At 40.5% G+C, this 67,870-nt stretch overlaps 6 protein-coding genes, 1 long non-coding RNA gene and 1 other non-coding gene across 12 annotated transcripts; 5 read left to right on the top strand and 3 right to left on the bottom strand.

Annotated features, from left to right (window-relative positions):
* Positions 1-14,226: 14,226 nt before the first annotated feature.
* Positions 14,227-17,674, top strand: LOC133722739 (probable beta-D-xylosidase 6). Its single transcript, XM_062149613.1, has 6 exons — positions 14,227-15,042; positions 15,209-15,375; positions 15,491-15,588; positions 15,704-16,054; positions 16,349-16,765; positions 16,997-17,674. The coding sequence occupies exons 1-6, from the start codon at positions 14,308-14,310 to the stop codon at positions 17,593-17,595; spliced, it is 2,367 nt and encodes a 788-aa protein (XP_062005597.1). The 5' UTR covers positions 14,227-14,307; the 3' UTR covers positions 17,596-17,674.
* A 674-nt stretch (positions 17,675-18,348) lies between these two features.
* On the top strand, positions 18,349-21,820 carry LOC133727505 (eukaryotic translation initiation factor 2 subunit beta-like). 3 transcript variants are annotated; one of them, XM_062155099.1, is made up of 10 exons: positions 18,349-18,505; positions 18,927-18,982; positions 19,197-19,305; positions 19,402-19,457; positions 19,543-19,597; positions 19,685-19,776; positions 19,896-20,041; positions 20,607-20,749; positions 20,917-21,002; positions 21,517-21,820. In XM_062155099.1, the coding sequence occupies exons 2-10, from the start codon at positions 18,935-18,937 to the stop codon at positions 21,592-21,594; spliced, it is 813 nt and encodes a 270-aa protein (XP_062011083.1). In that variant the 5' UTR covers positions 18,349-18,505; positions 18,927-18,934; the 3' UTR covers positions 21,595-21,820. The 3 variants fall into 3 exon arrangements, with proteins under 3 accessions (XP_062011083.1, XP_062011084.1, XP_062011085.1); XM_062155100.1 differs by having other exon boundaries at positions 18,357-18,505; positions 18,930-18,982; XM_062155101.1 differs by having other exon boundaries at positions 18,359-18,505; positions 18,883-18,982.
* LOC133727648 (small nucleolar RNA SNORD34) lies at positions 21,231-21,314 on the top strand. The gene has a single exon (XR_009855325.1). It is a non-coding gene; the product is annotated as a small nucleolar RNA SNORD34 (small nucleolar RNA).
* A 1,483-nt stretch (positions 21,821-23,303) lies between the features above and the next one.
* Positions 23,304-24,352, top strand: LOC133722748 (uncharacterized). Its single transcript, XR_009852900.1, has 3 exons — positions 23,304-23,460; positions 23,815-23,902; positions 24,083-24,352. It is a non-coding gene; the product is annotated as an uncharacterized LOC133722748 (long non-coding RNA).
* A 13,438-nt stretch (positions 24,353-37,790) lies between these two features.
* On the top strand, positions 37,791-38,660 carry LOC133727507 (agamous-like MADS-box protein AGL18). Its single transcript, XM_062155102.1, has one exon. It carries the CDS (start codon positions 37,843-37,845, stop codon positions 38,458-38,460), a length of 618 nt encoding a protein of 205 aa, XP_062011086.1. The 5' UTR covers positions 37,791-37,842; the 3' UTR covers positions 38,461-38,660.
* An 810-nt stretch (positions 38,661-39,470) lies between these two features.
* Positions 39,471-44,737, bottom strand: LOC133722753 (glycine-rich domain-containing protein 1). Of its 3 annotated transcripts, none has more exons than XM_062149624.1 (9): positions 44,591-44,737; positions 43,901-44,094; positions 43,523-43,640; positions 43,171-43,425; positions 42,586-43,041; positions 41,586-42,124; positions 41,211-41,403; positions 40,537-40,704; positions 39,471-40,455 (listed from the first exon to the last, which is right to left on the bottom strand). In XM_062149624.1, exons 2-9 carry the CDS (start codon positions 44,080-44,082, stop codon positions 39,784-39,786), a joined length of 2,583 nt encoding a protein of 860 aa, XP_062005608.1. In that variant the 5' UTR covers positions 44,083-44,094; positions 44,591-44,737; the 3' UTR covers positions 39,471-39,783. The 3 variants fall into 3 exon arrangements, with proteins under 3 accessions (XP_062005608.1, XP_062005612.1, XP_062005619.1); XM_062149628.1 differs by having other exon boundaries at positions 44,572-44,709; XM_062149635.1 differs by lacking the exon at positions 44,591-44,737 and adding an exon at positions 44,536-44,551.
* A 1,494-nt stretch (positions 44,738-46,231) lies between these two features.
* Positions 46,232-47,778, bottom strand: LOC133727508 (molybdopterin synthase catalytic subunit). The gene is made up of 2 exons (XM_062155103.1): positions 47,657-47,778; positions 46,232-47,268 (listed from the first exon to the last, which is right to left on the bottom strand). Exon 2 carries the CDS (start codon positions 47,113-47,115, stop codon positions 46,513-46,515), a length of 603 nt encoding a protein of 200 aa, XP_062011087.1. The 5' UTR covers positions 47,116-47,268; positions 47,657-47,778; the 3' UTR covers positions 46,232-46,512.
* Positions 47,779-48,125: 347 nt separating this feature from the next.
* Positions 48,126-51,363, bottom strand: LOC133727509 (uncharacterized protein At4g37920). Its single transcript, XM_062155105.1, has 6 exons — positions 51,021-51,363; positions 50,516-50,775; positions 50,014-50,179; positions 49,547-49,791; positions 48,810-48,997; positions 48,126-48,680 (listed from the first exon to the last, which is right to left on the bottom strand). Exons 1-6 carry the CDS (start codon positions 51,244-51,246, stop codon positions 48,467-48,469), a joined length of 1,299 nt encoding a protein of 432 aa, XP_062011089.1. The 5' UTR covers positions 51,247-51,363; the 3' UTR covers positions 48,126-48,466.
* Between the last annotated feature and the right edge of the window lie 16,507 nt (positions 51,364-67,870).

The raw sequence follows: 67,870 nt of genomic DNA on the forward strand, positions 1-67,870 counted from the left end.
TCTCGCTTGAGCCTCCCTCGTTGTCCCGCCGCCAACTTGACGCCGTGGAAGCGCGATTCGACCATTCCACCCTCCATCATCCCCATCATTCCGGCAAAGACACACCACCCTCCCTAGATCGGAGCTAGACATCCCAATCTCGATTGGAGCGATCTGATCCAAACAAAAACTAGTAGATCCTAGTGAAGCCGCCACTCGATCCTGCAACTCCAACTCGAACCAATCACGGGGCCGTCTGCAACCCGTCCGAGCATAGGATTACTCCGATCTTGCTTGCCTGCTCTCCAGCTACCATTGCCCTTTGTCGTCGGAATCTCCAAACGAATTAGAAAGCCTCGTCATCGCCCCGCATCCTCTTCTTCGACTGGACTCCTCATTGTTGAACACTAGGTCTCTCTCTCTCTCTCTCGGTCCAGAAAGACGGCGCTGGAAGATTTAGATCGTCCGTCGGAATTGTGAACTTGGAGAGTTGTGGTTTGCCGTCGCCATCGACCTCAACTGCATCTCCAATTCCAAGCATTGCTACCATGCGAAGAAGACCTATGAAGCTCCGCCGCCATGCGAAGAAGACCTCCGAAGCTTTGTCGCCACAGTTTCTCAACCCCACCAACATCTGTGCCCATATTGAGTCTTCCCAAACTCAATGGCACCAGTGCATTCGATTCTTCCTGCAGGCTAGACCTCACTGATATCTCCGCCTGTGACGCTTGCGTGACCGCCAACTTCAAGGTTCAACAACAGTTGATCGCCGTTGATGGTAACTCTTCTCACTCTAGAGATTGTTGGTACTTTACAATTTTGTATGCCGCTGGTATCATCAATGAGTTTGGACCTGAGAGCAATGGTGCTATGTCTTGTATTTTTGGTTTGTTAATGGATCTAGCTAGATCGTGAGAGATAGAGAGGGAGTAAAATTGTCATTTTGGATCAAATTGTGTGAGATTTGAATGTCTGGGGAGTTATTTGTTAAAATTAGGATGTTAGAGACTGAACTGTCGACGCACCCAAAATACAGGGTGTGACCAGTAATTTTCCCTTAAGTTTTTCTTTAGTGATATGTGATTCACAAGTAATCATTTCAATACACCATAAATTAAAAGGTGCCGCTATTGCCACCCTACTAACTATTTTGTTTATCCTACATTCTTTTCTCACCCTACATATATTTTTTTAATTGCAAGTTTACTATGCTCACCTATTTGCAGTACCCAAAATATTCTTTTCCAATGTAAAGTTTAACTGAATTCTTTTTCTATTTGGCTTCATCCGCGTCTCTCTTAGTTTCTTTTGGCTTTCTACTCGTGTCTCTCAGTCAATCAGTCTAATAAACAAAGAAATATGAAAACAAAAATGCAATTACCTCATTTTCAGGCTCCAAATAGGTATTTTCAAACTCCATTAGAATATGATATATTTTTAGGCATCAAACTTGTTAGCACAACATGAGAATGATTGTAGATAATGATTGCTAAGAAACAAAGTTTTAGGGTTTAATGATAAACAAAAAATTAAAAATGAAATTGAAGTACGTGTTCTATAAGGTGTAATAAGAAAAATAAATTGTAATTTTTAATAAGATATTGTCTTTTATTGTGATTTTATATTAGGGTATTATAGTCTTTCAATAAACCAGAAACTTGTAGGGTGAACAAAGTAATTAGTAGGGTGGCAATAGCCGCACCCTAAATTAAATTTGTGTGGATCAAGTGCTGTTGTGAAAAATGAGTTCGGGGTAATGCATGCCTGCATGGAGCAGTTAGGCCAAAAAACTTTACCACCAACTTTCTCCATTACCTTCTAAGTTGCTAACTATTAAGATGAGGCTCAAATTTGTCATGGAAAGAAGGTTCGATGGAGGCAGGGACGTAGCTATGCTTAGGGCTACTTGGGCTGTAGCCCAAGGAAAATTTTGGGCCAAAAGCTGCCAAGTAGGGGTATAGCCCAAATAATAATAATTAAAAAAAATTTATACTAATGTTGTAGGTCAAACACACTCTCAAACTCTCCCGCAGCCGCTTCCAGCCTTCCAACCACGACTCCTTCAGCCGCTTTGTCCCGCCACTCCGCCACTGAGCCACCTCCACCGCTCCACGTAGCCACATTTGAGTCCCTTCCTGTTTCCGGCCTCTTTGCCTATTCCAATGACAAGCAAAAGCTGCAAAACCCTTTGCTAGTCTGCTAATCTGCTTCCTAGAATCCCAGGTAAAAACGAATGTCTTCGTACCCTTTAATGAATAGAAGGAATTAATGATTACCCATATCTTTGACTCTTTGTTTTTGATCGTTTGTGTGGGTTTTGGACTTTTGGTTGATCTGAGGTTTGTAGTTTGTGGGTTGTTGATGAGTTTGATTGTTTTATGATGTTTGATTGTTTTGGTGTTTGATTGTTTATTATCTTAGAAAGTGATTTCACTGATTTGGTCATTTGGGTTATATCTTTTGTGGAGCATCGAATATGTCAATATGTTTTGCATTACTGATTTCCATCTTACTTGTCATATTTGTGAGAAGTTCTTTTTTTTTTTTGTTTTTTGACTTTGTCAAGAGGAACCCAAAGGCTTCCTAGGCCCAAGATAAACCCCTTCGGCTTTGGCGTATGTGAAATGCTCCAACTGTGCATTGCACCACAGTGCCTGGCCACTTTGACAGCTTCAAGGTTTGAACCTAGGTTGAGGAGCACACCTAACTAGGCAAGAACCACTAGACCACTTACAGTGGTTTTGTGAGAAGTTCTTATAGAGTGATATCATTTCACGTGACTTGAATTGCTTTGCAATATTAACAAAGTAATATTCTATAAAAAGAGACATGTAGTTGGTGAATATAAAAGGGAATGGAATTAGATCTCAATATGATTCATTGTATTCTCAATTGGAAAAGTATTGAATATAATAAGATGCCGTGGTTTCTATTTTATAGCTTCTTTACTGATAAATTTAAATTTGGTTCTCTAGTTATTAATATAAGCAGATGTCGTCTATGCTATGCTATTGACCTGTGTCTATTTTGTTGGTTTGATTTATATTGAAATGTATGTATATATATTATAGGTTGATTTACAGGTTGATTTGTCTTGTTTTGACTCTGCCAGTTTCTACAGCAACAACAGAGAAAGCATTTTCATCTATGAACATCATAAAAAAACAAACTTCTAAATAAGATGGAAGATGACTTTCTTGATGATTTGATGGTTCTCTACATTGAAAAAGAGTTTGCCGACAATATTGATAATGATTCAGTGATTGTTGAATTTGAAGTTAGTGGGCATTGGAGGGTACGATTAAGTTAGATTTGTGCTTGTAATTTTTTATTTATGAGATTTTGGTTTTATGTCCCCCCCCCCCAAAAAAAAAATTGTATGTTTTTAATAATAAAGGCAGAGAAATTTTAAATACACATCCCTATTATTTTATATTTTAAATTAGATTTTGTAGATAGATTAAATGACCAAAACAGACATCTATGCATTAGAAGAAGAAAAAAATAGTCATATTTTCCTTATATTATTCTATTTATGTATAAATAGTTAGATAAACACAACAAATTTCTATACATGGCCTCCCAATTTAATACAAGAATAAAGTTAGTAAATTAGATAGTTTATTTTTCCTTAAATAAAAATGAGGTTAGAAACCATAATATTTAGAATTTCAAAATCAATGGCATTAAATATTTTTAAAACATATCGCTTTGCTCCCATTTTTTAGTTAATTTCCTTTTTTGTTCTAAGAGTTCTGATTAATCAATTTATTTTCTAATATAAAACATCACACGTGAAAAAACTTTGTAACTACTCGTATAGTTTTGGTTGAATGTTCAACTCATAATTTTATACTTTTTTTTTTTTTTTTTTTTTTTGACTCTGGACGACAATGTAACTCCCCAGCCCACCCCATCCCTGATGTCAGTGAGGTTTGAACCCGTGACCTCCACAGTGTTAGTTAGGCTAGCTAACCAACATGTCACGGCTCACCGACTCATAATTTTATACTTGATTAACATGGTGTTTGGTGGATGAGAGCTCAAATAACACAAAACCTATTTATATGCATCTATTTAAAGGGAACAATAATAAATCTTTATGGATTTCTCAATAACTAACACAATTAATCAATATGGTCATTTACAAAACGTCAATATACTAGAATATACTATTCATATTAAATAGTAACCTTAATATAGTTAAAAAGTAGGATATTTCATGATTTTTGAGATTAAGGGTATTTTAGGTACTTTAAGTTGTGTATTTAGTAAAATACTAGCATGTGCCCACACTCTATGTGTGTGGGTGTTTTTTTTTTTTTTTTGCAAGGAAGTGTGTAGTTTCTTAACCAAAGCAATTTTCTACAACAATAACTACTATTTATTTTATTTTAAGGAATTTAATATATTTTAATTTTTTTAAATTGACATTATTGTCCCTGTTGGTTTTTTCAGTTTCTAAAGTTTTTTAATATTAGAGGGTTATATTCGTCAAAATTTTCAGTTTTGGAGAGCAAGCCTATTCTCTTAATAATAATTTTTTTTTTTTTTTTTTGAATCAAAGAAAGGACTGTTATTGAAAACAACTCAAAGGAGTTGGGCACAATCGTGCTGTAGTACATCAATAATACAAGGAGGAGCATAATCGAACCAAACTTCTCCTATAGTAGCCTCAAAACCTAAAGCTGCTAGGCGGTGAGCCACCGCATTACAGGTTCTCGGAGTATGACATATGGTCACCCCTTGCAGCCTACGCCACATTGCCTGAATATCATCCACTAGACCTCCGTTAGCTAATAAAGCGTAATTCGTACAGTGTGCTTCGTAGACAGCTTCCATGCAGTCACTTTCAATACACACATTTTGTATATCTAAGGAGGATAACAAATCCAAACTCGCCCTAATGGCTAGCAGCTCACACTGCTTTGGTGAAGCTGCATGGTCAACATGCTGAAAGAAAGCAGCTTTGAACTGACCTGTCGAGTCCCTCAATACTCCCCCGAGTCCACCCTGATGCTGATTAGGTAGGAAGGCTGCATCAACATTCAATTTGAAACCCTGCGTTGGTGGTTTCCACTTTGGCCGGACCGATCCTTGAGTGGATGTACCTGTTCCTCTGGATTTCTGGAACTTAGTGAGCCATGTAAAACAACCCAAAACCAAATCAGGAACAGATTGAGCCTTTCCTTCCCATAGCACATTGTTACGGTTTTTCCATAAAGCCCAAATAATCATCATGAGCTTCTCGAAGGTTTCAGGTTTGAGGTGTTGTGCTCTTTCAAGCATCCATTCCTTAAAACTCATATTAGGCAGCAAAGTGTGTTGGAGATTAAACGGAGGAGCAGAGAGTATTTGCATGGCTATGGGACACTTACAGAAGATATGATGGTTGTCCTCCATGTGAAAATGGCAAAGCAAACACTCTGTGCTGCCAGTATAGCCCTTCTTTGTCAAACGTTCCCTTGTAGACAAGAGGTTGTTGCAAGCTCTCCAGTTGCAAATACTCACCTTTCCTGGAACCTTTGCCTTCCAAAGTTTCTGCCAAAGCTCTTTAAAAGGATCTCCCTGCGACGTAGATGTGAGAAAATTTTGGAGGACATGCGCTCTAGCTATCCAATAGGAAGATTTCACAGAATAAAAACCTTTCTTCTCTGGACTCCAGATGAGTCTATCGGAGCATGAGCGCCGTCCAAGTGGGATACACAAGATCTTCTCAGCTATGTCATGAGGAAATAGGGCATACACCGAGGCAGGAATCCATTCCCTTGTTTCCTTATTAATGAGATCAGCCACAACATGAAACTCTGTATGAGGTGGTTGTGGGAGGTGAACTGGCTGCTGCACTGGAAGCCACTTGTCATGCCAAATACTCACTGAAGTACCATCCCCAATTTTCCACTGAATCCCAGCTTTCAAAACTGGTCTACCACTGAGAATGCTTCTCCATGAGAAGGATGGCGAATCTCCCAAATCCGCTTCCCAAAAAGAATTATTGGGAAAATATCGAGCTTTGAACAACCTGGCGATGAGTGATTGAGGGTTGGTGACTAGCCTCCATCCTTGTTTGGCCAACATTGCCAGATTATATGCATACAGGTTCTTGAACCCCATACCACCTTCCTTCTTAGTTAAACACAACTTGTCCCAACTTCTCCAATGGATTTTTTTCTTCTTATCGGTGTCTCCCCAAAAGAAAGATGCACACAACTTATGGATATCATCACATAACCCTTGTGGTAGGAGATAACAGTTCATGGCATACAGTGGCATCATTTGTGCCACTGCCTTGATTAAGATTTCCTTGCCTGCACAACTCAAGATCTTTGCCTTCCAGTTAATAAGTTTCTTTGTTAATTTGTCCTTGATGTATGCAAAAATCGCCATCTTTGATCGGCCAACTCTCAAGGGTAAACCCAAATATCTGTCATGTTCATCCACTCTTTTAACAGCTACAATAGACGCAAGTCTGTTTTGTGTCTCCATGTCTACATTATTACTGAATGCCATACTACTCTTCTGATAATTCACCTTTTGTCCTGAGGCACGTTCATAAGTGTCAAGAATTTCTTTAAACTTGTAGCATTCCCCATCTGTAGCAGTGCCAAACAAGAAACTATCATATGCAAAGAATAGATGATGCAGAGTTGGGGCTGTTGGACTCATTTTAAGTCCTGCAATAACATTGTTCTGAAAAGCTTGAGAGATTAAAGCTGGCAGCCCTTCTGCACACAAAATAAATAGATAGGGTGATAATGGATCACCCTGTCTAATACCTCTAGTGGGAGTAAGCTTGGCAGTTGGTTCACCCTGAATAAGAATTGAGTAAGTTACTTGTGTAATGCAGCTCATTATCATTTGAACCCAAGAAGACTGGAAACCCAACTTGAGCAATATTGCATGAATAAACTGCCATTCAAGACGATCATAAGCTTTACTAATATCAAGTTTCAGGGAGAAAAAACCTGAGTCTTGGTTTCGTAACTGATGCATGAAGTGGGCAGCCTCAGTAGCCACTAAGGTGTTATCAGAAATTAACCGTCCTGGCACATAAGCACTCTGAAGTGGTGAGATAATCTCAGGCAATATATATTTCAGTCTATTTGCCACGACCTTGGAAGCTATTCTGCAGATCACATTGCACAGAGCAATTGGCCTGAAGTGAGCAGCTACCTTAGGTGACTTGACTTTAGGGATCAGACACAAGAAAGTATAATTGGATTCGGACCATAATTCACCTTTCTCGAGAAAATTACGAATAGCATGACATACATCCATACTCACCACGTTCCAATACTTTTGGAAGAAGAAGGGGGACATCCCATCAGGTCCCGGGCTCTTGGAGGGGTGCATTTGAAATAAAGCTGCTCGGATTTCATCATCTGTGTATGGTTGTACAAGAGATTCATTCATGCTGCTAGTGACTCTTGTTGTTGTCGCATCTATCACAGTTTGTAGAGCCCTAGCGTCACATCCCTCAGAAGAGAATATTGACTCGAAATAGCTCATCAACACCCTTTGTATCTCAGCTGGTTCGGACTGCCATTGGCCATGCTCATCATTAATACCTTTAATGGAGTTTCTACTTTTCCTGTTACATGCCCTACGATGGAAAAAGGCAGAATTTCTGTCTCCATCCTTTAACCAAATGGCTCTGGATCTTTGCCTCCAGTACTTTTCTTGTTGAGACAACAAATGGCTATACTTGGCATGCAAGGTTCGTTGTTCTTCATATTGCGCTGGAGAAAAGGGCAGTCGCATAATATCATGCAGTTTCTCTTGAATTACTCTCATTTCAGCCCTTTGTTTATCAAACTCCGTCTTGTGCCAATGCATCAGTTGCTTACCAATAGCTTTGAATTTGAAACCAATCTGTCTTAAAGCGTTACCCGTAGTAGGAATCGCCCATTCTTTCTGGATGATATCTGCGCAAGTTTGATTCCCATGCCATATTTCCTCAAAACGAAAGAGTTTGTTAACTCTTTTAGACTGTATCTTCTCAGCATGAACTTCAATTAAAATAGGGCAATGGTCCGAATCCGAGGGATGAAGAGTGATAACTCTACTAAATGGGAAAAGGCTTCTCCATTGTAGAGTTTGGAAACCACGATCCAATCTCTCCTTGGTATACTTGTTACTCCACGTAAACCTACTACCAACAAACCCCATGTCCACAAAACCACAGGCTGTCATGGTTCGTCGGAAAGTCTCCATTGGCAGGGACGCTCTTCTTTGGCCTCCAGACTTGTCCGCTTGTGACATGATCTCATTGAAGTCCCCCGCCATAAGCCAAGGCAGGGTGCATGGCTGCGCTGCAAGAGATCGAACCAGATCCCATGTTCGTGTTCTAGCCTCTCTTGCTGCAAAACCATAAATACCAGTAAACCTCCACTTCGTTGCTTCTTCTGGTTTTCCAATGACAACATCAATATGATGCGCATAGGATGATCGAAATTCAGCATGAGTGTCCTCATTCCAGAGGAGGGCAATTCCTTGAGTCTCCCTTTGATGTGGGAAACAAATATTGTCTTTGAACCCTAACTTTACTGTAAGCGAGTCAATTAGGGTTTTTTGCGCTAGGGTTTCAGCCAGAAAAATAAGAGATGGTTTGCGCGCTTGAACTAGATCGACAAGTGCCCTTTGTGTTTTGAGGTTAACTATCCCTCGACAATTCCAAACTAGAATACTACCGTGCAGCATGGTGTAGGGGCTGCCCGGAGCTTTGTGGCGACGCAAAGGCGGCGCTTGGGTCGCTAAGTTGCTCTATTTCATAAGGGAGGAGACCTCTCCCTCTTAATAATAATATAGATATAGATTAGAATGAGAAATTAAATGGGTGGTGTATTAAGTATGGAGTGTGTTTTAAGTAATTAGGGGTGTGTATTTAAAACTTGGCAAAATAGTTAAATTACCCCCTGACTTATACCATGATTGTCGATTTACCCCCTGACATTTTAATTTTGATTATTTAAACCCTCACTTTACTAATTGTTGCCGATTTAGCTCCTATCGTTAACTTTTAGACATTTCATCCAATTTCTCCGTTAACTTAGTTAGCATGTGAGGAGCATTTTCGTCTTTTCAATTGTCTATAAAAAAAAAAATTAAACAAAACAACAATGAATGTTAGATTTTAGGAGAGAGGGATATGGGGAGAGACGAAATCTGTCACCAACAATCCTTCGTTAATATGTGAGAGCTTTATTGGTCTCTTACCTTGAGTTAATATGAGCCCAAATTATGTTGGACAGTAAATATTATCCTCCATTGACGAGAGAAATGAACCCAGAAAGCCTACAAGCCTTCAAGTGCGATGGAAATATGATGTATATTAGATCAGAAACACAATTTCTCAAACCATTGTTCGCCTGCAACCAAGTGAGAGTAGCGGGTAAGATCTAATTCGATTTCTACTCAACCACAAGAATGGTTGAGAGTTGAGACTAGTTATGGAGTCAGAGATATGAGCAAACGACACCTGGTCTATAAAATGAATTATTTGTTCCAATCTTTTTCCAGATTTTAACTTAAACAACTAAGCAAAGATCACACCCACATACATAATGCTGGCTTTGCCAAATTCATTGGCTCCAACAAGTGAAGAAGTCCCACATCGAAGAGAACTTAAAAGTCGAGAAGAGAAGAGAGCAGAGAGGATTAAAAAAACAGTAAAAATGGACCATTGCCATTAGGTCTTCTGTACTCATATCCTTGTACTTTTGGTCAGGGCAAATCTCTCTCTCAGACATGGTCTCTCTCGCTAGATCGAGATGCCAGAATGCTCATGTATTGACTGCGCCCTTTCATCATTGGGTTCATGGATCGGTGGCATGTATCTCTCCAGATCCCTCTCTCCTAAAATCTGACGTTGATTGTTGGCTTGATTTTTTTTTTTCGATAGACAATTGGAACGACGAAAATACTCCTTACATGCTGACCAAGCTAATGGAGAAATTAGATGAAAAGTCCAAAAATTAATGGTAGGGGGTAAATAGGCAACAATTGAAAAAGTGGGGGTGTAAATAATCAAAATTAAAATGTCAGGGGGTAAATCGACAATTATGGGATAAATCAGGGGGTAATTTGACTATTTTACCTTAAAACTTCTCATAAAAGCGTGAGGATGAGCCTCCAACTGGGTTCCAAACCTAAAAAAAAAAAAAGAATTCTTCGCAAAATTTTTGTATAGCTAAAATTAGCCAAACCCTGCATCAATTCCTGGCTACGTCTCTGGATGCAGGTGTGAGTGGAGATGGATTGTTTAGAAGCCGTCAAGTTGAACTAATGGTTAAGAGGAATGTTTGGTGGCATTGGGTATGAGTTGTTGATGCCATTAGAAGGCTGATGACTCTTCTCCAAGATGCCAATAAGGTAGCGTGCGCAGTTGCAGGATTTATTGCTCGATAAAATGTGCATTTTTAATGGTTAGATCGGGATTGGATTTTCTTGGGTCATGTCAATTAATTGTTCTAGATGATATGTAAGTTAGCAATTCACGTAGTGATGGTCGGAGCTCGCCATTATATTTTATGTACTGATGATTAAATATCAGTGAACTATCATTTTTTTTTAAAAAAAAGATCATTTAAATGCGAATCTTTTTCATGTGACTCATTTGTACAATGAGATCGAAAAGAAAAAAAGATAGGGGAAAAAGAAATTAGAAGAAGGTAACATTCCTTAATTTTTTTGGGTAATTTTCAGATGAAGTATGAGTGGATTAATACAATATATACACTGCTCCGATCCTCATTATTGTTTAACCCCATAATCCAGATCGAAAGGAATTAATGTTATATAATGCATGCAGATCCAAAGAATGATTATGATGTATGTTATGAGAGTGAAGACAATTTATAATGATTTATTGTGTTACAGGCCGGCAGAATCATCATCATTCTGGATATTGCTTTTTGGTGAAGTAGATTGACTTATGCCAGGAAAATTATATACTTAATTTACTTTACAATCACAACTTAAAAGTCAAATGGTATAATTAAGCAGTACTTATTTATTTATTTAATTCATTTTCATGTTAATAGCATGCCCTTCCTCAAATCCAAATCCCTTGTAACAAACAGAAAATAATCATAGTTAATGATGATGAATCATATCTAATTGTCTTGACACTCACATTTTCAACTGGGTTTTTGTTCCTAGATAGGAATATATAGTCATCTCTTTTACTCATAAAGTTCCCATCTTGCGGTGGAAAATTACCTAGCTAGCTAGGGTTTGTAGCACACTTGAAAACCTATCCTAACTTTATCGAATCTAATTGAAACTTCCATGTCTTCTAATGTTTTACATTCACGTGTCAAAGCTAGCGGAAATATTCTAATCATCATTGCCGTGAGTTTTGTCAAATTCATTATTATGAATAAGAACGATTCTTTTGCAGCCAGATCAATAATGATCGACAATGTTCCACAAAGGGAACCACACAATCTGGCCAAGTACATACATTTGCATGTTAAAGGTTCCGGCGGATGAAAGCAAATGCACCATCTAATGTAATGTCTTAAGAAATTAAAGTACTGAGTGTACGGTTAATCTCATTTTAAATTTAAATAGCTAGAGTATTATTGATAATAAAATTGTCTTTTATTGCTAGCTGTACAGACTAAGTTTATGTAATTACTAATAGTGAATTGACAAAGATGAACAAATTGGCAATCGGGATCAATATATGAGTGCATTTGCTTTAATAACTTGCATGTAACTGATACTTTCAATTACATTACAATGTATCAATTTTGAGACTTTTGACATAAAATGTTTTAAATTATAAGTGCATGCATGACCCTTTAAGTTTCTGTTATGTTATCTAACTGATAATGTGTTTGATAAATCAACTCAAAAAGTTAAAGTATATTAACTAATTTTACTTGAGTTGTGAGCATAAATGCTATTTGCAAATGTAAGTTTTTTTTTTTTGTTCTTCAATCCCATTGCTTCCTTGGGGGATCAACAGATCGACCTAACTTCTTTTTGTCTGTTCATGTCAAGTTTTGATCTAAACTGTAATTCAAGCTCCTTCAAATGGATGATATATGAAAATAAGTCTATATCTGGGTAAATTGGTGACTCCCATATTATTTTGTTTACAACTTCATTGACCGCTTTACATACTTATTTGAACACAAATTTTATATTTATACATGATCACCTAGCTATCTTTTGGATCCCAGATGGTAATGAGAATGTGCAGTGGAATTAGAATTTTTCATTATGATAATATATTTGTCCTTTTAATCAATTAGATCGCCAGTTGGTCAAGTAGGGCTGCAACCATTATACAAATAACTAGGTCTTATAAAATATAGATTTTCGAACATGAAAAACTACAGCAAGTCAGAAACCTGGGGTGGAGAAGTTTGTCCATTGTGTTTGTATTCATTCTCCCAAAGGCTCTGTTTGTTTGCAAAGTCAGTGTGGTTGGAATATATTCCTAATTACCATATATTTTATGGTATTATATACTTTTAAATTTCTGATTATTACTGATTAGTGGGTCATGAACACCAAATTCCAAACATTAGATCATACTTTTGATATACTTAGCCAGACTTGAATGGATCAAGTGAACTCGGCTGAATGGAAACCCAACTTAATTCTGTTATTTTCTTCTTCAACTGACCAACTGTTTGATAAAAAGAAAATAAACACCGATTAACAGTCTTATGAGAATGAGCCAGGCCCAAATGGCTTTTTTGGAAATGCAGGCCCAAAATGTTTAAGGCCCAAATGGAAAATAGGTCCACATCTTTGGACATAGTACTTTCTGGAAAAAGAAAGTGCAGTGAGACACAATACTCAAAATCATTACTGTTATAAAAAAAAAAAAAACCATTACTGTTGTACCTGGGATTACTTTCTTTAACTATCATAAACACCACCATTTACTCAACATTCACAACAATCTATCATGAAATCCAAACGCCAATATGTAAACCATCTTCATGTATTCTCTCTTCGGAATGTTGTTTGCCTTTGATGTATCGATATACTAATGAACTACAGTAAATCTCCAAATAAAAAGTACTCCTAAATTACAATTTAGTTGATGATAAACCACTGTTTGGGAACTAAAAAGCTTCAAATTTCATTCCTTTGCACACTTTAACTGTGAAGTTACCCATGGTGGTTCTGGGATGATTTACCAGAAAAAGAAGCAGTATGGGCTCTGCCCATTACACAAGCAACTCTGCATGGGTACACTTACTGACTATATGGTTGTTACAACAAGACCATCATCTGAGGCAAACAAGTGCATCACCCACCCATGATAATGATTCTGAAAGGCAATATGTTCCAATGTTTATTCATCTAGAGTTGTATTGAAAGAGAAATTTTAGCAACTATGTAATGTGAGAATGTCCCCAACGGAAGGGCAATAGAATGTGATGTGAGAATGTCCCCACTGAATGGAATGTGAGAATGTCCCCAACGGAAAGGCAATAGAGACTTTGTTACCTATCTTACCGCTTTCTGCGGCGTTATTACTTTGAGCTTTTCCGGTTGGTAGTTTCCATTTCCTGCAAATCTTCTTGGTTCCATGTCCCTGTTGGCTTTAAGCTCTTGTTCCTTCTCCATCCCCTTGTTTCTTTGTCACAGCTCGTTTTCTATCCTTATACCAAAAACAATTCAAGTCCTTCCAAACAAGGCTCTAAAAAATTCTTAATTACACCAACCGGTGATTAACTCCTGTTTGTTAGAGCAACTCCAACAGTTTCCCCATATTTTGATTTTTCTCTACTTTAGGGAAAAAAGAGTCTCTTTTGCTCCAACAGATTCCCTATAACTTTCCTTATTTTAGAGAAAGTGAGGAAAGAGAAAATCAAATTCCCTATATTTACAGCAATCTCTAAAATTTTAAGGAAGAATATGGAGATTTTAGAGATTGCTGTAAAATAGGGAACCTGTTGGAGTTAGAGAAGAAAAAAATGCTAAAGCTTTAACTTTTGCTTCCCTATTATACAGAAATTATAGGGAAGCTGTTGGAGTTGCTCTTACTATACACCGAATGTGCAAATGAAACAACACTTATAAGATGATCTCAATCATTGATATGTATAATTAATATTTTTATTAATAATCTAAGAGTGTATTTAATATAATAGAACTATCCATTTATGTTGGTGCAAGTGCACGTCGGTGTATTGAATCCTCATCCGTTTGTTACCTCTATGATTTACCCTATATAAAGAGAGATTTCAAACTCCCATTGCAATCCACCTACAAAAAAGTAATACAAAATTGGTCAAGAGTGTATTTATAAGCAAATATGCAAATCCCTTCAGCTACTGGTCTTCTCCCTATTCTGAGATGTCTCCTAATAACTGGAGATCATCCCTCTTCCTCCTCCACTTCATCATATCATCATCATCATCATCAAATCCACACCCTCAGTTCCCATGCAACCAACCCCACCATAACTCCCTGTACCCTTTTTGCAACACCTCCCTCTCCACCACCACCAGAGCCCAGTCCCTAATTTCCCTCCTCACCCTCAATGAGAAAATCCAACAGCTCTCCAACACTGCCTCTGGAATCCCCAGACTTGGAATCCCACCCTATGAGTGGTGGTCTGAGTCACTCCATGGAATTGCCACAAATGGCCCTGGTGTCTCCTTCAATGGCACCATCCCTTCAGCCACAAGCTTCCCACAAGTGATTGTGACTGCATCTGCTTTCAATAGGACTCTGTGGAACTTGATTGGCTCTGCCATTGCTGTTGAGGCTAGAGCTATGTACAACTTTGGCCAAGCTGGGTTGACATTTTGGGCACCCAATATTAATATCTTTAGGGACCCAAGATGGGGGAGAGGCCAAGAGACCCCTGGGGAGGACCCCATGGTTGCTTCTGCTTATGCTGTTGAGTTTGTGAAGGGATTTCAAGGTGGGAATTGGGGAGTTGGGAGTGGTATTGGAAATGGGTTTGGAGGGAAAAGAGTGTTGGAAGAGAGTGATGGGTTAATGCTTTCAGCTTGTTGCAAGCATTTCACTGCTTATGATTTGGAGATGTGGGGAAAGTATAGTAGATATAGCTTCAATGCAGTGGTAAGTCCTTTCTCCTCTAACTTCTAATTTTCAATGGTTATATGTTGAATGTCAGCCAATATTTGGATTTTTCAGGTTCTTTCCTAGCCATTGCTTGTCAATTTTTAATGCTCGCATATAGATTGTTAGCCAATATGTTATAGGATCTTTATTCATGTTTCAATAGGTTTCAGAACAAGATTTGGAGGACACATATCAGCCGCCTTTTCGTAGCTGCATACAGCAAGGCAAAGCGAGCTGCTTGATGTGTTCTTACAATGCAGTAAATGGGGTTCCAGCATGTGCAGACAAGGATTTGTTGGAGAAAGCTCGAGACAAATGGCACTTCAAAGGGTAACAGTTCTTTATGCTCTTCTCTTATCTCTAGTTGACTATTTTTCAATTTTTTGATAGATTGACAAGACTTATACTTATGCATAATGTATGCCACTTGGTGGATTAAAAACAGGTATATCACCTCAGACTGTGATGCTGTGGCCACAGTTTTTGAATATCAGAATTATACAAAAACTGCTGAGGATGCAGTTGCTGATGTTCTTAAAGCAGGTGCTTCTGGTTTTTTATTTTATTTTTAGTAACATATTAAAATTTTCTTGCAATGTCTATGTGATAAATGTTGTGAATTTGTGTACGAAGTTATAATTGGATCAGTTATCTGTAGGAACGGATATTGATTGTGGTACATACTTGGTTCGAAATACTCTTTCTACAATCAAACAAGGAAAGGTGCAAGAGGAAGACATAGATAGGGCTCTTCTTAATCTTTTCTCCGTTCAACTCCGTCTTGGGCTGTTTGATGGAGATCCCATAAAAGGGCAATTCGGAAGGTTGGGACCTCAAGACGTGTGTACATCAGAGCACAAAAATTTGGCACTCGAAGCAGCAAGGCAGGGAATTGTGCTTCTTAAAAATGATAAGAAGTTCCTGCCCCTGAGAAAGGGTGTTGATTTTTCGTTGGCTGTTATTGGTCCATTGGCGAACAATGCAAGTTTGCTGGGTGGGGGTTACACAGGTATGCTTTAGTATGCAGTTTCATATAAAGTTTCTAAGCTTATATTATAGTCTTGCAGTTACTGGATTTTTTGAAGCTGTTAATACTTGGTAGAGTCATTGCATGTAAAAATGATATGTTCTTATCAATTCTGTTGCCAATTTGATCAATTTAAGCGAGCATTTAGGAATTGTTCACATATTTTCCATGTTTAACCCAATGTTACATTAAATTTGAAGTACTGACCTCAATAGTAATCACAGGGTTTCATGAGGGCTATTAAACATTTAAACTAAAGGTTTGTTGATTGTATAGGGATTCCTTGCAACCCAAAGACTCCTTTTGAGGGTCTTCAGGAGTACAGAAAAAGAACATCTTACACAACTGGTTGCCTTGATGTACCATGTGTTTCTGATTCTGGGTTCAAGGAAGCAATTCGTGCTGCCAAAAAAGCCGATTTTTCTGTTATAGTTGTTGGTCTTGATGCGTCACAAGAAAGAGAAGATCACGACCGAGTTAGTCTTCTCCTACCTGGTAAGCAGATGGCCCTTGTATCTTCAGTAGCTGCTGCAAGTAAAAACCCAGTGATTCTAGTTCTTGCTGGTGGTGGACCACTTGATGTATCATTCGCCGAAAAAGACCCGCGAATTGCTAGCATTCTTTGGATTGGGTACCCTGGTGAAACTGGTGGGAGGGCGCTATCAGAAATCATCTTTGGAGACGTTAATCCAAGTATGTATTTGACAACATGGATTACTGTTATGGTGTTTATATTTTTCATTATGAAGAGAAATTTAATATGATATGGAAAGAGTCCACATTCTAAATACTATGAGTTCTGTTTTCTATAATGCTAATCAGAGTTAATTACATCTCTGTTAGGCAGTCAAAAACATGCATACCTTCAGTTTCAAATTTTTAAAGCTGAAGTTTAATATGATCACTTTATATGATTATAAACAGGTGGAAGGCTGCCTATGACTTGGTATTTTGAGTCATTCACCAACATCCCAATGAATGATATGAATATGAGAGCTGATCCTTCTCGCGGTTATCCAGGAAGAACCTACCGGTTTTACACAGGGAATAGGGTGTATGGATTTGGACATGGCTTGAGCTACACAAATTTCACTTACAATATCGTGTCAGCACCAACCAAATTAAGCATACCAACACCTTTCAAGGTTGATTCAATCAAAAACATACTACACCAAGCAGGAGATATAGTTGATTATTTACGCATAGATGAAGTGACATCTTGTGACTCCTTGAGATTTTCTGTCGAAATCAATGTGATGAATGTAGGAGACATGGATGGAAGCCATACTGTGATATTGTACTCTCGAGTGCCAGAAATTATGAAAGGTGCTCCAAAACAACAGCTGGTTGGATTTAATCAAGTGCATACTGTCTCATATAAATCTACATCAACAAGCATTTTGGTAGATCCTTGTACTCATCTTAGCTTTGCAAATGATTACGGCGAAAGGATACTGGCATTGGGTGATCATATGTTATTGGTTGGAGATGTAAAGCATTTTGTTTCAGTTGAAACAAATTGATATTGTTCTGAAGTTCATTTAAGTACTGATGCGCAAATACATCAGTAAAAAAGAAATATGATTCTGGATCATTTGAATATGGACATGGTATTCATTCATTCTAGGTCTTAATTCTAATGTGAGGAAATCATTGTTGGTTCTTTGATGAGAATGAACTAAATGAAACTGTGGAAATTTGGATTGCTTGCAACTTTGTCCAACCAATACTAAAACAAAATCAGCCAGCCAAAAACTAGACTGGCAAAAATGCGAATTTCATTAGAGAAAACCAAGATTGTCCACGCATCCGACTATTTGTTGCTAAGTAAAAACACACTTTTAGCCTTCGTGCATTAATCGAATCAAATTTCATATCATTCCTGACGTTTTTCAAATATTCGTTAATCATGAGAGAAATCACACGTTAAGTCACACGTGGATCACTCCTTCGATTTCTTTCTTTAGCCTAATGGGGTGCGGGTGTTCACGTGCGAATTTTAATGACAATTTGACATCAATGACAATGACAAATTTATTATTATTATTTTTTTGATTAGATAAACAACTCAAATGCTACAACTAGTCTTTCGTGAGTCGAACTCACAACCTCCCACTTACGAAAAGGAGACTATGTCTCTAGACCAGTACCATCTGGGCACAATGACAAGATTTGATCAGTAACACAGGCAAGTTGGAATTAAAAAAAAAAAAAAACAAATATGGAAAAGAAAATATTGGGCTGGGCTGTATGAGCCTTAGCCCACCCTAGAAAACTGTTGTCGAGTATTTTTGCAAGTATACCATTAGGTTTTGCTTCTCATTCGTTAAACGTTATCGTTGTTCACAGCTCGACCTAGTCGAAACCAGTCAGTAGTCTTCTTCTCTCAGCTTCACCACTAGACTTCGTCTTCTCCATCTCCGACTACACCAGGTACTCTTTCTCTTTCGCTCGCTCTCTGATTCTGAATCTAGTTCCTCTTAATCAAACCGATTCGTTGCTGATTTGATTCAGTAAAATTGGGGATTTTGTTGAAATTAGGGCTCTGATTTATAGAGGACTGCCTGCGGTAGTCAAATTAGGTCTGTGAATGTGAATCATATTTACTTACAGTTTCCGATTCACCGGAATATAAACCCTCCCTCCCGGAAAATATGACTTTGCATAACCTGTAGGCGAAATTAAACATCTATATGTGCATTAATATCTTTGATTCTGTTGAGCAATCCAGCTTGTAAGGAAATGAGTTCATAGAACGAGGGTCTGTAAGTTAATAGCCCTTGTTTGGTTTATTTGTTTGATTTGTGTAGGTTTCGGTGCGTGATAGGTTGATTTAATTTCGCTTGTTTTGCAGCAGCAATCATGGCAGATGATCAGAATGATGTGAAGGAGGAGGTGGCGCTGGCAGACGTAAGTTCGAGATTCTTTTATATTTCTGTGTTACAATTGCACATCATGTAGACAATCCGGAGAAAATATTGGAGATAATTGTTTTTTTTTGGTCGGAGATAATTGTTATGTTTGGCTGGAATTAGGCTGTTGGTAGTCCGTTAGATAAACAGATGTGAAGGTGTGGTGTCTCGGGTCTCTTGACTAGAACTAAGGATTGTGTCTCTTTGTGCAGATTGCCCCTTTTGATCCTAGTAAAAAGAAGAAGAAGAAGAAGGTTGTAATTGAGGATCCAGCTGATGATTCTGTGGACAAGTTGGCTGAGAAAACGGAAAGCCTGGCAGGTGATTTAGTTTAAAAACTATTGATTACTGTTTGGTGTTTGCATTTCCTAAGTGTGGTATGTCATTTTTGCGGGGGACTTATCTTTGTCATTGCAGTTTCTGATGGGCAGGACAGTGCATTTTCTGGTTTGAAAAAGAAGAAGAAGAAGCCAGTAAGTTGATATGCTTTTCTACTGTCTACATGCAAAAACTTTTACCTAGAAATTGACTTTTGATGGTTGGTTGATGTGATTATAGATTGAAACCAGTATTTTGAATGAGGAGCCTGGCGATGTACCGGAGGATTTGGATGGTAAGACATTGCTTGGGCTTACAAGATGTATGCGACCTCATTGTCTTTCAAACAATTAATTATGCTCTTTTATGTTTGGCCTTTCAGAGCACCCGGGTGAGGATGAAGAAGGAGAAGGAATTTTACTGGAGGCCTCCAATCCTTGGGAGGGTAGTGATCGTGATTATGAATATGAGGAGGTGTGTAAATTGTCTCATTTAACTACAGTTTTACACTGTACCATGAGTATTCCCTTACTTTATATTATATGGTAGATTTATTTATTTATTATTATTTTTATTTGATGCAATATCTGCAGCTTCTTGGAAGGGTGTATAACATTCTTAGGGAGAATAATCCGGAGCTAGCTGGAGACAGGCGTAGGACAGTTATGAGGCCTCCACAAGTTCTACGTGAGGGCACAAAGAAAACTGTCTTTGTGAATTTCATGGATCTGTGCAAGACGTAGGTTTTACTTCCCTGTCTGATGAATCACTAATGTGTTTCTTTATTTAAATTAGTGGTTCTGTATATCTGTCTGATGATTGTTGTTTGGAGTCATCTTTGAGTAAGCATGTTTTTAATCCTTTTGTTTAATGTTTCATTAGAGTTGTTTGGTTTTTATTCTTGTTTTTTAATTGAGGAACTTTTGCAATTGTGTGCTGTTCAAATAGTATGACATTATCAAGTTGGTTTTAGATATCTTTGTTTCTGTGTTTCATAAAAGCTGCATATGCTTTTTGGCTTTGCATCATTACCTAGTGGAATGCGTTTTTGTAATAAAAATCCTTAAAATCGCTACCATGTGAAGGCATCCTTTAAGTTTTGAGTATATGTGGATATCTAATAATCATAATGGTCTGTGTAGATCACCATGGCCCGAGTGATTCCTGATAGCAGTAATACAAAATTCTGTTTACCATATTCCTAATTGTATTTTCTGAAGCTATTCTGATTTCATCTACTTGCTAAAAGGACCAACTGCTTTGTTGACCTATAACCTGTCTTCTGTTGATTGTTAAAATTACAGGATGCATAGGCAACCAGAGCATGTACAGAATTTCTTGTTGGCCGAACTGGGGACAAGTGGATCACTTGATGGACAACAGAGGTTAGTTGTCAAGGGAAGGTTCGCCCCCAAGAATTTTGAAGGGATTCTGCGGCGATATGTCAGTAAGTACCTCATTTTTGGTTTGATTTTATATTTATTGCTGTTGCTACTTTGGTATGATCTGTGTGGATTATCTTTTGCATGCTGCCTAATTGGTTTTGCAGGCTTGGTAGTTAATTATGTCTGTCCTTGTGTATCATTTTTTCTTATGGCACATTTTTTTTGTCAGATGAATATGTGATTTGCCTTGGTTGCAAAAGCCCTGACACTATACTGTCAAAGGAGAATCGCCTGTATTTTCTCAGATGCGAGAAGGTAACAATCATAATGTTGTTGGCATTTTCTAGTTTTGGTTAGCTATTGTTCACTAATTGAAGGAAATGTAATAATAGTTAGATTAGATTATCTACCAAAGACTGCTCGTTTTCTGCACATGTACACCACAAGCAGGCTTGGTGTCAGTGATTTATAGAGAGTTGTAGTTGTACAACGACAAAGCACATAAAGGTTTAATTACTACAGTGCTGATAATCTCTAGTTTGAGGAGGCCTATGATGATGTGAAGATTTGCCTACATTGTCCGATTCTTGCTCATGATGGAATAATCTAGATAATTCTGAGGCCTCCTTGTGGAAAAGTTTTCTCTTTGCTTAGTGCTGAAGGGATCCTTGCCTTCTTGAGGACCTTTTGTAGTTTTGATTCTTTTAGAATATGATTGTTAGACTGTCTATCTTAGTTTCTACTTTGATACAAGGTTATGGACTGTATCTGTAGTAGTTTATTCTTCTTGTCTTTGGGGGTTAACATATTTTCTTATTCTATATTGCAGTGTGGTTCTGGACGATCAGTTGCTCAGATCAAACAAGGTTTTGTTGCTCGTGTTGGGCGTAGGAATGCCGGGGCATGATCCTGTTTTGCATTTGGCTTCTGGTTATGCCTGCTGTTCTGTGTATTAGGAGAACCATGGTTTACTACTAGTTTAATGAAATTTTGGATTGCCTGTTTGTTACTACCTAGAACAACGGTAACAGTTGTGATATGTACACTGAGGAGATAACTCTGGCTATTTTGCTGTCACATACTCATCTATTGCTTCCAAGTCCTTATGTTTGAGTTGAGAAAGGCTTCTATGATATCAGCACATACATGTGATTAATAAGGCGTATAGACCTCGTACCAAAAATTTTCCTGCTCGTGTTTCATGTTGAAAATAAGTCGTGCCCTGTCCGTGCAATGGAGTAGGTAGCATTCGCTCGCGTCACAGCTCACGTAATTTAAGAAGGTTCTCTCTTTTCCCCTAGTTCCTGAACCACCCAAGCTCTTTGCTTCGGTCATTGTTAAACCACTCCATTGGCAGCATACTAACCGCTTCATTGGCTATGTCATCTTGTCCTTGGTTCGATTATCGTGATTTTGCTGTTGCTCGAGACCTGGGGCCCTTGGTTGAGATAGATTAACCATTTTCTTTACCGATGAGTATTCACATTAAGATGGAATCGATTCTCTTAAAAGCAGTTCGCAGTTTTGATGAATACGCGTGACCGAAAGCAAAACACCGACCTGATTATTCTTCCCCTTTCGACCATTATAAGCAATTGACATGCCTGAACCAACAACTAGGGTTTTCCAAAGGAACAAACGACTCCTTTAAGCTGAGCTATATTTCACATCACATATATTCCTCTGATCCTAGTTTAAAATATTTCCTCCACATTGTTCCGGTCATGGAATAAAGCCTGCCCTATAATACCGTCGGAATATATGATAAAGGCTCTGGTGTTTTCATTTCATACCATGTAGGAATATTAGCACATTACTACTTCCTTTAACAATCTTTTAGATTCTAGGATTGAGGTATTTTATTTTCTCCAACTCCATATGTGATGGTTAGCTGATAGATAAACACTGTAATCTTTTGATCTGGGCACCCCAATGTTTGTTTCTCTTTGGCTTAAATAAGTTTAATTGGATGAATGTCTACGCGTCTTTTAGCAGCTTCTCCACGATTCTGCAATTTGCCACACGTTGAAGCCACACAGTTTGGATATTTCTCCACAACAAAATGTCAAGATGTGAAGGCTTTTTTTCTTTTTTTTTTTCCTTTCCTTTCCTTTTTTTTAATAATTTAGGCTTTAGTAGTACAAGCAAACCCCACATACCACTGAACAAGTAGCTATGGCCTAAATATGACGTAATATTATTTGCTCTAGTGACGTAAGTCTCATTCGTAAATTGAAGACTAATTGTGTACTGTTGAATTATTCAATAATCCAAGAGGAATTTCTCCGAGCCTTCCCTACGCTATCCACTTCATTCATTTGTTACCAATAAATCTTGCATATGTCATACGTTAGCCTCTGTTTGTCTGGTATCATTGACATGATGTTTCTAATTAGATGAAAAGGTTACATCTAGCTAATCTAATTTCACTAGTTAAAACTTGGATGATTAGGTAGAAAGATGAAAATCCGAGTGCCCAAATAATAATTACATAGTGTGGGAACACTAGAAAAAGGGTGATAGAGATGAATGCTGGGTGGGGCAGAGGGGTGATAAAAGTGAATTGAAAAGTCATGCATGCTGTTTATGGAATTTGAAATCAACCAGAACTTTCTAGCTAGCTTATTATTAGTATAAAAGCCATAGAAATCTGGATTTCCTCTTCCACACACACCATTATCAAAGCTTTAGAGTTCAGATTGAGTCTGTGTCCTTAGTTAGCTGAAGATGAGCGACCCAAAATATGGTTATCCCTACCCTGCTCAAGGCCAAGGTATTATCCTAAACCTCTGCTAGTTCCTATAATTATATTCTAAACACTTCTTGTACCTCCTTGATTAACTTCTTGCTCTTTGAACTTCAAAAATCTGAGATTTCCTTTTGTCTTTCTGGATAGTTATTACTAATTGATTTGTTTTCTGTAAGTTTCTGTGAGTTTGGGAAGGTGGGTTGTTTTATTTTTCAGTAACAGAGACTTATATACTTTCTGGATTTAAGAGGTTTTTTTTCTTAATTTCCATGTGGATTTTAGGTGAAGGGGAGGTAAAATTAACCAGCTTATAGATCTTCTTGTTTAATTTCTGATAATTTTATTATTTAATATTTTTCTGGGTAATTAATCTTGTAGGTTATTATCAAGGCCCTCCAGTAATGGCACCTCCACAGTATGCTTATGCTCCACCACCCAGGAGAGAACCAGGTTTCCTAGAGGGATGGTAAGTAAATTAAGTACCATACTTTAATTTTTCATTATGTCATAGTTATATAGCTTTCTCTATAGAAAACCGCAGGAAGTATTGGGTTTTCAGGTTTATATCGTTTGGATAATTTTGGCTACAAAATTGCTGATCTCTATCTGTGTCTGTGCTTGTTCGGATCGATGTGTTGTCGATCAGCCTTGCAGCGTTGTGTTGCTGCTGCCTTGTTGACGAGTGTTGCTGCGACCCCTCCGTCCTCTTCATCATCTGAATCATCAGTATCTTTGATATATAGATAGATATATCCCTGCGTACTTGGATTAATTCGACTCCTCCTATTTAATTATGTAATGCGAGATCTTGCTTGTTATTGATTCTGTAGTTTTCATGTACAAGACCGATCTACATACTCGTTTCCATTGTTGTACTCTAATGTGCTATAACTTCGATTTAGATTTTTCGTCTTGATTTTGTGCTTATTTTCAAGATGAACATGAAGGTGGTACAAAAATTCAAAATCAATCTCTTTACTTTGTTTTTGGACTGGCATTTGCAATCAGTGAGGAAACTTGGCCCACGTTTTAAATTTTGAAGCAAAAGGTGACAGAGATAGGGGAGCCAAACGGTGGTGTAGACTACAGAACTTTCAAGAGCAATGCGGATTTTCTCTTTAATTTGAATTGGGAAAGTTCACAAATAATATTCAAATCACCTCATTTCTCCTATAAATGTCCATATCATTTTGTAACTCTTGAGCACAGAGAGGTATTGTTTGTGACTTTTTGATTAACTGTCCGTGAAATTTGGTGATCTTTTCGATCAAACTTATATTTTCAAGCAATTAACTCAGGTCTAGGACAAGTTCATGAGTGCTACACTGTGGATCACAAATTATTAACCATTTGAGTAACTATATATACACCCCCAATTTTCCTTTCCTAGTCTTCATTTTTCTCATCTCTCCAAAACTGCACTCGGTGTCAGCAGAGCAACAACTCTCCCTCCCTCCCCTGCTTGAAATTAATTGTTTTTCCTTTCAATATGGTGCTGGCAGGGGCGGAACCAGGATTTAAATCTTGGGGGAGTCCAAGCCGTTACGCATATTTTTGTTTTTGAAAAATATTAGAAGAAATATTGTCAGATGTGTTTGCACAGAAACCTTCTAAAATGTTTGCTCGGATCCCTGTTGTATATAGACTAATGCACATTCAGTAGTTTACGTTTTTTCTCAGAAAATTAATTCCCTTATAATTTATCCAAAAATTAGTCATGCATATCAGACTTCATTTGTCTTAATTTTTTTTTGGTCAATGAAAACATTCATTAAAAAAAACCAAAGGGAAGAACCCAATGGAAAGAGTCCAAACAAGGCTCAATTACAAGAAATACTAACAAGAAAAATTACTACTCAACCCAAATCCACATAGATAGGGCAAAAGAGAGTAACCCTAAAAATTAAGAAAAACAACATCTTCTACAATACAACAGCCGCCACCCAAGCCAACCGTGCCACCGTCGCCGTCGCCGCCACCGCCGCTGCCCGGAGCCAAAAGGTAGGGAAAAGTGCCATATCGAGGAGATAACATCCGAATAACCGCTGCCAAAACAATCCCAAAATACAAATCCAAACCAAACCAAGGTAATGAGGTGATAAATAGGATCCAAACCCACACACAAACGCTCTCTTCTCCACCAGAGAAATTCAAACCAGGAAGGAACCAAAGCCACCGAAATGGGACATAAGCCAATAGCAAAGAAAAAATCCAATGGTGAATGGGGGGTGAAACACCCATGCGTGAGCACCCATACTCCTCTAGGTAAGTGTTTCTCACTTTTAAGAGGTAGCTATAAGAAACTTCAAGGAACAAGTCTTTGGTAGTTGGAGGGGAGTTTATGTGAGGAAATGGGTAAGGGGAATCATGGAGGTTTGAGGATTTGAAAAATTTCTGGGATGTTTGATAGAGGAAGAAGGAACAAAGTCCTGTAATACTGAACATAAGTCAGGAGACCACCACTAATAGGGTGTAAAGCCACCACAGAGATGGTGTAAAGCCACCACAAAGGGTGTGAGAGAATCTAGAGAGATGAAGTGAGTGCAAGACAGAGCAAGGAGAGTCCCCCCCCCAACTCTCAAGCCACCGATCGAGATCCGGAGGATCACAATCCGGGGAAGAGAGAAGGTCAATTATTTTTTGGGTACAGTAATAAATCTTATTGTTGGGTGAATGATAAAGTATATAATTTACCAAATAAATAGTTAAGTAATTAGTAAACTGTTTAAGGAAATCTCTCTTTTGTGTTTGGCCCAAACTCTAGGTTACTTGACCTAGTGGTAATAGGGTTTAATTAGAAGAATCTAGAGATTATCTTTCCTTGTATGATTCAGACTCTATGCATTGTAATCCTCTATATAAAGAGGCCCCTATTATCAATGAGAATGCACAGTGATTTCCTCTCAATTTCAGTTTCTCTACAACACGTTATCAGCACGAAGCCCTAACCCTGAAACCCTAAATTCGTAGCCTTCAAATCCCAATAACCTCCGCCGCCCACCTTGAAGCTCTCACGTCTAGGAGCCTAGAACCGGCGGCGCTGCCCCCAGAACCGGCAGGAATCGACTTGAATCGGCCACCGGAAGTGACCAAACCGGGCTCCCAAGAAGAATCCGAAGATCTCCTGCCTGGTTTGCCATCTTCCCGTCCACCTTCCACTCCCATATTTTGTCAGTAGCTGAATCTCGTCCCCAGATTCCGGGAACTGGAAAAACCATCACCGGAACCGGCCGGGAAACATCCGAACCGGCCGCCTGATCGTCCGGCAGAAAAGAAAAGAAAAAGAAAAGAAGAAGAAAGAAGCAGCCCAGCCCAAAAGGAAGAAGTCAAAGCCCAGCCCACTTACATCAACCTGCCAAGTCAGCAGCCACCACGTCAGCATCTGGACCCACTGCCATGTCAGCAGTCGGACCCCATCGCCACATCAGCAACCGGACCCACACTGCCACGTCAGCAACAACATCAGCCTGCCACGTCAGCATCAGTCTGCCACGTCAGCATTGCCGGTCAACCCTACGGTCAACGACCGGTCAACCTTTTTCCGGACGACTTCCAGCCACTTTCTGGCAACTTTTCCGGCCACTTTCCGGCGACTTTTCCGGCCACTTCCGGCGACTTTTCCGACCACTTTTTCCGGCCAAATTTTCCTTCGACCTATTTCGAGGTATTTTTTACTAAACGTTCCCGTTTTTTAGAGTTTTTAAATTCAATTTCTTTTCTTTTCTCGGGGACTTCCAACCTCCCTTCTTCTACCCCCATTTCTTATTCATAGGGGAGACCAAAAGCCGAACTGTGGGGGTTCGTGCTCACTCCAAGCTTGGAGCTTGTGGAGTCCTCCAAACTTAAGAGTTTGTTGAGAAGAAAACGATCGACCACACACATCATTGTTTCGATCTAATCCAACCCCTCTTGGAATCGAATTTCTTGGAAGCGACTACGCTCGGAAATTCCTAATTTCTTGGAAGCGACTACGCTCAGAAAATTCCTAATTTCTTGGAAGCGACTACGTTCAGAAATTTTATATGTTTTCGTGGTAGCTCTTTACGCTCCGAAACTAACCCTAATTTCTTGTTCTCTTTCAGGATGAGTAACCTGAACAAATTGGACTTTGCTCCATTGGGAACAACTGGCTTTGGATATCACAGGTGGGTTCGTGATGTCCGCCAACATCTCAAGGCCAATGGAATCCTGGATATGATTCTCGAGCCTAGCCAAGACGTGCTAACTGTTGAGCAAGCTCAAGCTTTAGAAGCAAATAGAGCAGCCTTAGAGGCAAATAAGAAGACCCCAGAAGGTTGTGGGTCTCACTCGAATAAAGATTTGGCAACGTCCGTGACTCCCTACTTCCTGACCTAGAAGTGAGATGGCATAGCCTCTGCTTCTGTGATTTCAAGTAAGTTCTTGACTACAACTCGGAAGCACTTCGCATTAAATCCTTAATGGAATTCTGTGGTAAAGAGATCACAAATGCGATGTTGATTGAGAAGACTCTATCTACCTTCCACGTCTCTGCATTGATGGTTGTTAAGAACTATCGAATTGATGTTACTGCAGGACGGATCACAAGGTTTCATGAGCTCATTGGAGCTATGAATGTCGCTGAAAAGTATGACAACATCCTTGTGAAGAACTATAATTCGAGATCCGTGGAAATAGAGCATATTCCGGAATCCAATTATAATCGCGCCCCTATGAGAAGGCGCCAAGAGCAAAACCCTAATCTTAGGGATACATTGGGACGTTCTGGTCCATATAATCGCTCTACTTGGGAAGGTAATCGCCAAAATAGGCGAACACGGAACCGAAGAGGTCAACGTGGAAAGAGAGAGGGAGGCAACGCCTCTGGCCATGTTGGTGGCTCCACCAACACTAAGAGCCATCTTAATGACGCTTTCAAAGCGCCTCAATCATTGGAGTTTGAGCAAAGAGATGTATGTTCTCAATGTGGAGTGTCTGATCATTGGGCACACATTTGTAGAGCTCGTAAAGAAATTGTCACCGCCTACAAAGCATATTGTGAAGCAAGAGAAGCTCACGATGTGGAACAAGAAGATCAAGACGATGATCTAGAGTGAAGGGTTGAAGACTACAAATTTGGCTGGGATCAATAGATCGCCAATTCTGTTTAAGTCTTTATTTTCCAAGAGATGTAATAGGCAATTGCCATATACTTTGTAGTAAATGCCATTGGTTTAGTTTTTCTTCACATAGGCTCATCCAAAATGAGTGTGATGTCTAGGAAGGTTTTGAGATAAGTGGTACTTAAGCGAGCTTTGCTCCACCGACATCTCTCTACTCATCTGGTCATATTTATTTTGGAGTTACCGAAAGAAGTCAAACGACTACCTTTGTTTTGCATTAGCTAGCATTTTGGATTAGATTTTCTTTGGTCAAAGAGACAATGATGTGACTCCGTTGGCTTATGAATAAAATTTTGAGTTCTTTTCATTAGGACTCCATTTTAATTCTGAGCATATTACTTTGTGACTACGATGGCTGGGCCATCAGATTTAATTCAAGGACATGGAATAGCCCAAGTTCCCCTTGTCAAATGGCACCTTGATTAATGTCACAGAAACTCTCTACGCTCCTAGGGCAAATCGCACCTATGGATAGCCAACGGATTCCATGCGAAAATGCATGTAGAGAACGGTAATGAGTTCCTTTGCAATACCTCTAATGACTGCGAACAAATGCGCATCTTAGAGAAGTTTATGTGTCTCTCTAGTGGACTCTATATCACTATTCGAGATATTAAATCCAATGAAGTTATGAGAGAAGATCTCTTGGATTTAGACACATATTGGCTTTGTCATGACAGGATAGTTCATCCTGATCGTGATATGATGCTCCGTATAGTAAAGACTTCACACGGACATCCATTCTTCAGAGTGAGAAGAAGCAAGAATCGACAATTGATTCCTGGACTTAGCAAGACCGCAACAATTGCAGCATCTGGCGCTGCAGCCGTCTTGGGGCGCCCAAGTTCCATGTGATGATGCCATCAATGGCACCAACCATGCGCATGACGCCATGGTTGTTCCTCCCAATGGCCATGACGCCATACATACTAATTCCCATGGCTCCTACACCATGTTGGGAGATGTAGTCACACACTTTGCTTCAAATAGCGTTTCAGACGCTCAGGCCGAACCAAAATCTTCGTTGGTTGCTTCTAAAGCCTCTCGCTCGTTTTACAAAGCCCGTTCCTTAGGGAAACTAGGACTAAGACCGTCCTATGCAAAGGATATGCAAATACTCATTATGTTCTTACATAGAATCCGTAGGGATTCTCTGGACTGATTCAACCAACTTGCGGACGTTTAAATATCTCATGATGTTGGTTGACACGCAAACACGCTGGTCACGTGTTGTGCCATTGTCCACTTGTAATGCTGCTTATGAAACACTCCTGTCAAAGTGGCGAGGCACTGTGCTGCAATGCACAGTTGGAGCATTTCACATGCGCCGAAGGGGTTTATCTTGGGCCTAGGAAGCCTTTGGGTTCCCCTTGACAAAGTCAAAAAAAAAAAAAAAAAAAAAAAAATATTTCCACTACCTAAGTTCTAGTTTATCAACCTGCCACAACCAAATTTTATTACTGAAGAAGTTAACAGAAACTTTAATGTTTCTGTTAATGTGCAGCATCTGTTTATTGATATATATTCTTTGATAGTGCCTTTACCAATAAAAAATTGCAGGGCCAGGCACATATGATAAAAATGAGATGTTGTGAACTTTCATTAACTCTCAAGAATTACACTTCAAAAGCTAATCATAATTCCAACAATCATGCGTAGTAGCAATTGAATACAAGGAGATTACCTGGCCAAAAAGAATATCGGTGACAATGTAAATCAACTAGTCTCTGCAACATTTCCTTCCTTGGATATCACAAACTTGACTGAACATTGAATACAGAAAACTAAAGTACCACAACAAAATAAATACATTGTGTATTCTCACTTCTATGGTAAACAAGTAAAAAAAAGAAAGACCAACTTTCAGGCAGATAAGCTCTCCTTTAAGGGACTGATATCTATTATACAACTCGCTCATAGATGAAGTTTTGTGATGGGGGATTTCATGTTGAACCACTCTTAAACTCATGTCTAATAAACCACGCATATAAAAGTTCAGTGACTAACTTCCTAAGCCTGCGGTCAACATTTTCATGAATTACCATTGACTGTGAAACATTAAGCTACTCACTTACCAGTTCCACATGCAAAAAACCGATCAATGAATTTGTCTAATTTCTTGGATAAACACAATCTACGAGTTAAATTCGACAAACTTCAACATGTAATATGAAAGATAAAATCTTCAATTAACATGCAATACTTGGACTCGACCCAACCGAGCCTTTCATCTGGCACAACACCTCAGACCCATCATTAACAATCCCAGCAGATCCATCTTCTCTACCATTATCAACAACCCACAAAATAAAATCATTAGTTGCAAATAATCACCACATAATAATGTAAATCCATAGATCAAGAAGAAAGAGACTCAAAATTCAAAACCCACATGGCAAAGTAGGAATACAGAGCATGAATTTACAAATCAATAGCACTAATCGATCATAAAGCCCCAAACTTTGGGCCTATATTTAACCAAACAATAAGCAAATAAATCACAGAAAGCAAAAACGTACCAGCGCCAAGGATGTTCTTGAGGTCTCTCCTTCATCTATGTTTTCACGAAATACAAAACTGTCAATATCAATAAGAATCAGAGAGAGAGAGATCTATAGATATATACAGATACAAAGAGAGATAGAGAGAGAGAGAGGCTCTGGATCTGTGGAGTATGAAGAAGAAGAAGGGTGCAGTCAGAGCATCGGTCCCATCTGGTCGTTGTGCTCGATGTTCTTGCGGTCGGGATCCGGCTCCTTGAAGGCCTGGATGACCAGAGCGGCAACGGAAACCAGAGACGAAGAGAAAACTGAGAGAACTAACGACCCTTCCACTCCTTGGCGATCTCGAGTTCTTGACGACAACGAGGAAACTAAGAGGATTGATGAAGAGAAGAAAGAGACGGCGAGAGGCCAGAGAAGAAAGAGAAACTGAAATGAAAGGGTGAGAGAAAAAAAAGAGAGGCGAGAGGCATAGAAGTCGTGGACCATTAGGGTTTCTAAAGTCAAAACGACGTAGTTTTAACTAGTTCGGTTTTCGGTTTTTTTTTTCGGTTCGGTTCGGTTTTTTTTTATGCTAAAACCGAAATTTCGGTGCGGTGTTTTTCGGCTTCGGTTCGGCTTTCGGCTCGGTTTTTTTCTGTTTTCGGTTTCGCGAACCCACCCCTACTTCAGGCCCTGGAATGGGTCCGCCCCTGGGTGCTGGTTGCGCGCGGTTGCGGTCTCGCGCACTTGCGGTTCTATTTCGCTAGTGTTTAGAGTTCAGGACTGTATCTACTTTGATTAATTAACCACGTAGAAATCAATTCAGGCCTCGATCAAGTTGATCAATGAAAATAGATTATTTCAACAAATGCAAATAATAGGTTAAGTGTGGAGCTAGCAATAACACAGTAGAGAGGCATCTAAATGTACATATAGTTTTGTTTCAAAGGCATTTATGAAAATTGAGTAACCTTAATTATATGGTAGAATATAAGCAAATAACGGCTAGTTTGGACTCTATAGAGATTTATGTTAGACAACAAGAGATTTATGTTAGACAACAAGACGGCTAGCTAGTTTGTTCAAGACGAGTACAAAAAATTAGATAGAACGTATTTGAAATCACTAGATGCAATACATTTGAAATAACTATGTGCAAGGACCAAGTCAATCCATATGTTTACTTATTCTTCTTCCAATCAACTCAAAAAAAAAAAAAAAAAAAAAAAAAATCTTTGAGAACTATAGATTGTAATAACTTATACAAACAATTAACCTTATAATACTAAATCTTAAGATTTGAATAAGGACCTAAAAGAATGCAAAATAAGCTAGAGTGAAAATGATGATAATCAAACCAGACGTACTTGAACAGAGCAAGGGAGCTAGCAATTATTCCTATTGATTTCAGCTTTGTTGGGCTTTCAGTTTCTTTCACCTTGTATTCTTCCACCGCATGATAATCAGGAACCCGAAGTAGACTCTTTTCATATATAATCATGCAATGAATATCATTCCTCCTCTGAAGCCTGTCTGTAACAAGTGGCTCCTCTTCATGTTCAATCCTTATAATTTCCATCCTGAAGTCCTTCAAAGTCCACTTCGCCACAACTGTACTGTATAGTTTCGGTAGCCAAGAATGGGAAGAGAAGCGTCTCGTACTCAGGCTCAAGCTGATTCGAAAATTTTAAGTTAAAGAGCTTAGTCCAACTGTCCAAGAGTCACTCACCCCATAGTCTCTCATGACCCATAACTCAATAGGATCACAAGCAGCGTACCTATAACGAAACCCAGACAGGCATCCTCCACGTACAGGAACCTACACCTTCAAGATAAATTGTATTATCATTTTGGTACAAAGTAGGCTGCGGGGTTCCCGGAACTCCTCCTTCACCAAATCAAAAGCATAGATAACTGGTCCTTGCCAAAGATTGTTTCGCGGACGAGGGTTGCATACCCAATGAAGTGTCTCCTCCATAAGAGCCGCAGAAGTAAAATTGGTGCGGTAGGTCTTAAAAAAAAGGTGATTCAATCCTTTTCCAAAGGCCAGCTCTTATTGAAAAGATCTTCACCTCCACCGCCGCCCCCTCACCCTGTGAATAACAAACATTGAAAGTGGCTGCGGCCACCAGAACTTTGTAGTAGTCAGTGGCCGGCAAATAGCCAAAACCACTGTAGCTTATAGAGGATTTGATTGGTTTATCAGCTTATACAGTTCGTTTTATTGGAAAAAGTAAAAACCTGGATCGGTTAGTTTATGTGAGAATCCGGTACATGGGTTCCAGATGTAAAGACAAGTAAGGGTATAAGAACTTGCCACACATACCAAACCATTGCAAGAGCCTAGTACATCGACAGAACCGGACCATTCCCCATTCTTGAATGGACCGTTAAGCTTTCTAAGAGAATGATTGTCTCCATGCCACGGCGTCTCTAAGTCTAAGGATTCAATTTCAGAGGTGTTGCGGTAGAGGAGGAGTCTGCGACTCAGAGTTTTCTGCTCAGAAGCTACTTTAAACTAAACCTTGGCTAACTGCGGATCAGACACTACTGAACGACAGCGTTTTGAAACACAGCGGAATCAGCAAAGGGATTTGACAGGTAACCTGGATAGGATGTCCACTATATAATATCTTCCGGTATGTGCTTTCCCGCCATTGAAAGATACTTTCAACTTTCGCTGAAGAACGATATGGTGGACGTTGTTGCGGACTTGCGGGGTTTAGGAAGTGGTGGCGTTGATGTAGTTTAGGTTTTCAACACGTGAAGCAATATCAAACAATTTATTCTCGGATTTTTGATCAAAATAAACTGAAATACAATTATGGTTTATTTATAAGATTGGGTTTAGGAGATACGCCATGGATTAGGAAAGGTATTCAATGTATTAATCTAGATAAGATTAGGTTTCGGAGATGCCCGAGGTATGCCATGATATCTTTTGGGTCCTTGACCAAAAGCACCAAAATGAACAAAAATTATCCCACTTACCCCAGCAACAGATTTTTAATCCCACTTACCCAATTTAAAATGAAAAGACAAAATTGCCCTCAGCCTAATTAATAAATTACTGACATGCCACACTGTCTCTCAAGCACGATATTCTCTCTCTCTCTCTCTCGGCTTTCTCTCTCTCCCCCGGTCGCCCTTCATCGACGACGTTGTCACCGGCGGTCTCTGCAGGCACGATATTCTCTCTCTCTCCTCTCTCTCTCTCTCTCTCTCTCTCTCTCTCTCTCTCTCTCTCTCTCTCGGCGTTCTCTCTCTCCCCCCGTCGCCCTTCATCGACGACGTTGTCACCGGCACGGCTTCCCGGAGATCTGGCATGGAGGCACCAAAACCAAACTGTGGCCTCGCTCGGCTACGGACCGTCGCACCGGATCTTCAAGGCTTCGGCGACATCGACCTGTCCAGATGCACTTGCCTTCATGTGGTGGGAGATCTCATCGCCGGCGACCAGGAGAAGGTGTTCGTGGCCAGCTTCCACCTCCGCCGGACTATCTGCCGGACTCGGACCAGACTCGAGTGATTTGGTCCAGCTGCTGCGTGGGTGCCCAGAGCATTTCTCTGGGTGCCGAAATCAACTTCTTCTTCTTCTTTTTTTTTTTTTTTTTTCTTTTTGTAAACTTTGGGCATAAATCCGAGAAGGAAATAGAGAGAGACATCTATTGGGGGCAGAATTCTGCTGATCGAAAGTTATATTGGGGGGCAATAGACGTCTATTGGGGGGCAATAGACGTCTATTGGGGAGCAATACAGGTTTATTCAGAGGGCAATAAACCTCTTCGACCCCATATGAGATATACAACAACCTCTTTGGAGACTTCCCGCGAGGTTTCATAAACCTCTATTGCCCCCCAATAGACGTCTATTGGGGGGCAATACATGGTTGATAGTCGTCTATTGGGGGGCAATACATGGCTGATAGTCGTCTATTGAAGGGCAATAGATGTCTATTGGGGGCAAAAAAACCTTTCCGGTGAGATTTTCAGCAAAATCCGGTGGGCGGAGAAAGTTGACCGGAATCCGGCGACTGGTGATCGGATTCCGGCGACCGGTGACCGGAATCCGGCGACCGGTGATCGGATTCCGGCGGCCGGTGACGGGCTCCGGCGAAGTCTCCTATGGTTTCTCTCTCTTCCATTTTCTCTCTCTCTCTCTAAGTAACAAAGGGGTTAGGGGTAGAATGGTATTAAAAAAAAATTAAAAACAAAAAAAAAATCTTAATGGGGTATTAGGGAAGACTCCCTTAGAGTGTATTGGGTAAGAGATAATTAAAAAAACTTAATGGGGTTAGTGGGAAAAAAATCCCTAGAAATGGGGTAAATGGACAAAAACCCATATCTTTTCTTTCCTCAGGAAATTTTGTTACCTTGGTATTTTGGTAAACAAACCACGATATTCTAGTACAGTTTAAATAGAGGAAATATCCCTTAAAATTTGACAAGTGGTGCAAAACAAATTCCCCAATTTTGATTCTACACCCAAATTCACACACCCATTTTCGAATAAACCCATCCATAAGAGTGTTTTAATATACACCAAAACCAATTAATTAGGTTTATTCAAAATAAAAAAACCTATTAAATAGGGTAAATATTAAAACCCAATGTTGTTAAGAATTACTGAAGCTGCCATTATCAAATTCCCCATTCACCTATTAAATAGGATTAATAGTCAAAATCATCCAGCAAATATTATGGAGTTTGATTGACGTTATTGTTGGTATTACCTTCACTTTAGGTTTTTATCAGTACTTAATTTTAGGTGTTTATATTAATGTCATTATTATCATATAATGATGAATTTTTGGTATGTTTCTTCCTATATATAGAAGCTAGTGAATTCATTCGTCATTTTTTCTTTGGGTGGAGACGTTTCACAAAGTTGCATATGATTTCAAAGGATGATTTCAAACGACCTATTCATGAGGTTTATTTCATCATTTTCTTATGGGTTAGAGACTTTCTTTCAAATATGTACATATATCATATTTGTAATTCAAATTACCTATTCATCAGATTTATTTAGTATAATATCTTTGTTAATCTTTTGATTTTGTGTAAAGCTTGAATTGGATGGTTTTTTAGTAATTAGAAATTTCAATTTATGAATCTGATACAAAACTTAGTTTCATTCCTTCAAAATAGAATCGTTGTTTCTAATTACCTGATACTTAGATTGCTTTAATATGTAATACCTATGATTTAGATGTTTGTTTTTGTAGTTTTAAATTATTTGTGTGACTCTATATCATAGGTTGTTTATTCCATAACCTATAGTATTGACAATTAATATACCTATAATTTAGATAATATATTTTGGATATATGTATTTAAATCCTAATAGAGTTTTACCTTTGAAATAGATCTATGAAGGTAATTTGCAATTGTATAAGGAATCACAACATGCAGGGCACTAGTAGTTGAGAGATTTATGAAGTGTTATATTAGGTTCGAAAATGTAAAGTTTATATTTCAATTGTAAAAACAAATTTAAAATTATTTATTTCAATACTGGATGAACATCATTTATGGTTGTGCTCATTGTCCCTATTTCAATAAATTTTTAGGTTTATTCCTTCAAAAAGAATGTGTATTTAAATTACCTTGATATTAGAAATAAACTTCTTAATATTGTAAAGTTCATTTTCAATTGTAAAACAATGAATGATAATAATGAGTTTGCTAAATTATAGTGCAAAAACTCTTGCACATTCAAAATTATTCAATGTGCCAAAATTAAGGGATAATTATATATTAAGCAAACTCTATAGTTACACATAACTATTATGTGGTCCTTGACCACCCCATAGAATCAGGCACCTATGTGGAGAAAAATGTAGGGGCGGAAAAAAAAATTCTTGAAGCAATCCATCTACATCAAGTACATTTTACATGAGCTAATTACATTAACTCGACCATTTTAGAAAATTAATGAATATGGAATGATTGTATAACTACACCTATTAGAACGGATAAGCAAAATAACATACCTTAATGAGAGGATGTTTAATCATGTTGAGAAAGAGAAATATTTATATAATAGGAATATAACAGAATCTGATGATACACAATAGCAAATATATAGATCACATCGGAAAGGAAGAAATATAGGATAATTAAGGCAATTAATCGTTTTAAATAAGAGAAAAATCAAGGATTAAATTGATTGTATTAAATTCTAAATATTTAAATTCAAAAAATAGTCAACAGCTATATTTGAGAAATATTTTATTTATTCAATCAGAAGGGCAAAAAAGTCAAACTAAAAAATGTAAAAAATGTTAATTATAGATTTAAAACCTATAAGGAATGTTCAATTATGTGAATTGGGTGTAGATTAAAAGAAAATATAGGGATGGGTTTTTCTTAATAGGAGCTTTGTTTTTTGGGTTTTTATCTAATTTTCTCTATAAAATTTAAGTAGAAATTAATTAATGACTTGCTCTCCAAGTAAGTCTCTTATTTTTCACTCATGCGTTACCAGGTAATTAGATTTTGGGTCGTGATCGGACTCCCCAAGGAATAACTTTCTTATTGCTTAATCAAGCCAGAATTCTCGGAAACAACTAAAAAAATATTCTCGAGTCAAGTATGTATAATAAATAACATCGAGTAGTTTCCATTTCCAATTATGATACTGTTTCCTAATTTTAGCAGTACTAATCGCTATATATAAGAAGCATAGTAGTTTTATTTTAGGCGAAAAACCCAAAATCAGTACCAACAAACCCTAGAGAACCCTACTTTTTTTCCTCTCCACAAGTCTGAACAAGAAAGATGGCCATGGCAGGTCCAAGAAGAACTAAGATCGAGAAGATCGAGCATCTGAGTAGCAGGCAAGTCACCTTCTCCAAACGCCGCAAGGGGTTGTTCAACAAGGCTGAAGATTTTTCACTTCGATGTGGCGCAGAGATTGCAGTCATAGTTTTCTCCAACACCAAAAAGATGTACGAGTTCTCAAGCACCAGCATGGAGCACATTCTTTCAAGATACATCAAGGAGCGTGCCGCCGGCTCTTTGATGGAGTCTCCAGATAATAAGAGCCAACATGAGCCGAGTTCATCATCCGATAATTTGAGTGCAATAGGGCTACTGCAGGAAGAAATTAGAGCCCTAAACTTGGATTGCTCGAGGTTGACGGGTACGGCGTTGGATGGCATGAGTTTGAGAGAGCTGAATGAGCTAGAGAAACAAATAAGGGAAGGGATCGAATCAGTTGAGAAAAGGAAGAATGAAGTGCAAAACTACTACCAGCCCCCGTATATGCTTGAAGATTCGAACCGTTTGGATGGGAATAATAGCAATTTTTTCTCTGGTACAAGCTCAAGTGCCGTTTCAGGTTGTACTGAATCAGAGCAAAGTAAACAGTTTGTAGATACTAGTTTGCACTTGTGATTGTCATCAACAAATTGCTCGTACACAGCAAGAGGATATCATACCCATGTCTTTCCAATTTGAAAGTTTTTCTTTTTAGTTTTTTATGGCCTAGCTTTGTGTCTCTTGTTTCCTTCTTAATTCTTGTTTCGACTAGCTAGTTAATGTACTCTTCAATTATATGTAAACATGCTAACCTCTTAAACATGGTGCACATTCGATTTTACCGTTCATATGACGAATTTGGGTTTTCACAGTACTTTTTGAAGATTTGTTTATAAACGAATCCTTTTCGATGATGGGTTTGTGTAACTTTGTTTATGAAGGAATCCTTTTTGATGATGGATTTGTGATCTTGTGTAACTTTGATTGTGAGAGTGTGGGATGAACTGAATTATCACTCTACTAATGCCTCATCATATCTTACACCCAAATTTCACACTTAAAAATCCATTCCGCCCCTGATATAAATAGAAATACATTCAAATAAGAATCCATCTGGATCTGGTGAACTTGGTACATCGCTCTATTGAAACTGGTTTACATGTTAATAACAGCTAATGAGCCTGTCGCCAGGCTATAACTGCTGACTACTGAAACTAGTTATGCTGCCTGATTCTAATGAACAGTATTATTACTGATAGTGATCTTGAATGGGTCCATATTACTGTCCAGACGATTGACACTCCGAGGCCAGAACCGTTAGATTAACTCATTACTGGATGTGACACACTGCAAACACTTTGTAATGTATTCTCCAGAGTTTTAATACTCCGGAAGACCATTGAATTTTCACTATCAGGACAGTGATCACTACTTATTGAATTTTTTCTGATTATTCCAATAAGTCCCAATTACCAAAAATTGAGTGCCATACTCAGGCTGGCATTTTCAAGGGGACAAAAGCAATAAGCGTAAACTTGTAAGTTACAACACCAACAAACATCCAAGATGCGAACATACACGATTTCAATTTGATACAGGGCTCTTCGAGCTTCTTGGTGTTCAACTCAATCTATACTCCCAGGAAATGCAATTAAGATGAACTTATTCCACAACACATAAACCACTCTGTACATGAAATGGAATGTCTGTGCAATAATTACATCGAGCGAGAGAGACAACTAAATCAATAACACAATACAACAGATGAAAGCTGTACTTGGTGGATAGTTTTTATTTTAGGGACACTCTCCCTCTCGGAAGTTCTATGTGACTATGGATCTCACCTTTCAGGAGGACACGCCCTATTACTTACCTAGCCCTTCCTTTCAGGGGGAGAGACAACTTTGCATAGAAGTATTGGGGCTTTAAGACAATACTGAGGTGCACTGTGCACAGATGTTAAACAACTACTGCCTTTGGGTGGTCTTCGGCACATGAGTTACCAGATGTATTTTTATGATAACCATTACCCTTGAATAAGCCTCCGCACCCACTACCACAACCACCGCTACCACCACAACCACCGCAGCCACCACTCTTCAGTATGTTCCCACAGCCACCGCCACAGCCGCCGCCACAGCCGCCGCAGCCACCACTCTTCAGTATGTTTCCACAGCCACCTCCACAGCCACCACCACAGCCACCTCCACAGCCGCCTCCACAGCCGCCACTCTTCACCAAGTTTCCACATCCTCCACCACATCCACTGCCGCAACCACTACTCTTCTCCATGTTTCCACATCCTCCACCACAGCCACTTCCACATCCACCAGCGCCGGCACTCCTTGTTGCATTTCCACACCCACTGCCACATGCTCCACCACAGCCTCCACCTTTCTGAGACATCACTACATTTCCTTCAACCACCTCAGATTTAAGGTTAACTACACTTGCTCCAGAAGAGCTCAAGTTGGTTCCTTTGCCTTCCTCAGGGTTCGCTTTAATTTCTTCCTCGACACTACCCATCTCCGCAGCATTAACAGCAAATCCGTCATATCTTTCCTTCTTTAGCTTATCCGACAGTATAAAAGCCATTATGACCCCAGGAACTGTTATTGATTCTTCCTTTACCTGTTCATTTTTCAGATGATATAAAATAAAATGAAGACGTTACAGAGCTGCAACAACATAAGTGAAGACAATGCATGGTACCTTGATGCACCCAGATTTTAGGTCAAGCAATGCCACTGCTTTGCCATAAGGATCTTCAGCAGAGAATTCAACTAAGGTCACGAAGTGTTGTTCAGTTTTATCTTCAGTTGTATGTTTCTCATAATGCTTATGTTCATAATCCAGCTTTCTGCCTGGGAAGAATTTGACCTGTACCATGAAGATATATTTAAGGGACATAATTTATGATCTCTGATAAGTACATGTCTGTAGGATGCACACTACCACTGCTGCAGCCCATCAAATCTTACCCAACAAAAAACATACTGCTTTGATGCTACAACAACTTAAAACACAAATGTGTATATTATTAACAAAGGGACTCACTCAATCAAGTAATTGCAAAATCCATGAAGGATTGTTTTTCTTTAAACAACAAATAAAGTGATTTCCCCTGCAAACTGTCAAGCCTTTTGAAATGGAAGCATGGTTCAGGTAGGTGAGACAAACACATTTACATAATATATTACACTAATTGCCACATAGTTATATGTACACATATCAAGAATTTAATTCTGCCCTCCCAGCATGTGGTAAGACATGGTATGAAGTTATGTTTGGTTGAAGAGGCAGTGAAAAAAAAAAAAAAAAGTAAATTGATGTATGAAAGGTGGGGAAAACTTATGCTCAAACATTTGAAGTGCATGGATGCTTACCATCTTTTTTCCCTTTAGCAAAAAGAGGTATCCCTCGGAATTTTTCTCGCGATGAAGGGACCAGTGTGAATCTATCAAAGACCAACCAGTCCCCACAAATTCTGCAAGAGTACATATTTTCCCAGACTTGGTAATTCCAACCACCTCTTTCCTTGGAACGCTGATTCCCTTTACCTTTTCCTTTTCAGTATCCCTGTAAATACAATCCAAGCTGACCCAACTTCAGAATACATATGGAAAAACATCAACATAAGAAGCATAAATCATTCTGGACATAGTTCCATAGCACTGTGGCATGTTAAGTCTCAATTTACACATCTCTTGTGGGAACTTGCAATTGTTCACAATAGTTGTATTAACCAGGTAAGAGGATACCTCATTTGCAGGCGGAGGACCTCTGTTCCAGTTTCATCCATCACTTGTGTCCAATTCTTGGCATCTTGATTCTTCCCAGCAAAGGGGAAAAAGCAAGAACTTTTTGAAAACGGTCGAGCATGAACCACATGAAGTGTGTGTTGTGCTATGGTTGGAATAGTAAAAGACATAGCGAACCGCATGTAGATTGGTTTTAAGTTCCCAACTTTAGAGCTTGGCACCATCTCCAACCATTTTTCTGCATATAATTTAGAGGGTGGGACTAGACAGTCTTGAAGAGAGAACGAAGCAGAACCTAATGTTTTATATGCCCTTTTCATTGGTATATATAAAGGTGAATGGGACATGAGTTCAAAAAGCAGCTCTCCAGTAGGTTCACACTGGAAAGAAGCAACCTGTTTCTCTCCAAACTCGGAAAAAATGCTGAGTCGCCGCTTAGCATTGAAAAATATATCCTTTGTAGTCTTACTGAATGAGGCAAAGAGAAGCCCTTTGTGTCCTTCTGGTAAGTTCCTAACTTCCAGAAACTCCAAAAGGACCTAAAAAACAAATAAAGAAACATCTTAGGCAGGACAGCAGGAGGCAGCCTGTGTCCCTATTTAATTATCAATGAGAATAAATATTAAAAGGACTAGAAGCTATAACTATGACCAGTAAAACATACTGCGGAAACGAAAGCTAGTCTGGTGCTCATATATTTCTACAAACACTACAAGTTGATTAAACTACCTCATTTCTCAATTTTCATTGATAACTAAAGTTTCAGTCTTTATGTGCATTATGACTCTATCCACTGAAATAATGAAGTATTCTTGTTATTATATATGTTTTAAGACAGAATTCAGGAAGGACACCTCAAAAATCCTGGTGTGCCTTTCACGAAGACAACGTTTAAGGTGATGAACTATGAGTTAAACACATTCTTTTAGTCACCAACATAAAAAATTTCAATTTTGAGAGATATAAAAGGGAGAAGAAAACACATAAGTGATGATATTACCTCCACAGCTTTCACCTCTGGAAGCTCAATTACTTTCTGATGATCAGGACATGCAATTACATCCTTGCTAATGATGTTAGACTGATAAGGAGTGGTTGTGAGAGGAGATGGAGCCCTGCCTCTATACATTGCCCCTGATCTCCAATACCTGGTACCAAATGCCTCTTCCCATTGCTTGGTGGTTACAGAGAACCCAGTATCCAGCTTCTTCCCTTTAGTTCTGTCCGAATCCATGTCGTCATGCTCCAATACCTTTCCAAGTAGTTCATGCAGATCTTTACAATAGGATACAGGATGCAATTGGTGAGTATGCCAGATAAGATCAATATCATATGTCGGAACGCAGAAACGTCGTAGAGACTTCTCATTATTGCTCTTGATTAAATGAAGAAACCCTTTATATCTAGACGCAGCTCCTTCAAGAAACAGATCATGGTTCATATGGGGTGGAGATACCTGTCGAAACACAGAAAGAAGATGAGCCAAAAAAAAAACACAGAAACCAAAGGAGAATTAGAAGAGTGAATCATTGTGGTAGGTCTGATCATTGAACTCCCCAGTATATTAGGTGCAAGCTCATATTACCTGGTAAAAGAAAGGAGATTGTCTTTTAACAGCTGAAACCAGATCATATTTGGTGCATTTGTCAAGTTTGGAAATCCTTTCAGATATATCCTCGGACAATGCCTTTTGTAAGTCGAAGTTGTAGGGTTCTGCTGGATACAGGCTATTCCAAATTTCTTCAGTTTTACTTTTACAAGAACCTTCAACAGAGGAAACAACATTCGAGTTGTCAAGAATCTTTCCATAAAGTTCTTCACAGTCAGTCTTGTATCGAACCTGAATAATCAACCCAAGCCACAAAGCTCAGCAACTCAACACATAATCCAATAAAGATAACCAGGAATAAAAGAAAAAACAATTCGGATAATCCTACCGGATTTAGCCTGTGACAATGCCAAATCCATTCACAATCAAGAGGTACAACCAAAGGTCCCTCAGAAACCTGGGAGTCTGAATGTTTGGCAAGCAACGGAAGCCAACAAGCGTTGTACCTGAAATTAGCATTTTCAACATTGATATATAAAGATCAAGTAGCCACCAGGAAACTTAAATTGAAAACATAACCACACCTAGCTTACAATGCAAATCGAAAACAACAGGAAGCCCCACTATAAAAACGAAACTTCAAGAGACAAAAACCCGAAAGATGTGATTTGGTACTGCCCAAGTTTCCAGTGCACCCAAAACACATAAACTAAACCAAAACTACAAAGTTCAAAACAATCAAATCAACATGATACAGATGATGTACCTATAGATAGCCCTCTGAAGAGCCGGCCCTTCGTACAGATACCGATTCCTATCAACAGCCGCAAGAAACTGAAGCTGCTTTTTTGCTGCAGCCACAAGGTCTACGCTTATTCCAATGCTCTGCGCTTTGGTCCACTCAAGCTCCTGTTCCTTCTTCATCTCCATCTCCATCTCCTTCTCCATCTCTATCTTTATCTAACAAAAAAAGAACCCCAATTCCATAATTCTAGATTTTTCCTTTTTCCCCAATTTGATAGTACAATAGTATTTTCAAAATTCTTGATCATCAAGAGCATATAACACAGAATCAACCATATTTCATATTCACATAAACAAGCTTGAAAACAGTATCTGCTCCCCATTTCAATCTATTCAACAGAAAAATTGAGCCACCAATAAGAGAAACAAAGAATCAAAAAGCCTCAATCTTTCAAACATAAACATAGAAAGTTTCAAATGCAAAAATTTCCCAATAGCTAACTCAAACTCAAACTCAAACTCATCCCAGCAACCAAAAAGAGCTGAAAGACCAATTCTTGGAATTCAGAATCAGAGTTTACCGACTTGTTCATAGTTCAAACGAAAAATTTGAAAAAGTCAAAACAACGATACATGCACGGGAATGCTTCTAATTACCAGAACTGATCGGAAATTTTAGTATGAAAGACACACCGGAAAGTTGAAGTCGCACCTGAAAATAGTTCCGACGACGGTTAACGTGGGGTCCGAGACTGATTGAAGCTTCTGCTTTCTTACGAGTTTCAGTCAGATATTTATAGCGTGGGATCTTGACAATGTACAAAGTACGACTCTTCCCGGTTTCCTACGTACGAGTTTCCTTTCAATGACTCAACTACCCTTTGCAGTTATTCACCTGCCACCATTTTACTCTGCGGCTTTTTATTATCGGGTATCTTCGGTGTATTAATGCATCAATATATTAATATATATAAACTTCAAATACTGATGTATGAATCTAATGTTGTTATTGCATCATTGTTTGAAATCGATTTAGGATAATGTTCGAGATGTGTTGGTATATCATAAGCGTAGTTATTATTATTTATTAAAGCGCTCGAATTTGTCTATTTAGTTTGGGTATGAAGTGATATGCTCCCATTAATCACTAATATGTGTACGTGATGAGTTATAATTATGGATACTTAAATGATTTTTAATGATTTAAATTTATATATAACTTATTCACGCTTTTATTTTTGGATAAGAATTTTGTACATTAATGTCATTTCACTTGTTAGTGTAACTTACACGCACACTTCCTCTACCATCATCCATGGGCCAGCTCAATTATGCATTCTTGCCATCTTTTTTCAAGTGCCAAATTGAATGTCAATGACCTAAAAAGACACGGTGGTTAGCGATGGCTTAACCTTGTCCCATCCCTAATATATAACAGACAATAGCAACACACAAGCAAATGATGAAAGACATATATTCATGACCCCCTTGTTGTTTGTCCTATTGCCTTGTACTAAACTATCTGAGGTGCCTTGGTGTAGTACAAGGTATAAGCAAAAGTGGGAGTACAAGAACAATATGTGCAATACAACTTCTTCATGACTCGTAAGTCATGAGGAGTAAACCAAAATAGGTGCAACCAAACAAGCATGAGCTCCTCATCTTCTAACTTTTATTAGAAGTAGACAAACAGAGAGCGTTTTTTTCTTCTTTTCAAGGCTCCAAAAGCATGAGTTCTGCGGATAATACTCGAAATACATGAGGTGTGCACTTGTTAACGTTAGTATCCGAGGGGACTCTAGTTAGCTATAAATAAAGAGAGAGAGAGAGTTGACACGAGATGTATAGTGGTTCGCCTCCGCATGAGCGGGAGACTACGTCCACTTGAATGTTGTACTAGTGTGTCGAGCCTTGCGGCCTAACAAGATTACAAGAGATGTAATGGAATGAATGTCTTGAGTTGTGGGAGGAGGCATTCCTTTTATAAGTCAAGGAAGCCATCTCCTCTACTTATTCTTCGATGTGGGACAAGTTTCCACATATTTCTAGTCTATTTAACATGTAGAAAGCTATGTTGTGGTGGCATCTTGGCAAGGGCGGGAAAGTGGCTTCCCGGTGGCGGATTTGCGACTTCCGGATACCGCCGCGTAGCCTGAACATAGGGCTACACGATGCATGTCTTGGTTGGGCCTTGCCATGTCTTGTGGATGTCCCAAAGTGGGTGTTACTTATGCTTGGTGACGTAGTAAATACTCCATATTATTGGAGGTATGTACAGCACTTAACAGAACTTAAATTGGGGGTTACTTGAGTATAAGGAAAGAAGTGCATTCACACATCTGCCCTGAATAAAGAATGTCAAGTAAAAATTTCTTATGCTTGCTCCAAGCGCCAGGTTATAGTCGCATTCAAGAAGTTGAAATATGCATGAAAACTCAGCTTCATTGCAACATTAAGATTCTTATACAACAAGGAAAAAGGATTTAATGAAAATATTGGGGGCACTTCACAACTCCTCTGATTTTAGAACCCTCCATTTGAGACTTTTGATCACGCTTTATTCCAAATATTCCTCTTCAGTAGCTTTATTGATGATGAACTGTTATCTCTTTTCCAAGAAAGGGTAATGTTTTCTTACAAATCTTGGTGAGCTTCATGTTTGCTAATTACAGAATCTCCTTCTTCTACAACCTTTACCTTAGCACCACAGCAGCTCTTCCTAATATGTCTTTGTGCTTCAGAGTCTTTCTCATTACATATGCCTTCTTTTTTCCCGAGATCCAACCTCCTCTCCAAGAACTCTGAGTTCTCCTTCCAAACCTCTCCATTACTATAGACCTCCTTCTTCCATATTGGAACTGACGTCTTTATCTCATCAATTATAAACTTACAAGCATCTAATGAATCAACTCGATGAACAGATGAGACTGCAATGAAAACACTCGTTTTACCAACAGGAACCGGGCCAAGGCGGTGGGCAACTGCAATGGAGACAAGATTCCAGGAAGATCTAGCAGATGAACAAATGGATTTCATGCATCGTATTGCCATGGGAACATATGCTTCATATCTCAACTCCAAGACTGCTTTTCCATCAAAGGTGTCGCGCGTGGTACCAGAAAACGTTGCAATAGCACCTGCCTCTGGAGCACTTACATAATTGATATATTTCGCAATGTCAATTACAGTGTGCTCCTCCAAAATTTCCACTAGATTTCTATCCTCATCAGCCATCATTGTTTAGTACTTTAGCAGAACCCTCAAGTCCTCAACCTTTAAGGAATATGCAACTATTATCTCCAATCACTCTATACTCACACCTTTAGCTGACATTTCAAACTCGTGTCAAGATTCAAGAATAATGTGTAGACGTTGAGGCCCCAAATCCTCCTAGGATTAGAACAGAAGTGATTCAGTTTATGAATACATTTAACAATTGATACATGAAGCCTTGAAAGATATTCTCTCAACAATTTCTTAACAGCTCAATCAATGGGGTTTTAGCTATGAATCAATTATATTGGAAAGCTTGAATTTGCAGCAGTGCCATAGATAATTCTTATCCTTATCCCTAATATTAAGCTTGGAAACATATAACTTCTACTATTGGATTACTTTCAAGAACATATCAAAATTTCCAACACACCATAAATGAGAGAGAAGGCATGAAAATCAATAGAAATTGAAAAATCAGAAGGAAAAAAAAACCTCAACCGAAGAAAAATTGAGAAGCGGAAAGAATGAAACACGAAGAGATATGATTGTTAGATGAAATTACCTGACTCCTGCAGCTAGAAGTAAACCGATAGGAAAACTTCAGAAGAAAAGGTGAAGAGAAGAAGAAGAAGAAGAAGAAGAGTCAACCAGACCAGAAAGGCTGAAGAGAAGGGAGAGATGGTCAAAAGGGACCATGAGATGTAAATTGCAGCCATCATTAGGGATATTTTAGTAAAAACTAAAAAATCCCACCTAATTACCTCATGCCACATGACATAGCAGATTTGAATATTTCTTTTTGTTTATTAGAAAACATAATTATCATTAAAAAAAGTTAAAAAAAAAACCAGAAGACTTATGTTATTACTTGAATGCAGGGCATATACAAAGTCCATAGAGCTAAAACCCTAGGAATTAGTGGTAACAGAAAAATCATCTCAATATGTGAGACAGATTATCAATTGCTAAGCTTTTGTATAGGGTATTAGTAATTTTGGAGTTTCAAGTAATTAGGAATGATCCCTATCTGCTAATGTCAACAAACATAAAGCTTTTCAATATATATTTGTGAAAATATATTTAAAGATAAAATTACATAATTCAGCCAGGTATTAACTAATTCTAGCCATCAACAACATCTCCCTTGAGACAAATGCAACCAACAAGTACATGTGCCCTCATTACAAAAATGGCACTAATGGTACTTCTACTTCCTATAATGATAATTGGATCAACACAGAGTCAACATTAGAAGCTGAAAGAGGCATGATGCCACAGTTCACAACACAGCTTAATTGCAAAACTAGGATCTATATTCTGCACCAACACGAGACACCGGGAGATAAATCTGTTAATAAAAATGGGCGGTACTTCAGAACTCCTCTGATTTAGTTTCCTCTGTTTGAGACTCTGGAGATGTGCTTTTTTCCAAATATTCCTCCTCAATAGTTTCCTTGAGGATGAACAGCCTTTGTATAACCACAGGCTGAGTCATCTGCCTGGCTTCCCTAAGGTCAGTTTCTTCTGCGTTTAGATGGTATGCATCGAGCATGATCTTAATCCACTTGTGAAGCTCTTTGGGAGTACTGCTCAGCCACACAAAAAAAAAAAAAAAAAAAAAAAAAAATTGTTAAATTGCAAAAGTGTAACTGATTTTGTACATTGCTGAAATCATAATATTAGTTAAGACCTGAAGAAGCAACGGGCACTCTTACCTGTACACAGCTTTGGGGTCCTTGGCTTCATTATCATCACCAGGGCAGAAAGCTGTTGCCAGTGCTGAGAATCGCTCTTCAGGATCTGTTATGTTCAGCAAATGTTTGAGCAGCTTTATTTCTTTCGGTACAATGCTCCGAAGACTGCTTTTTGTGGCTTTGTACAAACGATACATTATTTCTTTGACCTGCACTCAAATGAAAATCTTCAGGGTATAGACAAGGAAGATCAAGCATGTAAGCACGTCAAGGGATGCATAGTACTACAATAAAAACTTGTGTCATTGAAGTCAGGGTTTCTTGAAGTTCAAGAGAGCAACAATAGGAAAAATAAGATTTGTGGTCATTGTGACTAACTAAACACATGCATCTAAACATGTCTTGGACACTATTATTTTCCTTTCTTCAAAGGCTACTATGCAAAAGGAACCCTCTTGAGCCATTTTAATATTGATAGCTGTCAACATAATGTTCTTTTTTGTGAAGAGCTTCTGGCCATTCTTAGAAGACGACACCTTTCAAAAAAATCTAACTACAGCCTCTATAACAGCTTGAACAATTGCACTCGTTGTTACCTCAGAAAAGTAGAATAAATGCTTTGCTTGATTTTTTTTCATTTCAAAACATAGTTTAGTGACTCTACGAATAACTGTTAAGGTATCCTTCCCTGCATTTTCTGATGCAGTGATTTCCCAAAACGCGACATAAGCTGCTTGATACAAGATTGCTGATCATACCTCATTTTTCATCGTTGTGGACTCCTTTGCTGAAGCCCAAGCACTGTTTATCAATAATACCAATGAAGAATCCAGTTCCTTTGCCTTGGCAAGGCTTTTAATTTTCTCACAAGCTACATCGATTGAAGGTGAATTTAGGATATCATCGAATTTGGCCTGGGCTGTATCTAATGTGTCCACATATTCTAATGTGTTATCATAAGCACTGACAGCAGACAAGCATCTAGCCCCAAGCCGAGCCATTGCTGCTTGAAAAAAAAAAAGAGACGATCATATAAGATAAGTTGACAGCTACAACATAGATGAAAATATGAATTACAGCTAACTGTAAATGATTGAAGTTCAAGAGGGTGACTTTCCCTCCAAAGGTGCTCGTGATACCACTTAAAGTGAGTCAAAAGCCAGTCATCTCAATCAATTCACACAAAGAATCCAAATATAAGCATTCAAGATGATTCGGCAATTACCATCACGATCTTCCAAACCATCATAAACTTCGGAAAGTAGGTTGAGGTGTCGAAAGAATTCCTCTGTGAAGTCTTTACGCCTCCGTGCAACTATTGCATTGACGTCGGTTGGGTTATCCTGTATCTCCTTGAGAAGTTCACTATGTCTTTCCATTTCATCATCAATCTGCAATGCTCACTCCTCATCAAACAAAACCAGATCGAAAAGAGCTGTAAACTCAAACTAGCATCTATTTACATGACTCATTACTCACATCTAAAAAATGCAGTCTTTTTCTCTTTTTTTAATCTCATTAACTTGATTATTTTGGAGCTGGAAAACTAGAATGGCCATTCAATCAAGTGCAGTGCTTTTGCAGTTTTTGTTATCTTAGGGGATTCCAATATAACAAAAGGCATAGCTTCCAAATTTGCTCATCTTTCAATTCCCAACATAATTGAGAAACAAAACAAAGAATCAAATAAACATAGAACCAACAGAAAAGACAGAACATTTACATACCTTCTTCACCTTTCTTCCCATAGAAACCAATTTTTCCTTCATAGTTACATCACTCTCCGCATCGGCCCGATTCCTACACCTATTATAAAAGCAATCTCTATATTTATTCCACTCCTCCCTAAACACCAGATACCTCCTCCATTCCTTTACCCTAGGCTTCTCATTCAAGAAAATATCAATTATCTTATCACAAAATTGAGTGATGGTGTACCCTTCAGCAACTTCAACCTCTACTTGCTCCTCCATTTCAACATGAGGACCTGAACATCAATCAACCTCTTAAATTTCCTTTTGACACAAAACCCACAAAAGATAAACACATATTTACTATTACACTTGACAATTGCTTATGACAACTCAAAGTTCAACAAGCAAATTACAATTATGAGTCTTTTCCTTAGTTTGTTCTCATGTTTCAACATTTTCTTAAACAACCAGAGTAAGATAAGAAACTGAACACAGAAAGTTCTGAAACAGTTAAAACAAAGATGATAAAACTACTCACTGATAGTGGGGCTTGAGTGGGCAGCATGGGTTTTGGAGCATTGAATTGCTCTCGTGTTTCTTTTGTGGTTGGAAGTGAGAGGGGCAGAGGATATGGGAGGGATAAGGGTAGTTGGGGAAAGGATTTCACTGAATGTTGGGAAGAAGTCAAAGGAGGTTGAAGTGTTGAAGAAGATGGAGTGGTGGGTTGTGGAAATGGAAAGCTCAAGTCCCAACAGATTGTTCATGGCGACAGAGCTGTATTCGGAGAAGCAGAGAAGAAGAACTGAAGAAGAGGATGACTAGTCAAGTTCAGTCGTTTGTGTCGAATGTAGATAAACAAGATAGCATAACCAATGCGGCGTCGTTGTGGCCAAGGTTTATGACAATTTCTAAACATTTACATATTTATCTTTAATTCTTTAATTCTTTAAAGAAAAAAAAAACAAAAAAAGTTGATATTCTCCAAATTTAGTGTTTGTAAACGTTGATTTTTTTCCCCTTCCAGACTTGTAATTTTATCATTGAAGTGTTAATTTGTATTACTTCAATTTACTAAACAATTCCAATTATGTTCATATTATTGCTTGAAAACAGAATTGATCAGGAATATTGTTTAACGTGAAAGTCTCAGAAAAATTGTTGGCTCACTATGTCTATTATATTTCAGATGTATAATAGAGTCGGAGATTATTCACATTAGAAATTACCACCAAAAAAGTAAATATGAAAAAACAATATTAATTATAAATACTTGAGTTATCCGATCAAAAAAAAAAAAAAACTTAAATCCTCATGAAAGGGAGGAAATTTATTGAAGAACCAAATTATTGATCGAGAGTAACAGAAAGAGAGCGAGAAAACAAATAAAAAAAACCTATCACAAAATAGTAGACCCCTAGGAAGATTATCTAACACATGCAATGACACTCATGATGAGAGCCTACGTTTTTGCAGATTCCTCCTTTACACTCTCCAATGCAATACACCCAGCACTTTCCATTTTTCTCTGGGTTGTCATCTGTGCCAGGCACACAACTTCCAAGCTTGGGATAATTGGCGCAACACCTTGAACCTTGAGCACTTGCTGTCCAACGACAAAGGAAAAAAAAAAAAAAAACTATTAGTTCTCCAAATATAACAGTAATAAACACGTGATTATACTCATAGTATTATGCTACTTGAACAAACCCTAACTAACGCCATTAACTTGGGTTACAGACAAGATAAAGAAAATATGATTCAACGCGCGCAAGAACGATTAGTGAAACAAACCTGTGCTCAGCAAGAGCATCAGCACAAGAAAAAAGGTTGCAATTGTAAACCTAGTCATCTTGGCCATCTTATATAAGTGAATTATATATAATTCACTTGTTTACTTCTTTTGGTTTGTGTTGAAATGATGCCGAGAGAGCGCAGTATATATAGAGATTTGAGAGGTGAATCTTATTAGGAACGTATTAAGACATTAAAGCTTAATTGACTACAAATCCTAAAACAAGCTAGAAACTTGTAACGTAATCCGTGATTGACACTCAAGATTATTATTTCAAATCACAATTAAATTTCAATACGTAAGTTTAGTATTTTGTCATAATCACAAAGATATTTCAGTTATATCCAGTTTACTTGGAGACAAGACAAATCCATTAATGTTATACTCTTCCTGATGCTGTATTCTTAAAAGATTTTCTTCCTTTCTCTAACACAAGACTCTAAATTATTATTATTATTATTATTATTATTACTACTGTATAATTTTCTCTTTTTGTTGGATCATTTAAAAAAAAAATTCACATCCAGACAAATATTTCAGACCTAATTTTCACCAAAATATATGTGAATCTATAGGTTGGTCATGGCCAAAGGGTCTTGTGTTACACATAATTAAGACCATAGGCAGAGACTAAGAACTGAGGTAATGAATTTCACTCCCTCGTGTGAAGTACCACAGTTAGCCAAAGGGTCTTTCTAAATGTACCCAGTAAATATCTAAGTATACCCAATAAATTTTTTACACCCAACAATTTTCCAATAATACCCATATGTTTAATTAAACCCAGCAAAGACGAAGAATTACAAACCCAGCAGTCAAATCACCAATACCATAAGCACAAAAACTCAACAACACATTACAGTTGATATAATTACTCGGCTATCTCCTCGCAACTTTCGTATCCTCGTGCCATATGATTTCCTCCAAAATATTCCTTGCAGTATTGCCCTCATTCTCCAATCAAAACTTGAAATGCCCAGCTCGAAAAGCAACATATCAGCATTTGGAATGTAGATATAGGATTGGTCTTCTTCGTTTTAGAACAGAAGAGTTTGTTGGGTTTGTTAATCTTCATCTTGATGAAGTTTTGCTGGGTTTGAAATAAGGGTATTATTGGGAAATTTGCTAGTATAAAAAGTTTGCTGGGTATACTTAGATATTTGCTGGGTACATTTAGAAAGACCCTTTTAGCCAAAACATCAGCAGAGCCATTTCCTTTCCGGTAAATATATATGAGTTACTCGAAGACTTAACTAACGTAAGCACCAGACGATCTAGTCTGCAACCTGGAGTCTGGAGAGGCAAAATAACGCACAACCATTGCTGAGTCTGCTTCAATCCATAGGTCGGTAGTGCCACTCTTTCAACCTAGCAACATGAACCGCTTCAAGGAGCACGCGCGACTTACGCGTCAAGGGCACTCGGAATTCTTACCCGTGAGGCAAAAACATACACGAATACACCCTCATGATCACGAACTATACCCCCAAAACCTATAGATGAAAACTCGAAACATATGAAAATTTGAATCGCAGCTCTCACTATAAACGATTGAAGTAAATATGAATATTTTCACAACTTGCAGGTCGGTAATTGCACTTATGTTAGTTCCTAGTCAAGCTTTATATGAGTCAAAATCGAGTCGATCATCCAAGCAAAAAATAAATTAATAATAATAAAAAAAAGATTCAAATACATGCAAGCATGCAAGATGATTCAGCAATTACCATCACGATCCACCAAGCCATATGGATATCCAAGTCGTATAAACTTCCGAAAGTAGGTTCATCAGGTGTCGAAAGAATTCCTCTGTGAAGTCTTTACGGCCCGTGTAAATATAGGTCACTTTTCCAATGTTGGATCTTTATTCTCCAACATAATAGTTACTTTTGTATCATCACATCTAGGGAAAGACCTTGCAGACGTTGTTATCCACAATTTTTTGAATCAAGGTAATTTGAATATATACCCTTAAAAATTTCCAGACTATTTGTGATATTTAACAGATCGATCAGATCCTAAAGTTCAAAAAATAATACTTCATGCTTAAATGCAATGTCGTAAGTGGAGTTGAATAAATTGTCGAGAAACACTGCTTAGAGGCTTCCCGGTAAGGGCAGGGCTTGGGTCTCCTTCGCTCATGCAAGACGTTACCAACAGGCAACAACCTATCTGCAATCGAGTATATATAATGCATGTTGGGGATGTGCTTGAAAATGTGTTGCTACTGGTGTAAAGTTTCCTGTTGATGAATAAAAATTTATCTGAAAAGCATTGTGGCGTTGTATGTAGGAAGCCTTTTCAATTATTTTCTTAACTTGAACCGTCGATGAAATCTTGACACATATCTCGTTTCTTTTAGATGTGATCAAGTAGTGAGGCCAAACGCATGCACATGGTAGAAAGTAGAAAATTTGTGCATATTGGTATACTAAGGCTAAATTTATTGTGCTCCACACGTAATCTCCATGCTTAAATCTGTGCTTCACATATATACATGATCAGTCTATCGGTTTATTGTGAAAGAAGTGTGAACGTATTAGAAGAATGCTAAAAAATATACTAGTGAGTTGCAAATCTCCGTGCGTAAATCGGTGCTCAACAAATAGATGATCAGTTTACCAATTTACTGTAAAAGTAGCATGAACGTATCTGAGGAAGAAGGATGCTTGGAAGTATATATAAGCTTTGGTGAGCTCGAAAGATTTTCTCGATCGGAAACATGAGGTTTGGTGACTTTTGTCAGAACGTTGCTAGGTCAAGCTAGCAAACAGTGAATTGCCTAGTAAAACTAGGAGGTGTTCCTGAGCGTCAGTACGTATTATATATGAACTTGCTAATATAGTATGAAAACATTTTAAAAAGTTTAGAACATATGAACGTAAGAAATACTCAAATGCAATAGGGATTTCAGATTTTGAGCTATGCTAGGTATATTGACCTGAATCATAGACATGTACCAGGTTACTACAAGGTTCTTTCTTAGATCGACTTCGTTTTGAGTTTGAATTCGAATCTGATTATTATCGTCGCCATTTTAGACTATGAACTTTAGTTTTTTTTTTTATCTCGAATCTTTAGAATTAATTAACTTATAGCCAAAGACTATGACTGAAAAATGACAGGTTGAACAACGTTAGAGCTGGGATTTGACCAAGTAACGAGTTTTATATGAACGATATCTCAATCACTCTGGTCTATAAAACCCAGCCTTCCAATCACTTACAACCTAGCAGCTTACAACTCATCCCGACTCATCTTCTGATTTCTTTAATTTATTAGTAGGCCGAGAGACATTGACACTGCAAATTAAGAAATAGGGTTTGGGGTTTAACGAGGTCTTGCCTGGTCTATTGGGCTAATCTTCAGTGGTCTTGGGTCAAGGCCCAGGCCTGGTGTTTGATTTGAGTTATTCTTTGGGCTGAAAATCAACTCTTTTTTTTTTTTTAATTTTTTTTTTTTATAAAAATTAGTTTTTCTCTAATTTTTGGCCAAATAATCCATTTACAGATACTCATGTTCACATCCATCCTCCGTTATCCTATATTATTAATAAAATTTAGAGATTTTCCTCCATGTTGCTGGTAGTTTTTAAGTATAATTCTTTTCGTATCATATGATCGATGCCTCGTAATTTCAAGTTGGTACTTGCTGAACATTTGTGTGCATTATTTTTTTAGGGGAAATGAATATATATTCCTGTGATCAAAAGATCATATGATCGTACAAGATCAGTCATTGGGATCAAAAGATCACCTATTATATTCGTTGCTCAACTGACAGTAATCCGACAAACATCGCAAAGGAAGATGCAAAAACTAAAATCCAAAAAGGAAAATGAAAAAAAAAAAAAAAACTAAAATCCAAAAGGAAAATGCAAAGAAAAAAAAAACTAACAACAAAATTTATTCCTACACAACCCTAGTTCTCTGCATCTGCCTTAACTAATTTGGGGCCTAAAGACCCCTTGGTGTACCTCTCCACCAGACCCTGCAGTGAACAGCCTCAAATTAGGATTGTGTTGAGTCCAACACAGAACGGGCTTGCCAAAGGACTTAACTCCGAATCCAGCCTAAGCCAGAGAGAGGAGGGATTGTGTAGTCTGCATTATTAATTTGGTGGAAGACCACCAAAGTAATTAGTATTATTCGATTGCATCCTACCAAAAATTACACCTACAATAATTCAGTTGGTTGTCGCCGAATTATCTCCATGATGGATGTACTTACATGAGCATTTGCCAAACATAATTAGCTATAATGAGCCACGCTCATGCTACCGCCAGCGGTACCAACTACCACAAACGGTGTGACCTACGGAAATACAGCCAAGCAGGCTACCGCCTGAGCCCCGACTCACCCCCAGATCACCGCTGATGCGCCGCCACGTGCCGCGCCAAAACAGCACCAGAAGCTCCACAAACTGGGAACTGAAGCATATCACTCCCACATCGAAAACAAGGAAGAGGTCAGCCTCTTCCCCACCTATAAAAGGTTCACTCCTCTCTCCTCATTAATTACGTATTTACTACTTACCTACTGTTATACTGTCAACATAAATACATTGACTAACTTAGGCATCGGAGAAGACAAGACCACCCAGCGCGGTCTCCCTTTGACGCCACTTTGTATTTTATTTGACAGATAGCAGAAGCTCTGAGAATACCACAAGTAGCGGTCCGCCCACCGGACCCGCGTTAACCAAGATTAGGCTACCGCTCGATCTTAGACATTAACATTGGCGCCGTCTGTGGGAACCCTTGAACAAAAGGCCATCCCACCACAACAATCACCATGACTAACGGTAGCGGGGGAAACGTTGAAGAGCAAGTGGACCAATCCGCCAACCCACACCCCAACAACCCCGCGACTAACGTTAACCCAGCGGTTAACGTTAACCGTGCACTATTCAACACACCGGTCAACCCTAGCGTGGAACCTCAGGTTACTCCCTAGGTCCCGCTGACTCAAACTACAGCAGAGACCCGACCTGGCAGCAGTCGCCCACCAGGCCAGGACCTCGCCGCTATGTATGAGTTGGCATTGGCGGACCTCCACAAGACAAACAGGGAGCGCGAACAAGAGCGTAGAGAAAAGGTCGAGGTCCAAAAGCAAGTGGCCACGCTGATGTCAAGATTCGACGAACTGAAGAAGGCGCTGGAGGCAAACGCTAACCTAGCGCAGAGCGAGCAATCGCAGAGCACCAGACGTAGTCGACCCAATACCGGCGGCTTGGTACCCGCACCAATCATACAGATGTAGGTACTGCTGAACCCACCAGAACTATTGGGAATGGGCCTACCTCCCCTGCCCCGACTTATGTTGGAGCAGGAAGCGGAGTCACAACCGCACACCAGCCGCTCCGCAGCCAGGGCTAGAACTGAAGGTAATCCACCTGCCCCCAGGCGGGAGCTGGTGCAGCGGAACCGCCAGGCAGGGCCCGCTGGCGACGCAACTGCCCGGGCGGAGGTAGGCGCCCCAGCGCCAGTCCCAAATCCACTATTTGCGTCCAGGCCAGGGCCATTCACCGCCAGGATCCTGCAGGCCGTCAGACCAGCACATGCAAAGACACCAAAGATGTCACATTACAGCGGCATGACTGACCCCTTCGTCCATATGGACAGCTTCAAAAAAGTCACTAACAACAAGGGATTTGATGACGCCACCCTCTGCCACTTGTTCAGCGAAACGTTAGATAGTGAGGCAATGAGCTGGTTCTTTGAATGCCCACCAGGATCCATCGACTCATTCCATGCACTATCAAACGCTTTCCTTTCTCGGTTCATCCTGTTGGCCGCCGGACACCACAACACAAGTCAGCTGTTCAACGTCAAACAGGGTGCAGAGGAAACATTGAAGGCATTTGTCACCAGGTGGCGAGTGGTGGCGTCTCAGTGTCGTGATCTGGATAAAGCAATGGCGCTGGCAGCCTTCAAGCAAGGACTCCTAAAGGGACCATTTCTCTATCATCTCAATTACAATCATCCAAACGCTGCGTATGACCATGTCATGAGCGAGGCTGTCATCCATGCACAGACAAAATTCATCACATATGGAGAAACCCCACCATCACCGCCAACGTCGACAAAGTCTACTCAACCCTCCTCCAGCCAGCAGGAGACCGCCAACAAAACCTCCGCTATGCCGCTACCTGAAAAGAAAAGAGAGTGGCAACAAGGCAACTACCAAAACAAGCGGCAAAAGGACCAGCATCACAACAAGGGCAACCGCTCATCCCACCGGGATAATCGTAACAGACAGACGGAGTCTTCCCAGCGGTACGCAGCGTTTATAGCAGTGTTCTAAAACGCGGCTGCCCAGCCCGCCTAGGCGCTGGGCGGCACCTCTCCGCCTCGAGTAATGCATAATCGGAGCTTCTGGGAGCTGGGATTTTAGGCGGGCGCCTAGGCGGGCGGCTAGGCGTCTGGGCGGCTGGCTGGGTGTTTTCCTTTTTTTTTTTTTTTTTTTTAATTCCAGATACAAGACCCAATTCGCGATAGAAGACTGAAGATCTAAAGACCCAAAACGCCGCTGTCGCTCAGTCTGAGTCTCTCCTCCGTCACTCAATCGCTTCTCTGCACTGATGAGCCTCTCTCTCTCTCTCTCTGTGTCTCCGGCGAGCGGCTGAACTCTCAAACCATATCAGTTTCCGTACTCTCCCAGTATCGACTCTTCCTCCACCGGCAGCTGCTTCAGCTTCTTCGCCCCTCTGCTCCACATCTCCTCCCTTAGCTTATCCACGGTAAGTTCTAAGAAATAGATAATCTGGAAAAGTTTTCATCTTTGCTTGAATTGATAATCTGGTGGCGGCAAGAATGGCCTGAAGGTTGATGGCCATGGTGGTCGAGTTTGACGGAATCAAATCAAAGATGAAAGAAAGAGAATAAATGGGTCTTGGTCGTTGTTTGGGAGCAAGAATGAATCTGGTGGTGTAGTCGTGGGTGAGGTGAGTAAAAGAGGAGGTGGTTTAGATAAGAAGGAATTGAAAAAGGCAAAATTGCTGGGTGGTGTTGGGTTTGCGTTGAATAATATGAATATGGATTAGTTCAAGTCATGTGTTTGACACTTTGACTAGAATCTATTGATATAAAATATATATTTTTTACAATATCTTTATTTATACCTTTTTTATTGGAATATTTATTTATAGCTTATAATAAGTACTTATATATCTTTTTACATGCTATATAAATAAATAAATAATTAAAAAAACAAAAACCGCCTGGGCGCTCCTCCCCAGCCCACCGCCCGACTAACGCCTAGCGATTTTTCGAACCTTGGTTTATAGTCCTCACAGCCTCGTATGAAGAGATATACAACCTGTGCAAAGACCAGATACCACCGCCACCCCCAAGAAAGTACCCAAGGGTGGGAAAACCAAGAAACATCGGGAAGTTGTGTAAGTACCACGAGGACAGCGGTCACAACACCAACAACTGCAATGCTCTCAAAACGGCTATTGAGACTTTGTATCGTGATGGTAAGTTGGAACAATTTAAGGTACGTCAACCACCACCGGTGGTTGCCAACATCGAGCCCATGCGTCTCATCAACACCATTGACGACGGTGCTCCGATCACCAACATGTCTCACAGGGCAAGAAAGCGCTATGCACGCGCTAACCACCCCAAAGAAATTTGCAACATCCGCTATGAAAGATCCGCTAAACTCCCAAAGTCTGGTTGGGAACCCATTACCTTCTTGGAGGAAGAAGAGCGCGGAGTACATCTACCCCACGATGATCCATTCTTGATCGACGCCATGCTCGATAAATGGTCCGTGGGAAGGGTCCTTGTTGACAGCGGATCCGCTGTAAATGTCATATTCAATGGCTGCTACAACCAACTCCAGCAGAATAGAAAATTACTCCAAGATCATGAGTCACTGCTCAACTTCTCCGGTGACGTCACGCAACCACTCGGTTCTGACTACATGCGACTAGTTATCGGTGCTAGTCCATGCGCAACGGAGATACATACAGAGTTCATCGTTGTTGATTGCTTCAGTTCATATAATGCCATCATTGGTCGACCGGCGCTCAAAAAACTAAAATGCATCATAGCCGGATACATGCTTCTCATGAAGTTCCCTACACCCAATGGGACAAGCTGCGCGAAGAGAAGTCAACAACTGGCACGAGAGTGCTATTCAACAACTGTGGCCTGGTCGACGCGCTGCCATGAGATCCTAACGGTAGTAAACCATGTACCAGTGACAAATATTTTTGAAGATCCTAGGGATGACGAGGAGAAATATGTGAAAAAGAAGCCTGTCAACCCGGAAACATCCTTAAGGGTTATCAGCATCTCCGACGAGCACCCTGAGCGTACGGTCCGCATCGGCGCTCAGCTAGCCCCAGAGATAGCGGCAGAACTCACTCAGTTTCTACGAGACAACGCCGCCGTCTTTGCATGGTCCTATGCTGATATGTCGAGCATCTCCCCTGAGATCATCACGCACAAGTTGAGCATCAAACCATCCTTCTATCCGGTCAAGCAGCGGCGAAGGGCCTTCCATGAAGAGAGATATCGTGCAATAGGGGAAGCGGTCGCCAAGCTTCAGGGCATTGGGTTCATCCGCCAAGTCAATTATCCTCAGTGGATTTCTAACTTGGTCATGGTCAAGAAACCTAGCGGAAAGTGGCGGATGTGCGTAGACTTCAAGGGTCTCAACAAGGCATGCCTCAAGGATAATTTCCCGCTACCCCGTATTGACCAACTGGTTGACGCTACAGCGGGACATGAGTTGCTTAGCCTGATGGACTCATTCTCAGGATACAACCAAATCAAGATGCACCCTAGCGACCAGGAATGCACCACCTTCACAACCGACAAAGGCCTATACTGTTACAATGTCATGCCTTTCGGTTTGAAGAACGCTGGGGCAACATACCAGCAGTTGATGAACGCTATGTTCGCGGAGCACCTTGGAAAAATAATAGAGGTCTACGTGGACGACATGTTGGTCAAGAGCATCAAGGCCAGCAGACACGTGACAAACCTCCGAATCATATTCGCCATTCTTTTGGCCTATGGTAAGCGCCTCAACCCAGAAAAATGTTTCTTTGGCGTCACCGCTAGCAAATTTCTGGGTTACATCGTCAGTGAGCGGGGCATAGAGGCCAACCCTGACAAGGTGCAAGCCATCCTCAACATGAAGTCCCCGGAGTGGAAGGTACACGTGCAGAGCCTCTAGGGCAAGCTGACCGCTCTCTCTCGGTTCATCTCCAGACTCACCGACAGATGTCTCCCATTCTTCAAGGTTCTAAAGAGGACCCACAAGAAAGTAATTGACTGGACCCCAGACTGTGAGGAGGCGTTCCAAAGCTTGAAGGAGTACTTGGTAGTAGTCCCACTTCTTTCAATCCCGGTATAGGGTGAGATACTATACATCTACCTAGAGGTATCTCCATCAGCGGTAAGCTGTGCAATTGTGCGACGAGAGGGCCAGGAAGAGTTCCCAGTATTCTACTTCGGCAGAGGCATGAACGGGGCAGAAACAAGATATACCCCCTGGAGCAGCTCGCTCTCGCACTCATTGTCGCCGTTAGACGCCTTCGCCAATACTTCCAGGCCTACACAATTCATGTCTTAACAAACCAGCCGCTGAGGCAAGTAATGCATAACCCTGAGCACTTCGGGCGCCTCAGCAAATGGGCTATCGAGCTCAGTGAGTTCGACATTGACTACAAGTCAAGGACCGCCATGAAAGGCCAAGCGGTGGCAGATTTCATCGCTGAGCTCAACGAGCGTCAGGATGAACCCAACCTAGGGGCAGAACAGGCCAATATAGAAATGGTAACCGCTGAGGAACCAACCCCCCAGCAGTAGTCAGACTGGAACCTCTATGTGGATGGCTCCGCCTGCGCCAAGGCCTGCGGTGCCGGAGTTATCTTTACAGGGCCAGGGGGACTGAACGTGGAATATGCGTTAAAGTTCAATTTCACAGCCTCAAACAACATGGCAGAGTATGAAGCGCTCATTGCAGGCTTACTCCTCGCCATCGACTCAGGGGCTGACAGCGTCAACATATTCAGCGACTCCCAGCTAGTCGTTAACCAGGTCAACGACAGTTTCCAGGCCAAGGACCAGCAATTAGTGGCATACTTGGGGTACGTCAAGACGCTTCTAAAAAAATTCAAATTTCACACCATCACACATATCCCCAGGGAAAAGAATGCCAATGCTGATTCACTGGCAAGACTAGCAACTGCTCAACCACACCAAAGTCCAGCGGACACAAGGGTGGAATGCCTTGACAAGCCAAGCATCACAAAAACCCTAGCGGAGATTTTCAACATTGAGATCAATCCCAACTGGATGGATGAAATCATCGAGTACAAGCTCAATGGAACGCTGCTAGCAGATAAGGTCAAAGCGCGACAACTTAAGCGGAGAGCAACCCGCTATAATATCCAGAATGGCAAGCTTTACCGCCAGGGATTCACCCATCTTAACCTCCGGTGTCTCACCCCAGAAGAGGGAAAGGCCGTTCTAGCAATGATACACGCAGGGGAATGTGGAAACCACTCCGGCGCCAGATCTCTGGCCAATCGCATAATGCGACAGGGCTACTTTTGGCCTACGCTCGGCGACGACGCCAGGAAGGTTTCCAGGTCTTGCCACAAGTGTCAATAGTACGCAGACCTCCCCCACGCCCCGGCGGAACCCATTTCAATAATCATCTGCCCATGAATTCACTCCATGTGGGGCCTGGACCTACTTGGCAAATTCCCAACCGCTAAAGGGCAGTTCAAGTACATCATTGTCGCCATCGACTACAACAGTAAATGGATCGAGGCGGAACCGCTAACTGCAATAACTACCGCCAAGGCAACTCACTTCCTCTGGAAGAACATTTATTGCCGCAACAGCGTCCCCCACACAATCATGACAGACAACAACACACAGTTCAACAACAAGGAACTCATATCTTTCACCGCTAACCTGGGCACCAAGATGAGTTTTGCTTCTGTCGCTCACCCCCAAACCAACGGCCAGGTCGAAGCAGCAAACAAGATAATCAAGAAGCTGCTAAAAAAGAAACTCGACGACGCCAAAGGTTTATGGGCGGAGAAGCTCCCGGAAGTTCTGTGGGCCATCAGGACTACACCAACTTCCGTCACTGGTGAAACACCATTCTGTATGATGTTCGGAACAGAGGCCGTCCTACCCATTGAAGTCACCCAACCTACCGCTAGGGTCGAGGGCTACTGCTCCGAGACCAACGGCGAAGGCATCAACCTCGACAAAGACCTCCTCGAGGAGAAACGCCACAAGGCCCATTTGCACAACTTGCAAAACAAGCAACGGGTATCGCGTTTCTACAATGCCAGAGTCAAAGCCCGGAACCTCCAACTGGGGGACTAGGTAATGAAAGAAGTTATTCCACCGCAAAAGGCACTCCGCTCAACTTGGGAAGGACCATACAAAATAGTGGAAGTCGTTAGCCCCGGCACCTTCTACTTAATGGACAAGGATGGTGTCACAACGACCCACCCTTGGAATACCGAACACCTTCGGTATTATTACAAATAGTCATGCCGAACCCAAGAGCATCTTGACTTAGCTAAATTTTTGTTTAATATTTAGCTAAGGGAAGCTATCCAACGGGTACAACCCCGCTTTTGTAAACGCTGATATGTCAGCTATCAATGAAACGAGGAATTATTCAAACCATTGTCACCAAGTCCAGCACAAGAGTTAACTAGCAACGCCAACAACATTCGGCGGACTACGTCCGCTACATCGTGCACTTGGAACAATTTTAATTCCTTAAATGTTTCATTGATTAACAAAAAACAGTCAAAACTCTAGCGGTATACGAATATTCAGACAACACAATCATGTCATTAGAAACAATCCCACACTAGGCAAAATTTCAGAAGCAAATAGCAATACTGCATATATTCAGGGTCAGGACTACTCGCCCAAAAATGTTGTCAAATTACAAAGAGAAACCTCAGCGGCATTACAAAAAAAAAAGCTACGGAGCTGGCAGTCTTCATGGATTGTTGGGGGCGGCAGCAACATTTTCTTCACCCACCGGATGCTGTGGATTAACCAAGCGACTCGTCTGATCCGAACCATGAGCGGTAGGGCTCGGCGTCACCATCGCGCCATCCTCCCGAGTGTGGGCCGCCATGAACTCGGCACGGGACACTTCGGACTGGGTAGGCATGGGAGTCCGCTGGGAATCATCCGCCGGACCATGGTCACTCTCACCACTGCCAGAGCGCGCACCTCCAGTCTGATCAGCGGCAGACCCACCCACTGGCACAGGCGGCTGGCTCGACGTACTGGCAGACTGAGACGTTTTGACCCAGTCAATGGCGCCATTCTTGTTCAACAGGTCCAAATTGGCAGCGGCACCAGCCTTCACCGCCTCCGTCAGAGCTTGCTTGTACTCCGGGGACTGCTTGAACAATTCCACAAAGGCGGGCTCTGCGTGGCTCCTCTCAGCTTCTAGCCGGGCAACCTCGCCCTCCAACCTTTTCACCTCCGCAAACTGGCAGGGCAGCAGACTCCCGCTGAAGAATATCAGCCCGCTTAACCTTGGCCGCCAGCTTCTCTTGCAGCAGAGCTATGTCTTGCTCCAGCTTGGATACGTGGTCGTTCTGCTCAAGGTCTCGCTCAATGGCGACGTTCCACTTGCCGCGGGCATCCAACGCGTCACACTCTGCCTTGGTTAGACGTCGCTCGACCTCCGCCAGCTTGTCTTTTGCCTCCCCCAACTCCCTCTGGAGACCTTTGATCTCCTCCCGCAGCTGCCGCTTAACCTGAGGTTTGTTCGACGCCACCAGGAACAGCTCGTGCAGCTTAACGGAAAGATGTCCAAAGACCGAACTGAACGGCGACTGCTGAACGGCCGTCGAGCGAACGGTCCCATCCAGCCCACCGAACCCGAGCCGCTCGCAGAGGTGGAAGAGAAACTCCTGCTAGGGGTCGGTCAGGAATTCAGCATACGCGGCAAAGGAATCCAGACCGCTTGCTAGCACCTCCCCAACGACGGCCACAGTCACCTTCTGCGGGGCCTGTCTTGCTTTCTTCTGTTGGCGGCCCCGATGGTCTTCGCATCATCTGCCTCATCTTCCTCATCGGCGTTGTTCTGCCCCCGCTTCCTTTGAAGAACTGCCCGTGTGGCACCAGTGGCAACAGGCCTCAAGGTTGCCCGCGGCTCCAACCCCGCAATGGTAACAGTTTCCCTCCCTGGCACCACCCTATCCCTTTGGGGCCCACACCGGTTGGCGGGCACCCTCTCCTTGGTCTTCGCTGGAGCGGGATTGGCTTGACTCCAGCCAGCAGCCCCTTGCTCGGCGCAACCCTCGACCGACACCGCGGTCTGGCTAGCGGGAGCGATGTGTGAGTGATGAGGCATTGGCATCACCACTGGAGTCTCTGATTGGCTCACCGCTAGGGTCTACGGGTCAACGACAGTTTGCTGGGCCGCCAGCCCAACGACATACATGCCCTCCAAGAAGTTCTGAATTTCGGCGCGGTCCATGGCCTTGTTAAACGCGTCACGGCTCGCTTTGTTACCCGGCGGTGTATCTAAACAAGCACAATGCTAGTTAGCATGGGACAAATTGAAGTAAATCACAAGTTGGCGGGAGGTACTTACCAAGGGCGCGCGTCAACTGCAGGTCGACCAACAACTCCCAACCAGTGAGTAGGCGAAGGTCAAGAAGGTTGAGGTTCTGCCAGCAGCCTTTTATCCTTGCCATGCGGCACTGTTCCTCGCGCGTCAGGTTAAAGCGCAAGCCCGCTACAAAGAAAAAGAAGCAATGATTAAAAAAAAAAACAAAAACAAAAACAAGGGCATATCACACAAGCAACATCGCCAAACTTGGTCAGCGGGGACTGGCGACAACCTCGGATTGGTTGAAACTCCGACTTAATCCTAAACGTCTGCGCCCCTTCATTTACCCCAGCATCATACTCCCACCTCGTGGTCGCAACACAAAAGGTCGACCGCCAGCCCACCCCGTGGTCGCAACACAGAAGGTCGACCGCTAGGGAGACATCGAATCCTTCAAATTTTCGATCAACTTGGGAGCCCCCTGGCGGCGAGTGAGATTCACCTGTCCGCTGCATCCTTGGTGCCTCACATAGACCAGCTCATAGAAATGTAGCACCTCTGCCACAGTCGGACCTTCGCAGCCGGATAGACGCCACAGCGAGTTCAACGCCATCAACAACCGCCACATGTTGGGGTAAATTTGCCCAAACGCAAGATCGAACTCGCAGACCAAGATTTGGAAGTTTAGCAGTAGCTGAAACGTGACCCCTTGCCGGAAGATGGCCCCGTGAATAGCGGCGTGCCCCGCTGGTAGAATTGACTCCCTCTCATCCCTCGTCGGTGGACGCAGCTTCACTACGCCAGGAAGGCGAAACACCAGCTTCAGTCGATTAACGGCGGCCGCAGTCATCGGCCCTCCTGCCTCGTCAACTGCAGTATCGTCACGAAGGACCCAGGCTGACTTTATCTCCTCCCCGCCAGCCTCTCCCCCATCAGCAGAGCTGCTAGCGGTGTTGTTACTAGCCAGCCTCTCCTCGCGCCGCTGGCGGGCAACAGTGTCCTCCCTTGCCCTAGAACTCTCTGGACGCCCAAAAAGACCCATAGCTACTTCCTAGGGTATGGTCTGTAATGGCTCGATGTTTAGCGGTTCCGACAGTGAGGTTCCTGTAGGGGCAGACGGACGCAACGAGTCAATAAATATCCTATCTGAACCGCTGAGCGAGACGTCAGACCCGGAATCCTCACTGCTCGAGATCTCTAAGTCGTTAGCCATCACAAACCCTAAAACCCAAGTCAGTCAGTTCCAACAAGATCTAAACTATCCCTACGTCAGTTTTCATCCAAGAACATCAAGAATAGTTACCCAGAAAACACCAAAACAAGAACACAATGTATATACACTCGAAACCCAGATTCGACCATCTACCAAATCCCTAAACCTCAACTCTCTACCACACACCTAAACCCATCCCCAAAATCATCTTAGACCCTCAGACGCACCAGGAAATAGCAGAAATCACTCCAAATACCAAAAACAGAAACTGACAGAAACAAAAACCAATAAAACAGGGACGGGGCTCAGATAACCAACCTGAAAGATGGGAACTCCGTCCTCCAAAGATCAATAACCTCACACAAATTGCTAGTCTTCACTTCAAGAGGTCTCCGTCCTCCAAAGATCAATAACCTCACACAAATTGCAGAACCTTTTTCTCGGATCTCAGAGAAAAGCTTGAAGGCAACGATATTAGTTCAAAGTGCAGAAAGTGTTGAACCACTCAGTTTCCCTCTCTTTTATGTCAACATCAAGCAAATCTAAGTCGTCTGCTGAAAAACGACATCATACGACAGCCGTACACGTGCCCCACGATCACACTTACTCTCCTGATTAACCGAGGCGTCGTCTCGGTTACAAAATCCATAATGACTAGCATTAATAGCGAAGATACGGGCATGCTGAGGAGACGTTATCCCACACTCTAACCCAATGCATGATGGCCACGTGTCGGGCGCCGTCAGACGAAGCGTCTATCCGAAGTAACCATCAAAGAGAACGTTCACTAATCGTCGAGATAGTCT

This window comes from Rosa rugosa, chromosome 1, assembly GCF_958449725.1.
Source record: "Rosa rugosa chromosome 1, drRosRugo1.1, whole genome shotgun sequence".
Taxonomy (NCBI): domain Eukaryota; kingdom Viridiplantae; phylum Streptophyta; class Magnoliopsida; order Rosales; family Rosaceae; genus Rosa; species Rosa rugosa.

Coding starts and splice junctions, on each gene's coding strand:
- LOC133727505 (XM_062155099.1), top strand. CDS start 18,935: ATGGCAGATGATCAGAATGATGTGAAGGAGGAGGTGGCGCTGGCAGAC. Junction 19,458..19,542: donor AAAAGAAGAAGAAGAAGCCA/GTAAGTTGATAT, acceptor ATGTGATTATAG/ATTGAAACCAGTATTTTGAA. Junction 20,750..20,916: donor GATTCTGCGGCGATATGTCA/GTAAGTACCTCA, acceptor TTTTTTTGTCAG/ATGAATATGTGATTTGCCTT.
- LOC133727507 (XM_062155102.1), top strand. CDS start 37,843: ATGGCCATGGCAGGTCCAAGAAGAACTAAGATCGAGAAGATCGAGCAT.
- LOC133722753 (XM_062149624.1), bottom strand. CDS start 44,082: ATGGAGAAGGAGATGGAGATGGAGATGAAGAAGGAACAGGAGCTTGAG. Junction 43,641..43,900: donor CTTCAGAGGGCTATCTATAG/GTACATCATCTG, acceptor TGCTAATTTCAG/GTACAACGCTTGTTGGCTTC. Junction 40,456..40,536: donor TAAAATCTGGGTGCATCAAG/GTACCATGCATT, acceptor AAAAATGAACAG/GTAAAGGAAGAATCAATAAC.
- LOC133727509 (XM_062155105.1), bottom strand. CDS start 51,246: ATGAACAATCTGTTGGGACTTGAGCTTTCCATTTCCACAACCCACCAC. Junction 50,776..51,020: donor CCACTCAAGCCCCACTATCA/GTGAGTAGTTTT, acceptor ATTGATGTTCAG/GTCCTCATGTTGAAATGGAG. Junction 49,792..50,013: donor TGGTTTGGAAGATCGTGATG/GTAATTGCCGAA, acceptor TTTTTCAAGCAG/CAATGGCTCGGCTTGGGGCT.
- LOC133722739 (XM_062149613.1), top strand. CDS start 14,308: ATGTCTCCTAATAACTGGAGATCATCCCTCTTCCTCCTCCACTTCATC. Junction 15,043..15,208: donor GATATAGCTTCAATGCAGTG/GTAAGTCCTTTC, acceptor ATGTTTCAATAG/GTTTCAGAACAAGATTTGGA. Junction 15,376..15,490: donor GACAAATGGCACTTCAAAGG/GTAACAGTTCTT, acceptor GATTAAAAACAG/GTATATCACCTCAGACTGTG.
- LOC133727508 (XM_062155103.1), bottom strand. CDS start 47,115: ATGATGGCTGATGAGGATAGAAATCTAGTGGAAATTTTGGAGGAGCAC.